The sequence below is a fragment of the Alosa pseudoharengus genome, unplaced genomic scaffold (genome assembly GCF_046254945.1).
Source record: "Alosa pseudoharengus isolate Yale_2024_CS ecotype anadromous, Long Island Sound unplaced genomic scaffold, YU_APseudo_1.1 YU_APseudo_1.1_scf_10, whole genome shotgun sequence".
NCBI classification, from domain to species: Eukaryota; Metazoa; Chordata; class Actinopteri; order Clupeiformes; family Clupeidae; genus Alosa; species Alosa pseudoharengus.
In genome coordinates, this window is record NW_027468565.1 from 7,376,122 (window position 1) to 7,448,210 (window position 72,089).

General features: G+C 42.9%; 3 protein-coding genes across 3 annotated transcripts in view; 2 read left to right on the top strand and 1 right to left on the bottom strand.

The window, feature by feature from the left end:
* Positions 1 to 11,112: 11,112 nt before the first annotated feature.
* Positions 11,113 to 13,833, top strand: pex11a (peroxisomal biogenesis factor 11 alpha). Its single transcript, XM_076299929.1, has 3 exons — positions 11,113 to 11,421; positions 11,690 to 11,805; positions 12,207 to 13,833. Exons 1-3 carry the CDS (start codon positions 11,366 to 11,368, stop codon positions 12,773 to 12,775), a joined length of 741 nt encoding a protein of 246 aa, XP_076156044.1. The 5' UTR covers positions 11,113 to 11,365; the 3' UTR covers positions 12,776 to 13,833.
* A 1,177-nt stretch (positions 13,834 to 15,010) lies between these two features.
* LOC143099314 (RNA polymerase II elongation factor ELL2) lies at positions 15,011 to 50,730 on the bottom strand. Its single transcript, XM_076262394.1, has 12 exons — positions 50,593 to 50,730; positions 47,665 to 47,712; positions 32,312 to 32,439; positions 31,276 to 31,439; positions 27,302 to 27,543; positions 24,041 to 24,165; positions 21,827 to 21,941; positions 20,903 to 21,368; positions 19,785 to 19,845; positions 19,042 to 19,213; positions 18,263 to 18,307; positions 15,011 to 17,157 (listed from the first exon to the last, which is right to left on the bottom strand). Exons 1-12 carry the CDS (start codon positions 50,728 to 50,730, stop codon positions 17,047 to 17,049), a joined length of 1,815 nt encoding a protein of 604 aa, XP_076118509.1. The 3' UTR covers positions 15,011 to 17,046.
* An 8,764-nt stretch (positions 50,731 to 59,494) lies between these two features.
* fkbp16 (FKBP prolyl isomerase 16) overlaps positions 59,495 to 72,089 on the top strand; it is a 39,019-nt gene continuing 26,424 nt past the window's right edge. Inside the window, exons 1-3 of the mRNA XM_076272605.1 lie at positions 59,495 to 59,900; positions 60,425 to 60,594; positions 61,164 to 61,252. Coding sequence (XP_076128720.1) covers positions 59,495 to 59,900; positions 60,425 to 60,594; positions 61,164 to 61,252 — 665 coding nt within the window. The remainder of the gene's footprint in view (positions 59,901 to 60,424; positions 60,595 to 61,163; positions 61,253 to 72,089) is intronic.

The following is a 72,089-nucleotide window of genomic DNA, read 5'->3' on the forward strand; positions in this document are numbered from 1 at the left end:
ACATATTTAGGAGGACACACAGTCCCGCACCCACATTGGGCAGCTCTGGTTTAACGTTTTTTTCTAGTATAGCTTGAAAATAGAAATGCTCCAAATTTCATGGGCTACTGGGATTGTGTACAGCTAACTTGTAGTGGAAGACATTTTAAAAATTAACTTTTACAAAAAGTGTACAAAAACAACAACGTTTAAGGCTCAATACATGCAGCAGTGTCCTGTGATCTTTAAAAGAAGGGCTGGGAAACACTCAGTACAGGTGCTGTCACAGTCTGTGCAGCAAGGTCTCAGATATCCCACCTGCAAAAAGTAATTGTTTAATAAATATATCATAACTTTTGAACAAAAGGTGACACATTGATTGTGTTTTTTCACTGAGTAGAAGACAAAATTGTGAATATCCCATACACTCTAAGTTTTTCTCTATCTACAACAGAAATGGGGCTTTAAATGGTCTGTCTAGTTCTGTAGGCTACACAATCATGGGGAAGACTGTTGACTTGACCTTGACCATTGACACCTTGCACGAGGAAGGCAAGACACAAAAGGTCATTGCTAAAGAGGCTGGCTGTTCACAGAGCTCTGTGTAAGCACATTAATAGAGAGGTGAAGGGAAGGGAAAGATGTGGTAGAAAAAAGTGTACAAGCAATAGGGATAAACCGCACCCTGGAGAGGATTGTGAAACAAAGCCCATTCAAAAATGTGGGGGAGAGTGGATTCAGTGCTTTAAGAACCACCACGCACAGACGTATGCAAGACATGGGTTTCAGCTGTCGCATTCCTTGTGTCAGGCCACTCTTGAATAAGAGACAGTGTCAGAAGCATCTCACCTGGGCTAAAGACAAAAAGGACTGGACTGCTGCTGAGTGGTCCAAAGTTATGTTCTCTGATGAAAGTCAATTTTGCATTTCCTTTGGAAATCAAGGTCCCAGAGTCTGGAGGAAGAGAGGAGAGGCACAGAATCCACGTTGCTTGAAGTCCAGTGTAAAGTTTCCACAGTCAGTGATGGTTTGGGGTGCCATGTCATCTGCTGGTGTTGGTCCACTGTGTTTTCTGAGGTCCAAGGTCAACGCAGCCATTTACCATGAAGTTTTAGAGCACTTCATGCTTCCTGCTGGTGACCAACTTTATTGAGGTGCAGATTTAATTTTCCAACAGGACTTGGCACCTGCACACAGTGCCAAAGCTACCAGTACCTGGTTTAAGGACCATCATATCCCTGTTCTTAATTGGCCAGCAAACTCGCCAGACCTTAACCCTATAGAAAATCTATGGGGTATTGTGAAGAGGAAGATGCAATATGCCAGTTTTACTTTTTGAATGGAATTACTAACATAAATCAACTTTTTGATGATATTCTAATTATATGAACGCCATCTGTGGGTAGCCATAGTGTATTTCTTTTTTCAAAACAGAGACATATCTATAAGACACTTATATACCTAATGTCATTAGATGGCCTTTGAAAGAGCCCCATTTTTGTGGGCAGGCAGTGCAGCCTTTTTTCAATTTCTCAATTCAATTCACTTCCCGTTTGAGATTCTTGGAGTCATGCTCCTATCCACCGCGTAACATTTTTTTTACATAATCTCCCCTAGAAGTCTGGATGATCTGAGATATTCTGTAAAAAATTAATGCTCTGAATTCTCATTCTGCATTCTTATTCAGTGCATTGTTATTTCAGTGCATTGTTATTTTTATTCATACAAGGTAATAACCCTTTGGTCTACAACACAATTCACTGGCCAAGTATTCAACACTGGTGTGCTTTGCAAAAGGATGATATTCATGTCTGAGACATGTCAATAATGTTAAACTGGTAAAAAAAGAGAGAGAAAAAAATTCTCCAGCCAGCACACTTTGGGGCAGCCGTGGCCTACTGGTTAGCGCTTCGGACTTGTAACCGGAGGGTTGCCAGTTCGAACCCCGACCAGTAGGAATGGCTGAAGTGCCCTTGAGCAAGGCACCTAACCCCTCACTGCTCCCCGAGCGCCGCTGTAGCAGACAGCTCACTGCGTCGGGATTAGTGTGTGCTTCACCTCACTGTATGTTTACTGTGTGCTGAGTGTGTTTCACTAATTCACGGATTGGGATAAATGCAGAGACCAAATTTCCCTCACGGGATCAAAAGAGTATATATACTATATACTATACTCCTTAATAACATACTTTTTTCTCTCTTTTTTGACAGTTTGTTACCTTGAACCAAAAAGCACCGGAACCTAAGAAGTATAAACATTTTCTGTGGATTAAGAGCATGCAATAATCTTCAAATCAAATGTTAAACTGGTGTCAGGATTAGATTTTAGACCAAGCAAAAACAAAACGTCAGTGTTGCCCAATCAACAACAATGCAGTGCTGTGTTTGCAAATGAATACACATGAATAGAGTTTTTTGTGTTTTGTGTCAATACAAGCAGTAATACCATTGTTGTATGGCTGCGGCATTTGCTAATGTTGTGTTCCGTAAAAAAAGTGAATACTAATGTCTGCAGCAGAATTATGACCATATGTATTTAAAATTATGAATGAACTAGATTCATGCCAAAAATTCTCAATTTTTGTTCTGTTTAAGGCCTTCTACTAGCCCGGGCAGCAAATTAAATTTGCTGCCGCTAGGGTGAGTCTAGATTTATAGGCTAGCCTTCTACAGAACATATACACATTAATGAAAGAAGATCTGTACTATTTAGTTTGTTTTGGTTATTCTTGGAGGGGTTGGACATTTGTTTTCTCAGCATTTCATCATGAAGACACAGGAAATGTCAAACACTAACCAACAATGATATTCCCCCCTAACAACTTGCTTCAAATAATTTGCATGGTAATGAGCTTCCAGACGAATTATTTGAGCTTCTTAGTGTTCTGATAGGATGAAACATTATTCAATTACCGTGCACTGAAGGAATCATTTACCCCCTTCCTTTCTCACTTGAGATGAAGGCTGGATTAAGCACTAGGACACAGTGACAACATTGCTATAATGATATGTCCAATGTCATGTGAATGTGACATTACATGGCTTTTGGTAAGTTGCTGTTTCAGTATCATTTGTATTGAGCAGTCGGCTATAGGCTCAGTTCATCCATGTAATTCCATGATTATTGCCAAGAATGTTTCGAACAAATGCTCAGTGGCTTTGACAGTGGGGAGGGGGACTCCAGCAGGTGTGCTGACACCTGCTTCATTAATATTCATTGTGAAGATCACTGGCTTTAAAAAAACAATAGCGTTATTAAAACAATATAGAAGAAAATTAGCCTAGAAATCTAGACGCACCCTAGCGGCGGCAAATTAATTTGCTCAGCCTGTACGTCTAGTATCAAACCATAGGGATTTGTATTGGCTGACGCCGTGGACGTCATCCAATCACAGTGCTCTATTTTGTTAGAGAGTCTTAAGGCGGGCTTAACAGGATAACGACAGTCCTGCGACGATGAACAACAAGGAAGGTGGCTATGGCGAATGAAGAGCGGTTGTTTGAATCGGCGTTGGCGTCAACTTTGGAGGAGTTGGACTTTTTTTTTTGAAAGTTGAGCAACACAATGCACTTAAGTCATTCCTTTCGAAGAAGGATGTATTTGCCGTTTTGCCAACCGGATACGTATATGGTCGTAGCGCTGGCCTATTGCATGCCTAGGCAGTTTGAAAGACAATTCTCTGCCCGCCCCTTGGATTAAGCGAGGTGAATGGTTCGATTCCAGACTATACATTTCAATGATATAGGATGGCCCGCCAGGCTAGAAGGAAATATGAAAATATTTCAAATCTATGTCAAATATGTCTATTTTCTCCATAGACATACTGTATAAAGACCTGATTCATATTTACAGATTAAGGAAATTAACTATTTATTATTTGCTCTAATATAGATAATGCCGGTGTTGACATTGGGAAGTGGGTTTCCAAAATACATGTGCCCCAGGGCCTCATGGAACATTCGTCTAGCCCCAGTGATGAATTCAAGTCCATGTGAACCATTATGATTGTAACACATATTAATTTATTTCACAATTAACTTATTGGGTAAACATGAGGTAGCCTTATTGTTGAGTGCTAAGGGATACTGTAGCACGTTTCCTTTTAACATTGGCATAGCATTTGCCTTTGCCACAGTTTTTAGCTTGCTGCATAATCCTTTGAATATACCCTTTTCTGACTTCTGCACAGGCTTTAAGTCTTATTGGATAACTTTGACCCCAAAGCCAGACAATATAATGGGCATCAAATTTCATCTCAAATGAAATTATTTTCTTGTCTGCAAAATTAATTGCTAGAGGTTCTACAATGAAAATATTCTCTAAGGGCATGTTTATGCCCTATTTGGCACACAACCTCCCTAAAACTCGATAATAAGACAAAAGCGTGTCTGGGTTAAACTGAGTCATGCTTCTCCCATCTAAGCTCAGATGGGAAGAAAAACATCCCATCATGTGAGCATTCCCTGTAATACATCACAGACGAATTACATCACACTCTCCAAAATGTCTTATGAAAGAGCAACAAAGAGAAAAACAATTCTAGGCTGGAGTTGAGAAAAACAATACATATATCATGCTGTATAACGATAAAACAGCTTTCCATGCACCAAAGTGTATAAAATACCTCACTAAAGATAACATGATGTTTCAAGACACAGATAATCAGTGATAAAAATTGGTAGACACAATTATTTTTTATAAATTAATGTTTTCAGAAAACGGTGCCAGTGCTTTTCAACTAGGCATCATCAGGAAATTAACATGAACATCATCAAGGCAACATGAAGGACAATGCTTAATCTCATCAAAGCCATTGTCAATATTCCTATGAAGAGTTTTCAGAGTGAATTGTAATTCTACATCTACAGTACAGTAGGTGCATTATATAGCACTGCAGTTAAGAGGCCCAGAGTAAATTTGTGACCACATCACTGAAACATCATCTAGGTTTTAGAGTCATTGGTGATCTTCAGGGGTTGCCTCAATGGCACCTCTGAGAGGAAGTCTGATGATGACATGAGAATGCAGCCACTTGCAGATACTTGCGTGTGTGTGAAGCCTAGGAAAGAGCCTCTCAAATCACGCTGGAATATACAATGGCATCTGGCATCCCTGAATGATCTGCCATTCATGCTGAGAGCAACCATTGAGATCTTCAAACACAACCTGGCTGCTGGCTTGTGTGGCCTTCCTTTCAAATGAGTCTATGGATCTGCTCTCATTCTGGGGTTGCATTCCTATGCAGACAGTAGAAAGAGGGGGGGAGGGATTAGGCAGAAAGCTATATCAAAAGTAGGAGGAATTCCATCTCTAGCGGATTGTGTCTCAGAAGCTTTGTTTACACGTCTAAATTTGAGGTTTTGCCCATAAAAAATCTCCAAAGGCCAGTTTAATTGATAACAGAAAAGACACACTGTGTTTGAAGATCAGCTGTAAGACAAAATTTATCTGCCTGAAACAAATACGAAGAAGAGAATGGTGCACTTGGTGTACTATGCAAATAATTAAGTTGAAAATGAGTGGTGTGGAATATAGCAAGTCTTTTGTGAGGATTTAAGGGCTGGGTACATTTCCCACAGACAATTGTGATGCATGCCCAGAGTTGATGCAACATTGACAGAAGCCACAATCTACTGTCGGCAGCAACAATCTACAGTCTACAATCTACTGAGAGCTGTCACACAACAACAGATGTTGCTTGTGTAAATGGAATAGGGACACTAATCAATTTCTACAGTGAATGTCCAGCAACATTCTATATAGTTGATGATCATATAGCAGAGAGATATTTAAAATAACTAGAAATGCAATTCCGAGGAATTACACGAGGGGATGCAGTCTGCTGGTTAGGGTGTTGGTGGGGCTGTTGGTAGGGTAATTGTGATACCTGCAAAGGTGCTTTTGGAGTAACCAAATTTGAATCTTGTGTGACATGGCATTATTCAGATATCACACTCAAGGTGTTTTTGACCTTGCCATTTGACCTTCAACCTTCAACTCACTTCATCTTTGAGTCCATAAAAACACTTTGAAGCATGTACGTCAAGCCGTTCTGGAGATATAATGCTAAATGCATGATATATGGCTGGGACTTTTATTTTGACACACAGGAAACACTTTAACAGGATGTGTAGTTCAGGTAGAGCTAGATTGTATGCTTAGAGGCTGAGACAGTTGAATTCCTCACAGGTGACACCTGTGCCAGTGTTCTGATTAGCCTGGGAACTGCTCTGAGAACTACTTAACGAGTGCAGCTGGCTCCATTATGATATCACAGCCCCCATTCAAGTCTATGGGGGAAAAATACACTTTTAATTACAAATATCTCAAAAAGTATAAACTTCTCAAAAATGAAAAACGGATAGGACGGTAAAGCCTTGGAAGATCTATGGAACGGTGTTTGAACCAAATTTGTACGTTAAGCGGTTTGGGCTGAATAGCGCGCACAAAAAGGTAAAAAGAAAAATAATAATAATAACTAGAAATGTAATTCCAAGGAATTACCAGTGCATGAAAATGCTAAAGTTGTGATGTAAAATATCATGTATAGTTAAAACAGATAATACAGAGATGGTTACTACGGTGATGCTAGGATAGACATGGTGGTTGCATAGCTTAATAAAAGTTGATAGTTTAAAAGTAGACTGTTTAAAAGCTGAATGTAGATAGTTAAAAAGTTGTTGATAGACAGCTAGTTTAATAGATAGTTTAATGATAGTTTAAAAGTAGACCGGTTAAAAGTTGAAGGTAAATAGTTTAAAAGTTGTTGACAGACTGGAAGTTTAATGAATGTTGATATTCAAATAGTTTAATGGCTGTGTATAGGTAGATATTTGACGATAACTGAAAGTTGGAATGGCTCTAATGTTTGCTAGCAGTTATGCTAAGATTTGTAACTATGCTAACCATGTTACTTAGCTAATGTTTTATAGCAGTGCTAGCAATGCTAACATGTTAACCATGCTACTTAGCTAACTTAACTAACATTTTCTAGCAGTTTTGCTAAACATGCTAACTATACTAGCAATGCTAACATGCTAACTATATTAACCATGTGACTTAGCTAACCTAGCTTATCATTTTTAGTAGTTATGCTAACTATGCTGACTAGCATGTTAACAATGCTAACATGTTAACTATGCTATTCATGTGACTTTGCTAACATAGCTAATCATTTTTAGTTGTTATGCTAACAATGCTAACATGCTAACTATGCTAACCATGTGACTTAGCTAACCTAGCTAATCATTTTTAGCAGTTTTGCTAAAAATGCTAACAATGCTAACATGCTAACTATGCTAACCATGCTAACTGGCTACAGTGGGTAGGAGTCATAGTTGATGACAAGTGTTGACATAGTTGATGACAAGTTAAAAGTTGTTGATAGACAGCTAGTTTAATAGATAGTTTAATAATAGTTTAAAAGTAGACTGTTTAAAAGTTGAATGTATATAGTTTAAAAGTTTAAAAGTTGAATGTAGATAGTTTAAAAGTTGTTGATAGACAGCTCGTTTAATAGATAGATAGTTTAATGATAGTTTAAAAGTAGACCGTTTAAAAGTTGAATGTAAAAAGTTCAGTAGTTTAATGGGTTACATTGTTTAACAGTGGATTATTGTAGTGAGGACTTTTATTTTGAAACAGTTTTGGGCAGAGGAAACAGTTGAATAGGATGTGTAGTCTTAATTGACCCAGATTGTATGCTTAAAGCCTGAGGCTGCAGGTGGCCTGAACACCTGCCATAGGATTCTAATTGCTTAATGGCCGTATTATGATGTCATAATCGGCAATGTTAAGTCTATGGGGATTTTTAAAAAGTTTTTCTTTAATAGTTTAAAAAGTATTAAAGTTTCAAAGTTGAAAAGTCATACCAACCCGATCTGTTTGAAGACCTACGTAACAAAGTTTGAATGACGTTTCTAAGTTAAATTGTTCAAGAGAAATTGCGTACGGAAAAAGTGGTAAGCGGAATAATAATAATAATAAGAAGTTGCTTAGGAAGAACAGTACAGTGCATTTTCATGCACTGTAATAAGAAGTTGCCTAGGAAGAACAGTACAGTGCATTTTCATGCACTGTAATAAGAAGTTTTCGGATTTCAATAGACGGGATGCATCCCCTCTAATAATAATAATTGTTTTCAAAATTCTAGTCTGATATATTTTTTTGCCAAAAAGTGGGGTCATGACCTCTCTGCTGACAGCTATCATCTGATGGAGCCACTCCCATGTTTCAGAGAAAAGAGGAGAAAATGACACTTTTTGTGCTTTCAAAAGACCCCAATTCTGATCAGGACTGACCGGCTTTGTCAGACTAAATCTCAGTCAGTTATTAATGTGGGCTTCCTTCAGCTGAGTGGTTCTGAGAGTCCCAGTGTTATTTTTAAGCCAGTCATATGGTTGACTGTCCACAGATATATAATTTCCACGAGCTTCTCACGCTATTCAATGAGCAACTTCCTAAATTAGTTCAATTACATTCCCAAATAAATGAATGAAATACACTTGGCTAATTCTCTTTCACTGCCCACTGTCCTGTTGTTACTGTTTGCAAATTTATCCACACAAAGTCCACAGTTTGTACGTCCAAGTCTGGTCAGGTAAGATTTTTTGAGAATGTTTAAGAGTGTTCTTTTTTCCCTAGGTAGGCCCAGAAATAGTAAATGTTTGAAACACATTGTCTCCAAAATTAACCATAGTACAAGAACGGAATATCTTGTAGTCAAAAAAGAATCTTCATCAGAGGTGTTTTAGGCACTTACGGCATTTCGAAAAGATACTGGAAAGCCCTGGATGGCACTGGAAAAGTGATGGCCCCAGTGAATGTCATGAGAGTTTCCAGACCCCCGGATCTGGCAAGGCAACACACAGCTATTATTCCATACCACTATAATTATTTGAATTTATGTCCATGCTTCTTAACAGATGTTTTTATCCAAAGCGACTTACAACATAGAATAAAAATTGAAATGTTAACAGTTTAATGAAAAATGTTTAAATATATAATAACATAAAATTAAATCAAAATAGGCCAATAATAATAGCAATACTAATGTCAACAATAGCTGCAGGTCGTCACACTAACAACACTAAAAATAAACAATTATAAACTAATACTGTTGTTACCATTTGAGGGGCTTCATTGATATAAATTATGTATATATTTCCCTTTCATTTTCAACACACAAATAGATCAGCACATTGTTTTCTTATTTGTCTTTTTTTCCTATCAGACATGCAGCCTGACTGCAAGAGGACACAATCCTGTCACAACACATCATGCATTGGGTAGTTGCCCATGCTCCCTTCTCGCCATTGGAGAGGTATGTCTCATTTCTCAAGACCCAGAAAGGGAATATTTACAGATGAGTCTGCCTAAAACTAGATTTACACAAGTTAATGGGATCACCCAAAGAACATATCTAGCCAAAAATTAGCCCATCTGTTCCCCAAAACACTATAATATTGGGATCCTAATTTCTATAGCCTACTGTATGTTTCAGTGTAGATTATTTTGTGTTACATCTAGGATCTTCAGGAGAAACAGCACTGTGCCAGGGGCATTGGGTGCATCTTTACTGGTCTCACAAAAAATATAAAGAACTTGGAACTCATATAGAACTCTGCTGTTAGAATTTTAACTAGACCAAGAGGAGAGAGCACATCACCCCTGTGTTAGCTGAACTGCACTGGCTCCCTGTCTCCTATAGAATTGAATCCTGTTTCAGTGTAGTTTATTTTGTGTTACATCTAGGATCTTCAGGAGAAACAGCACTGTGCCAGGGGCATTGGGTGCATTTTTACTGGTCTCACAAAAAATATAAAGAACTTGGAACTCATATAGAACTCTGCTGTTAGACTTTTAACTAGACCAAGAAGAGAGAGCACATCACCCCTGTGTTAGCTGAACTGCACTGGCTCCCTGTCTCCTATAGAATTGATTTTAAGGTTATGTTAATTACTTACAAAGCTCTGAATTGAATAGGACCTTCATATATCTCAGAGCTATTAATATCTTATCAATCACAAAGGAAACTTAGATCTTCCAATTCTAATGTTTTAATTGTACCCAAAGGGTTTCACAAGCCAAGTGGAGAACCTGCTTTGATCCATTATGCACCAAAGTTATGGAACGTCCAGCCTCTTGTACATCAAACAGGCGAGTTCAGTGAATATCTTTTAAAAAAAGACCTAAAAAACATACCTGTATAATGAGAGCTTTTAGCTAACTCATTTGATCTTGTATAGACTACTCATTCAGATTATTCATTTACTGCTATTAGAGCTGCATCCAGCCAGAAGCAGATGGGCTTCCCCTATTAAGTCGGGTTCTGCTCAAGGTTTCTTCCAGGAATATGGGAGTTTTTCCTTGCCACTGTTGCCATATGGCGTGCTTGTAGGGGTTAAGGCTGCCAGTTTTCTGGTCTGCTCCTTAAACGTCTGTATATAAATTCATATAATCACAAGAAATACTAACCACATACTAAGGACATGACCGCTGTATTTCTGAAGTATTTCTGATATTGCTTGATGTTGCTGATCAGATCATAAACGGCCACAGCAATGAAGCAACGAAGAGGAATAGCTGAAGAACTTGCAGGAAATTCTTGGTATTTGTGGGGGCCCACAACAAGGGCTTGCGGTTTGTAGGGTTATTTGTTAGCAAAACCTATATATATACTACTGCAACAACTTGCTGCGTTCGCCTCAACATGTATTATTATTATTATTATTATTATTATTATTATTATTATTATTATTATTTTCTTCTCTATTATTGTGTTAAATGTTCCAGATGTAAAGCACTTTGAGCTGCATTCTGTGTATGAAAGGTGCTATACAAATAAAGCTTATATTATTATTATTATTATTATTATTATTATTATTATTATTATTATTATCTGTGCATCTTCACTGTCATTGTCTTCACTTCATATGTGTTTTGTATAATAGCTGGACATGGAAAACTATACTACAAAAATAAAAAATATTTTTGTAACTTCTGCATTGGTGCCATATTTTTTACTTCCTTTATAATTCATGAACATCATGACGGGACCGGAGAGAGTAGACTTCTGTTTCACACGTGCATCACAGACTTGCGCTCACTGCCTCTCTGTAATTGTGAACCAATAGCCCTACTTCCTAGTTTTCGAGAGAGGGCTTAGGATCAAGCTACCAGCTAGCCATACTAGCCCAAGTTTGCTCAGCTGTTAACACCTAGTCAACGTAAATTGTTAACTTAGAAAATGAGAATGAATTGTCCAGGTTACAAAGATAAGTAGATATAACGCTGACATTAAGTCTACAGGTAGCTTTTGGAGTTGTAAAAGCACGCATTCCTGGCGAACAATCTGGGAACAAACCTAAGCCATCGATAAGCTGTCATGGAGTCTTACATACAATTCACAAACCAAAGCCAAGGGAGGGATCGAATTTTAAGGTCTGTTGAACAACCAGCATTAGACAATATTGTAAAAGAAAGGCAAAGCGAACCAAGACCTTTAACATTTCTAACTGGGTTACCTAATAGTCTGTTCGATTCATTTTGACACGTTACACCAATTAAAAAAGTGTCAAACATTGGCGTTTCAGTTTGGAAAGTAGTAAAAAAAATGATTGGCTATCTCCTTCACTATCGTCAGATATTGCATGTATATTCAACATTAGGCAGATAAGATAACTAACTAACCCCTTTTTTGTTCCTTCAGGGCAACCCAGTATGCGTGCGCTCTTGCGAGATATATGCTTCGAAATGATCCCTCTAGGAAAGACATTTTGATGAAGCTGCAAAGTCTTCAATCTAGCATGAGTTCGGGACGCAAATGTGAGTGAAAATGTCCTGGAATGTATCAATATCTGTGTGAGAAATCGAGAAAGTACACAGTGTACCCAAGCTTCTTACTCTATATTCGCTACTCCATTGCACGCGATTGCTGCGCACTGGGTCATTGTATTCAGAAAGTGCTGTTACGACACAGTGCCATTTAGAAGTGAATTTGTAAGGATCACAGGATAGAGAAGGGCTTATAAGCCTATGGCTGGCTGAACCCCAGAGCCAACCTGGACATTATTTTTAGTGACAGGTTAGTATAAGACTTATACGTATAAGAATTTGTGCTGAAAAGGAGTTAGTCTATACTGAATAAACTCTCTCTTTCCATTAACTTTAGATATTTGATTTAAAGAAATATGAAGGAAATGCTCTTTTCCTATCCTTTCTTTCAGTGTTCAGACTGGGTAACACCGTCAATTCGGTTGATGCTGCCAAGCAAACCCTGTTGCTGTCTGACCCCATCCTTAGATTCTGCCTTACTGTCTCCAACCTCAGCCGCGCCCTCTATTTCATCTGTGACAACGTGCTCTGGGCAAGAAGCCTCGGACTCGTCCGAGACATCAACAAAGAACGCTGGAGTCTGAATGCCACCCGCTACTACTTCGTGTCCCTGGTGATGAACCTGACTCGAGACGTGTACTTGATGGCACAGCTGATGGTGCAGAGGTCACGAGATAGGCAATATCAGCAGAAGGTCCATCAGCACCTTAATGAGAGTACAGATGTGGCCTGTGTAGTGGTCCCACAGCTGGATGCCTTTGTGTTCCTTCTTATCGAGTGCCTCAAAGGCAACCCTGCTGTTGCCTTGGATACTGTCAAGAATGTGTGTGACCTCTTCATTCCCTTGGACAGGCTTGGTGTATATCAGACCAGTGAAGGGGTGGTGGGTTTCTGTGGGCTCCTGTCATCGCTGCTAGGCATACTGTCAGTCCTTAAACCCCACTTGAAAATGAAGCCATAGAAATGTCTTTCAGGAAAGGAAGAAGTGATAGGAATATGGAATGCATTGAAATGCTTTATAGTCTAACACTGGAAGGATTCACCTATTAAAATACACTAGCCACATATAGAAAATCTCTTCTTGCGATTTGTCACTCTTAACCTTCTTAAGTATTGCACTTATATAAGGGGTTCATGTGATAGTTGATAGAGTGGCTAAGGGTGAAGCTTCGCAAAGATCAACACTTAAGCCGGGGGGGGGGGTTCTCAAAGAATGATGATTCACAGACTGAATAGGGAATATTGGGGAAGATTGAAAAGGGAACAAATTGTGAAATTGGCTCTGTATCTGTTCACTAAACCAGACAGGGTATCTGCCTGCCTTACGCAGCAGAGATTTAGATGCAGTTAGATGCAGTTAAAGCTTGTCCTTTCTGAGGACGTGTCACACTTTTCTGAGAAAGTCACAACTTGTAATAGTTCAGATTTGGATTCCGTAGCTCTTTATGATTGATATGTCATACGGCGCCCCATGTCTATCAGGTACCATGTCATTCACAGCACATACCCTTTATTTGTGATTCTTGCAGATGACCAAATTTGATCTGGCCCACTGCTCAGAAGACTTGAGTATTTGTGTCCTATCTTTGTACTTTCTTCTAGTTTCTTACAAACAGTGTTTTCTATGTTTTTATGAACATAGTGTTGGATTAATTCACCCTGAAAATCTAGCCGTTTCTGGTCTAGTCTACCTCACTATTGACATGCAAGTATGTCAGCATCATGTTTACTGCTCTGTGTTCAGTTTCTTATCTGTGAAGAAGCATCTCTATCTGTCACCTTTTACCTTTAGTACCTATTGATAGGAATACAAATCTTTGTGAATTTCTATTTTGTTTAATTGTGGTTACAGAATTTTTTTAATTGGGAATTTAAAGTGGGAATTAGTTCCTTCATTGAAGAGAAAAAAAAAAAAAAATGTTGAGTTGCCCACAAAGCCTTATACTGGGGTTTGACCGATTGTCACCGTAAAATATTTAAAAGTTTTATCTCTTAAATAAATTATTTTCTAATGGAGAATGATAATTTTCCTGTGTGTCATTTATTTATTTTTTAATTGATTTTCACCACAGTATTTCCTGAATATTAGTCTGACCTATGCACCTCTAAAAGTCTTAGTACCATGATAAAGGGCAGATGTGGTTGCATAATGTACTGTAGCATCCACCCATCTATTTTTTTTAAACCTTTATTTTACCAGGAAGGTCCCGTTGAGACACAATGTCTCTTCTGCCAGGGAGTCCTGGTCAATCCTATTACACTTTACTCAATACTCAAAGGGGCTTGACTTGGTTTGGTAACATCATTAGCCATCCACATCACACACACCCAAGACCTTATGAGTGTGTGAAAGATGAACTAAACATGGTACTACATACACCACTCACAAAATATCAGGGATATTTGGCTTTCGGGTGAAATTTCAGGATGAACCTAAAATCCACTATTACCTTTACAGGTGAACTTAATGTGACCTCCTCTAAACTTGAATGTGCATTTCCAACAGTTCAATGTTTCAGTACTCTCTGTACTGAAACATTTAATTTCACCAGAAAGCCAGATATCTCTTACTTTTTGTGAGTAGTGACTGAAATACATAATGGTGACCTGCTTGGTTTCAACTAGTGCTATTATAGTGACACCATGTGGATGCAAGTGTGCAATGCATGTAGGAATATGGTGGAATATGGTGGGCTCTTCAACAGGGAGCTTGGCACATAGGCTAGCTAGGATACAGTAATCATATGTGAATGCATATATTGTAAATGTATATAATATTTCTAGAGAATGTACAGCCAAAGTGCATTGGAGCTAGTTACTTTGTTTAGTGAAATAATCTTACCAGAATAGTTCAAAAAACATGTTCACACTTGCCTTTTGCTATATTGACAGTTGACAATTAGTAAGGTTCACAATTTTCTTTGTACCAGATTATATATGTGTGTGTATGTTCTGGTGCAAAATAATCAGTTCACACTGTACCTTTTGTCAGTATTTTTGAGCAAATGTTTTAATGATTGGCTATTTGGCCAGCAAGTTTCACACAGAAAGCTTTCCAATTTTGTAACCTAGAATAAATAAGGCTATATGGCTAGTAGCTAATAAGATGTTTGTCAGACTTTTTTGAGGTAAAGATTTGATTTGCAGAAAATACATAGATGCAGTGAATTCATAGATGGAAAGTATAAGAGAAGCCTTCAGGTAATGCGGTCCAGTTTATTTAAGGCATCTACAACAAAACATGAAGTAGCCCCATGTAGGAATGAAACATCAAACATACGATAAAAAATAACTATCCTAATTTGGCAAATCTATGAGTTTTCTTGCTCGGAACCAAATTCTGATTGAGAATTCAACTAACACTGAATGAAATACTTAACAGTTCAGAACTCTCCAGAGGAGAAACTTTAAAGCGCAAGATTGACACAAAATACTTATTTTTTTTAAACAATGCACACAAGGTCATGGGCACAGCAATGTGATGCAAGCTCAGGACACTGTAAATGTAAGTGTTGACAAACTGTGACTGTTAGAAAGAATTGAGACAGGCCTGAGCCTTGCTTCAAAGTCTCATTTTTTGGTCTTTCAACTACACATCAATTCAGAACACAGCAGACCCCAAGCCAAAAGAGAAGAGACTGAGAACATGTCATCCCTTGATAACTGCTTGGTACATTGTTCCTCACATGACATGAGGCGAGAACATTCTAGAAAGTGATGCACAATCAGTTGAAGCTCAGTTCAACCTAGACACTACATGGGTCAAAGGCAATTGCATTGTTAGGGTAGGTAACCTTTGGGAGGACTCCAAGTGGAATGATAAAAATAAGACATTTGCACAGGAACAAAACATTTACACTGAGAGTTGAAAGGAGAGGAACATACATACATATAAACAAACAAACAAATAAAAACACGGCTCATCTAAACAAATGTATAGTCTTCAGAAAAATTCATGAGAGCATACAAAAACAAACTAAATGTGCTTTCAGAACATGATTGTGTCTGCTGTTTATATGTTCAGTGTCCAATGATGATAATAATAATAATAATAATAATAATAATAATATTAATAATAATAATAATAACAATGAAAATACATGTAATAATTATCATTATTATTATGGCAATAAGGACACCATTGTGCTGTAGTGGTTGGAGACTAAGCCTCCTGCTACAGTGGTGAAGGAAGGACGGCCTCTGCTGCCCCCATGAATCCTACATGTGGTTAAAAGCACTTTGCTCTTGGACAAATATCCAGTCATCTGCTTTGCTCGGACGAGGACAGAAGAGGCCACTAGCCCTCCTCATCCTCATTTTGGTTTCCCCGAAACACTCGAGCAGTGGGCTGACATTGATGCAAATTAGTTAGTGGATGAGGAGGCAGTGAGAGGCTTCCTACCAGAGGCAATATCAACAGGGCCGGGTGAGTAAATGAACACACGTCAGAATCACCAGCACATCTTCCATAGATACCCACAGTATAGAATATCTCTCAGCTTTCCCTTATTATATCCAGTGATTTAAACCCATCTTTTTATATATGTTGTGATCTCATGTATTTTTTTTTTTTTTTTTACAAATGTACATTCAGTAATATAGCAAAATAGACACTGTATTTAGTACTCAATTACCGAGCAAACAGCAGACTGGGTATCAAGATTCTCTTAACCCATCCTGTCTTTATGATTGTACCATTGAACACAATGGCGGCTCCACTGTCTTAGCCACATACCAAAGTAAAATTAGTAGAGGCGTCAGAAGCTTTATGCCCTCATTTCATCTGAGAGAAAGAGAGAGCAAGAGAAATAAAAAGGATTTTGGCTTTTTAATTGTGTCTCACAATATATAGAACACCACAAATCCCAGTCCACGTGAACACTCACACACTTTCTCTCTCTTTCCCTCTCTTTCTCTCTCTCTCTCTCTCGCTCTTGCTCTGGTGAACATATAACAACAGACATTAAAGGGCACTGTCACGAGTTGGTGGTCTAGGCCAACTTGAGTGTTGCTCCTCTGGTTTTCCTTGCGCCCGCAGGCTGTTTTTCTCCTTTTCCAGTTTCTGTCTTTCTTTTTGTTTCTTTATTTCCATCTTCCTCGAGAGAAGTAAAGTGAGAAAGCATTTTCTGGGACCAGGCAGAGCCAGAGGCCGGGCTTTAGATCTGGGCGGTTCCTCAGGGAGAGTCTTTTGGTCTGTCCTGCCACTCATAGAGAAGTTAGGAGAAGCCGTCACTACGAGGGGGTCTGGGACCGGTCATAGTCCAAGATGAGGCCTTTGATGTGCGACAGTTTTTGATGGAGATATTCGCAATGCTTCTTCTCTTCCCGGTAGTCAGGAAACTTCTGCAGAGGACATGATGGGGGAAAAAAACAACCAGTCAGCATTTTGTGTGTAGTGGGGAACTACATTCCAAGAATCATTAGGGGGAAAATATAGTTCAATAATAACAATATGCTTCAGTTGATATGAACATTTTGCACAGCTCCATAGAACTTTTTATTTATTATTTTTGATTTCTCCTCCATCTATCTACCCATGTCCTTGATTGCCTAGCCTTCTGCCCCCCCCCATCCCCCCACCCCACCCCCATCCCCAACACACACACAAAAAACACACACACTTACATCATCACTGTCATCACCTCACATACATACAGCACACTGCTTGCTACAGTAAGCCTCCTCTACATACTTGCTGCACACTGCCCCCACCTACCCACACACACACTACACACACACACACACACAGTCACTGCTCCACTCCCCTCCCGCCCACACACACATCTTCACTGTCATCACTCACATACATCATACATACAGTACTCTGCTTGCAATAGTAAGTCCCTTCACCATACTTGCAGTACACTCCCCCCCCCCCCTCCCCCCTACATACACAGCACATTATTTAATCAGGAAGCTTCTCCAACACACATCCCCAACATACTTACAGCACACTGCCCCCCCCCCCCCCCCCAATACACAGCACATTGTCTCATGAGGAAGCTTCTCCAACATAGATATTGCACACTGCCCTCTCCCCACATACACAGCACACTATCCCATCTCCCCTGTCATCCCCCCAACACACACACCAAGACCCCTGGCAGTTGGGTTAGCCCCTTGAGCCGTGGATCTGCCCAAGGTTTCTTCCTTGGTAAGGGAGTTTTTCCTTGCCCCTGTTGCTCTTGGGTGCTCCTTGTTGGTGCCCCCCCCCCAATCCCAATCCTCCCCCACCTTTCTTATGCAGCCCTTGCCACTTAATCTACTAAACCCCTCTTCTACTGCACTTTTTACCCCCCCCCATAAATGCACAAATAGGCTGACACCAGACACAATTTCACTGCATTTCTTACTTCCAGTAACTATATGCATGTGACAATAAACTTCCTTGTATCCTTGTATCCTTGTAACATTTAAATCTGAAAAGATATTTGAAATGATTACATACCTTCTTATACCTTTTATACTTCTGGAGGATTTGCTCCTCCATTACCTGAAATATAAAATAAACACTTCAATTAGTTGCAATGCATTGGAATTATTACCAATAAATGAATTTACTGGATTTCAGTTGGAAGAGCAAGCAAAAGAAGAAAGATACAGTGTTTTAAAGGTGCTCTAAGCGATGCTGGGTAACGTCATTTCTGTTGACATTCAAACAAAACAGAGGGCTGTCCGCAGAGATCACATTTTTTTACAGTGTATTCAGGACACAGGCAGCTAGCAGATGGTGAGGTGATGTTTGCTCTAAGTGACAAAAAATGTTTTAGCCTAAAAAACGCGTGGCATCACTTAGAGCACCTTTAAAGGTGCCATGTGTAATGTCCGCCAAAAAATCTATTCATACTCCACATTCCATAAAAGATGGGGCAGTATACCTCCAGAAAGTGAGTTGGTCTACCCTAGAGTAACAACCGAGACACGTGTATTGCAGTTTGGCTGGCAGTTATGTTGCCCGCATACCGCCTCCCATGGCCGAAACTGGTATTATGACACCTGTCGGGTTGTGGCTAGTAATTTAGCATGCTAATTTAGGTTGATCTCTCTGCAGCACTATACCTTGTCATTTTTTTAATGACGTCATCGCCCTTATTTCTTCTCATTCTTTTGATGCGTGTAGCTCATTTTTTGGATATTTGTACCTCAATTCTTACACATGGCACTTTTAAGAGTCTGCTTGCTGCTTGCTGTCAGAGTAGCTGATAAGAACATATTTTGGTCACACACCTTATACTCTTGCGTGCCAGGTGACAGGGTCTTGATCTTGGAGCCCAGCTGAATGAACATCTCCGTAACCTTGCTGATCCGGTCGTGCAAGTCCCTATATTCATCATACTCAGCACAGAAGTCCTCATTATACTGTTGACGCTGTTCACCGCCAGTTATAGTGATGTATTTTCTGTGAAAAGGCACAGTAAAGTTCAAGTAGTGATGAAAGTTCAGGGATTTGTTTATGTGAATACAAGACCTACAAGGCAGGACAAAACAAACATGTGGTCCAACAGAAAAGAGTTTGAGGAACTGGCATTGCTCTCATACACTATACTTATGCATGCGGATGCATGGATCCTGCATTGTAGATAAAAAAAATAAACAATAAGACGATTCATTATGAGGATTTGAGTGTGATCAACACAGCCTTTCTTTGTGCCTTGTAAATTGTCCAAAAGTCTTATACACAATAGTGTAACTGTCCAGGCACACACTTTCCAGCAGGGGGCACTGTCTGCCTATTATCTTTCTCTCTGGTAGGTGATAGACCATGTCTCTAACTCCCATAAGAGGCATACATTGAACATAGACTGTGGTTCATAAACCGAACATGTTTATTCAGCAGTGATATAATCTTTAAATCTGGAGATCAATGCATTATGTATTTAGATAAGGTGCAAGTTAACTTGCAAGAATCAGACTGGAGGGTGGGGTGGGGTGGGGTGGGGGGGGGGGGTAGTTAGTTCATCTGAACTTACATTAAATAGTCAGGGATGTCTGGAGAGCCTTGGCTGACAGGTGTGTTGACCATTTCATGATCTGTAGATACACATGCACGCACGCACACGCACACACACACACACACACACACACACACACATACACACACACACACACACACACACAGAGAGAGAGAGAGAGAGAGAGACCAGAAGAGAGAGAAAAAAGGCAAATGAGTTACAGTAATCTGCCAATGCAAACGTGATAAAGCCCCCATCATTCCTGGCCTGATGGAGTCGTTTATCAGGGCCTGCTGATAAGGGGCCGCTGCACTCAGTGACGAACACGAACGCGAACACGGGGCCAGATTGGGAGGTGTGTACTCAGGGCACGGGCAGGGCTCTCCAGCGTCTGTGCAACCTCGAAGGACCATCGGCCACACAGCTGTTGCGCAGTCAATCATCAACAGAGTTTGCCGTGGGAGCTGGCTGGGCACGGCCAGGAGCTGAGGCAGGCGTCCGACACACACACCACGGCTACCCTCTATCCCTGTGACCCCGTTTGACAAACCTCCGATAAACCCTCTGCTTGGGGAACTTTGCTTTCTGCACTGCTATGTTGGAGATCAGTCAGCACGTAGGTAGCAGACATGGTACTTGTCGGATTGGGTATACAGAATAACGCACCATAAAGGCACTGTAGTTATTCACGTCAATACCTGCCATTTTATTACCATGACAAGAGTTGATTAGTGACTCATGACATCATCCTCTGCCTATAGCTTGGTTATAGTTGGTTAAATATTAGTCTGCTAATAGCATTGTTATTATCTTAAACTATCAAGACTTACATAGGATGTAGGACTCTTCAGTAGTATTCCACTGACATGGCAAAAGAAACATAAAACTAAAATCACAGTTTACCTTTGGGCTTTTTTGTTGATTAAAGCAAAGCATAATCTTATCTTCTTAATTCCCCTTAAAGTATCAGAAAAATAAACAATGGTCTGTTATCGGTCGTGGTGAAAGCCTAGGGAAGCTGTGGTGCAATCAATGCAAATTTGGATGTTCTGAACGAGGATGCTGGGTAACGGGGAGGATGCTGGGTAATGGGTGCCAGAGGGAGAGGGAGAGGAGGGGCATGAGGTTGTGCCTACCATTGAGATTCTCCTGATGGTGTTTCAGATCCGGGCTTGTTTCCACCCACTCTGTTTTTAAGTGCTCACGCTCTTTGTCCTTGTGCTTCTTGGACTTCTTCTTTTTGTGCTGGCCGTTGGCTAGCGGCTGCTCAGTGCATACTGGGGGGTCAGTCCGTCGGGGTTTGGGGCTACTCATCACAGGGATGTCGGGCTGCAGCCGCTCGAGCTTGGCAGCGCTGTCCGGCTCGCCGTGGCCATGGTTGACTCGTGGGTAGAGGCCATTTTGACTGTCCTGAATGCTACTGGTCGTTCGGTCGAAGTCCAGTTTCGTCGGTAAACTACTGTTCCTCGGACCTATCGAGGCGCGGCCCATCGAGGAGCTCAGATGTCCATTGGAAGGTGATTGGAGGGGCAAACTCGGGTCCAGTAACCTTTGCTTCTTGGGAGTCGGACTTTCTGAGTGGTCGGAAGGCACTGGGCGTTTCTGAGTGAAAGAAACACAAAGTGAGAAGGGAGATATACTTTTTCAAAAAGCCCCACAAGCATAACAGAGAGCTGCCACAGCACAGGCCAGTAGCCTAATTGGCTTCCGCAAAATGGCAGTGACAGAACTGCCTCCAGCACAAAAGCAGATGGTACCACACCAAGGGCCTCTTCTGAAAGACTTTCATTTTATCCCTCAGTTAATCAATCAGACTTTATTTCTGTGGCAACTGCTCTTTTTGTACAACAACAACAACAACAACGAAAAAACACAGGTTTTTCAATTTAAGACACAGTGGTTTCAACATTTCTGAAACTAGTGTTTTTCCCTCTTTTACTTGGCTTTTCATGTTTTAAGATTCAGAAAATAAAAGAATTCCTCCGTCTGCCATGTTACCAAAAAGAGTTGAATGTGTGCTCAGAAAAAGCTGGCGTTTCTTTTTATAGGTGTGTATTTACCACAGAGGGATTCTTGACTGGACTGAGCTGGGATGGAGAATCCCCAGGGGTTTTGTGGAATGAATGGCTGGACTGTAAACTCCTCGTCTGGCCGGGACCCAGGGGCTGCAGCTTTCTGTGTGATATCAGAGAAGGAGATGGGAGATTTCATTTCAGCATGTCATGCCCCCACATTCTCACTCTATGACTTCTGCATATTTCAAAAGGAGTTTGTCAGAATGACCATAACTATTTATTGCCATAATTATTATTAACTATGAACAGGAAGGTACCATATATGAAAGGAAGATAAAAAGAATTAGAAAGAGAGAGAGAGAGAGAGAGAGAGAGAGAGAGAGAGAGTTGTAATGTTTACAGAGAGGCAAGAAATTCAAACAGGAAGAAACATTTGTCTCTTGTCAACTTTGGGGATCAAGGTCCACGAACACTCGGCTATTTTGCCAACCATAAAAGCAAACTTCAGCAAATCAACACAGGCACAACGTCCACTCCCATTCAACATACAAACAACAGAGCTACATTTAAAAAAAAAATAATAAATAAATAAACAAACAAATAAATGCACACTGCACTTCTCATTTTCTTTTTCACCACTACCCCACTCATAAAACTCTACACACAAAACTGCTCGGAGGTAGAGAGGAGATTAGGGGACAAGGCCCAATGATCCAACCTGTGTCATGACGTCCAACCTAACCCTAGCCTAACAGTTCCTCGTGCATATCCGGGTAATGATAACATCTGCGGTAGGCAGGCACCAAGCTAAGCAATGTCCTGAGTGGGAAAATAATAAGCCAGATGTGCTTTCTCTCTCTCTCTCTCTCTCTCTCTCTCTCTCTCTCTCTCTCTCTCTTTCTCTCTCTCTCTCTCTCTCTCTCTCTCTCTCTCTCTCTCACACACACACACACACACACACAAACACAGACACACACACAAACACACAAACACAGACACACACACACACAAACACACACTACTGGCAATCTGCTTCCTACAGCTCTTTCCTCAGATAGAGTGCTTTTGTCACACATAAAAATCATTCCAGCCTAGCAGTCTCACTTTGGCCTCCTAAGCTGTAAGTCCAGGGGGGGAAATACCTTTCCAAGTCATACCCAGGAAATCCCACACATGAAACTAGACAATGATAGGTTTCATTGACAAGAAACTATATTTACACATATAACATTATTTTGACATAACAATATTCTCTGTTTCCATATATAGATAACTCTCTTTCATATAAATATGCATACATCTCAGCACATTTGAGTAACTTCAGTCCCAGTGCATTAGTCCCTCTAAGAGTTTTCAGACCTTAAACTCAATAGCACTGCAATGGCAACAGACCGCCTCTGCCAGCACTGTCCCTTGTCACCTCTCATAAAGCCTGAAACTGATGGGAATTAAACAGCATGTGGGAGATGGCAGGCCTCCCCAAAACAATTGATTCTCACTGCCAAAGCTCCATCCTTGGCACAGCGAGTGCTGGCTACCTTTTGTTCTCCTATTGTTTGTGGCTACCGGTAATTGTAGTAACTCATTTGCCTTCTGAATGATTTCATTAGGCAACACCAGGCAACAAAACACCCCCTGCTTTGAGATGCTTATTAACAAAATCCATCTTTGCAGATAAATACACATTTTGTCCTGTTCGTCACAACAGGCTGTCAGTTAGGGACCAAGAGTACAGTCTTGCTGGCTAAATGGCGGTTTGTTGTCCTGGGCACATCACTCTTCCCAATTACTGGAGAAGAGGGGAGCAATTACCTGAGGCAAGCACGGCTTTAATGCTAAAACAGTGTCCTGCTCCAGTGAGCCCTTTGTGACTGGGTCGATAAAGGCCAACACGCCCAACATCAGGGAAATCACTTCATCATCCAAGAAACCTGAACCCTGACCATAAATCCACCATGAAATACCATTAAAGATGAACTATTACAAATGTATTACGTTACAATATATTGATATTTATTCACAGACACTTCTGTCCAACACAGCAGAAAAGTGCCGATATCCATTTTCAGAGCTACATGTTCCCTGGGTATCAGACTATAGAGCTGGTAGCCGTCTGCTGTGCCAAAGGAGTGAGAAGTCCAGTTCATTCAGTCTTTGCCCTTTTCCTTTTCCTCTAATGGACCAAGAACACGCGGCCATGGGGAGCGGGACTCCAGTGTCCGTCTACGATGTGCGAGATGGAGTGGCCAGCAAACCCACCTGGTGAGCAGTCTGTGTATGAGTTGCCTCTCCTCCTCCAAGTAGCCTGGCCAGTCTCTCTGGACCTGCCGGTAGAACTCATCCTTCAGGGTGAAACTGTGCTCTTTGGGGTTGAGTTTTGCCACCTGGGAAACACAGACACAGAACTTCTTGAGAACAACGACTCATGTGGGTTCAATTAAACTGTAGTTATATTCTGTTATCTCATAACTACAGATGATTACAGTCATTTCCACCATCATACATCAATCTCTATTGTCAAAAGTGTGAAATTTATTTCAGCAATTCTGCAATGTAAGCAACCCCACCCTATACCCTCCAGCGCACGCACGCACACACGCACGCACGCACGCACGCACGCACGCACGCACGCACACACATGCATACAGTGTGCACACACAAACACACATACAAATACTGCACCCCTAAGAAACAAAACCTCAAATTTCACCAAGTGTGCGCACACACAAACACATAGGCTACATAAACGCCCCAAAACAGTGCTCCTGCTGGAATTCTACAAACGGGAGAAGCTCCACCCTCTCCACTGTCAAAACATGTCTTCACCTCCAGAGATAATTAAAGCAGAGCCCTAATTACAGCCGTCAGCATTGCACTGCACCACGCCGCAGACTCAGGCGCAGACTCCTTCACGGCTGCAGTGGGACTCCCAGCTACACATGCAGGCAACGCGCAGGACATCGAGCTTATGACGCAGACAGAAAAGCAGCCTATTCACTCTGACTACAAGGAAGTTAAACTGCTGTAATGCTCTCATATATAGTGTGAGGCTATTTTTAAACCAGCTTGGGAAAGACAAGCATGTGTGTGTGTGTGTGTGTGTGTGTGTGTGTGTGTGTGTGTGTGTGCATGTGTGCATGTGTGCGTGTGTGTGTGTGTGTGTGTGTGTGTACGCGTGTGTGTGTACATGTGTGCGCATACATACGCATGTATGTCCATGGGCATGGGCTTATATTGGGCATGTGTGCATATATAATAATAATAATAATAATAATAATAGTAATAATATGAATTTATATACAGACATTTAAGGAACACTACGACCAGAAAACTGGCAGCCTTAACCCTTAACCCCTACAAGCACACCATATGGCAACAGTGGCAAGGAAAAACTCCCATATTCCTGGAAGACAGCTTGAGCAGAACCCGACTTAATAAAGGGAGCCCATCTGCTTCTCAGGTGGAAATAAGCTGCCTGGGTAACTTTACTGATATGGGGCTTGAAGCTTAACTCTATATCTAAGATGACACCTAAGCTTGTTACTTTTGGATTGACCTGGTGTGCCAGGTTTCCAAGTTTACTAAGAACAGTGTCTCGCTTTGATTTTGGTCCAACCAAAAGTACCTCTGTTTTGTCATCATTCAGCTTTAAAAAAATGTAAATACAGTACACTGGACTGCTGTGCTGGTGATGGTGCGACAGGCTCATCCCTGCTTTTCACACTCACCCCAAAACCTTGCCTTCCTTCTCCCCCAATGCACAGGAACGCCAGAACGCCATAATATCAGCATTTGTCATTTGCACATAATCTTAACTGTGTATGTGTGTGTCTATTTAGTGTGTTCACTGTGATGTTCACAAAGATGATACAAAAACGAGTTACCTACAAAATATACCTCAAAAATGGTATAAAATGTGCCTATGTTGTGTCCATGTATTCTGAGTATTCTCCCAGAGGAAAAATATTTTGCCACCCTGCCAGTCTAGCTATGTGTCATTATCTCTTTATCAGAGTAAGCGCTTTCAGACATACGTGTAAGACCGGAGGTTCTGCCGATGTTAAACGGTGGGGCCGTATATCTGAACGACATAACCGGTCATATGGAAGTCCGAATTCACCCGGTGTTTATACTACTCCCCCCCTAGTATTTCCTCCGGACATTATGTAAATGTGCTGTGTCTGAACGAGGAGTAGAACATTCGGTTAAAATCACACCTAGTGAGAGGGCGTGTTGGTGACGTTTCTTTCATGCGTCCATGTGGTTAGATTAGACTTAAATGCCAGTGTTATGATGGAGTGGCATAGTGCTGTCCAGAAAATCTCCAACCTGGAAAGATGCAGACATCACGGAGCTACTGTCCATGAGGGCATACAACATTTTGATAGAACACCTGAAGGGAACGTTAGAGACACGTTAGGCTACAACAGCATGGCAAGGACAAACGAATTCAGAAGACCGAATCATCGCTGAAAAGGCAGTAGCCTATAGCGACGTCGTTGACGACAATAACAGGAGTATTTAATAAATTGTTAGCCAACACGGTTTTCTGTTCATTGATAGCCTTCATGACCTGCTGAGCTCGCTGATATTTGCTGAGCATATATGCCTAGAGAAAATGAAAACGAAGAAAACCCAACTTTGTTCCAAGCTCCTTACGTAAATACACATGGGGAGAGGATGCTTTTGGAAAAAATAAACCATGAAAAAACGAACAACTTCACTGTTATTAATGTTAGTATTTTGTTTGTTGCTTAAAAAACGTTGTATGATCTTGAAGTCTTGAGTTAGCCTACTGAATTGGCTGGTAGCCTACCATAAAGTTTGTGCATGCTCTCTCTCTCCAACGCAAACCAGATTTGGGGTTCTATAGCCTAATTCTGGTACATAATGTTGAAAACAGATAAATGTGTTTATTTGAAGCACACATACAAATACTGCAGGCTAGGTCAATTTCAAGTGCCCACTTACGTGACTAGCCTACTTCAAGTATTAGCCTATGCACAATAGATTTCTTCTTCTTTAGCCTACATAATGCATAGGCTATATTTTGTAAACAAGAAGCAGCTGTGACAGGCAGCGGCCGCATATATTCTGCGTCATGTCTCAGCATCTTGTGAACTCTACAAGCCCCCACCCCTCACTCGACAACCACACGGAGATTCTGTTGTGCGTGTATGTCGTTCACACATACGTCCGTATAAGGTCAGTATTAGGTCCGCAGGTTAGCATCATATCTGAATCATCCGAAGGGTAGGACCTCCGTTTGACAAACCTCCTCATATACTCCGGAGGTTATATCTGAAAGCGCTTAATATCTCTTTATCAGAGTGTTTATGTGTGTGTGTCTGTGTGTGTATGTGTGTGTGTGTCTGTGTGTGTATGTGTGTGTGTGTGTGTGTGTGTGTGTATGTATGTGCATGTGTGTGTGTGTGTGTGCGTGTGTGTGTGTGTGTGTGTGTGAATTACTAAGTGAGTGATTTAGTGTGTGTTATATAACAGGTCCACTCCATCACGTACCTCGTCCAGCACAGCGCTCAGGTCGGCCTTGTCCTTGGGGTTGGCCCTCTCCTTGTCCAACCAAAGCAGCAGCTCGGCCTTCCTGTAGGGCTTTAAGGCCAGCACGTGAATGACCCGGTCCCTCAGGGGCCGCTGGGCCACAGGGCTCGGGGCACCGCTCCTCTTGTTGCTGGGCGAGTGTTTGTTCATGCTGTCTGCAGATGAGGGCAGGCCCTGCTTTCTCTTTATCTTCCCCCATTTATCTGTAGGACAGGAAGATGAACAAGAGGCAGACGAGGAAGAGGATGAGGAGGCATGAGAAGAAGAAGAAGAAGAAGAAGAAGAAGAAGAAGAAGAAGAAGAAGGAAAAGAAGAGAAGGAAAAGAGACCAACCATGAATGACCACTCACTTGTTGACTTTAACTGTGGGCTTTGGTGTTCATATTTCAAGTAAATCAATTGACACACACAAACACACACACATACACACACACACATACACACACACACACACACACACACACACACACCCTGAGGCTGAAAAGCCCTGTGGCCAGGAAGGGCCCCTAAATGGGACCTAAATGAGAGAAGGATTAGGGCTATCCCAAATGCCTTCTTCTCTCTCAAAGGACGAAGCCTCTTCAAATATCACTGCACCACACAGCTGGCAGGTGAGGCTGGCTGGGCTGTCGTTGTGCCAAAACAAAGCCATGGATGCAGGTGGGGGGGTTGGGGGTTTGGAGGGGTTGAAATTAGACACACAGGATGTGGCCGATGTTGCACTTTGCCTTGAAGGATAATGATGTCTGGGCTGCTTACAGTACTGCAAACACCCACACGCCGGAACGGCACATCACGCTCAGGAAATGTGCCTTTAAAACAAACACACTGGCACAGGACTCGCATGACCTCGTCCACTGAGTCACACACACACACACACACACACACACACACACACACACACACACACACACACACACACACACACACACACACACACACACACACACACACACACACACACACACACACACACAAATTAGAGTGTGCATGAACAAACACACATCCAACATTCATACACACGTGCGCACAAACACGCGTACACACACACCTGGCCTTGCACCCAAACACACACACACTTAAGGGTTGGTGTGCAGTGTGTGTGAGGACTGAAGTGTGTGAGAGGGGACTGCTGAGCGTAACCTTCCTGCTTTCTCCTGTGCAAACAGTGGGCCACCGAAGCCAACCCCCGAGCCTTGCATGCCGGGCCCTTTTCCGCCCCGCGCCGACCACGCTAATACACCTGGAGCCTGGCCAGCAGGACACGGCAGCACTAATAGATATCGGCCCACGCGTAATCCCATTAGAACTTTAAGCCTAGCTTTAGAGGTTGCCACAGGACAACGCAACACAGCCAGTCTATGGGGTTCGGAACATGTCCAAATAAATCCTTCTCTGCTTTTATGTAATTTCTAATACACTGAACAGTTCTCACTGTGACGTCGCAGGAATAATGACATCGAAGCCGTGCTCAGTGGATCAAGTTCAGGCTTTACACTGTTTTGAACACAGACTACACCGGTTTCTGTACAAAAAAAAATAATGTGCCTGTGTTTTTCCGAAACTCAGAGCAGGCTATATTTGATAATAGCTTGGGGGATGGAAAACGGTGGCGCCTGACGGGGCTGTCCTTGATGTCTCGACGTGTTGAGTCTCACAAGGGAGGCAGAATTAAATCATGCATATCTAAAACTCAAATGGCAAAATACCAATCAATTTGTTTCCTCTGGGCACATGGCATTTCCTTAAAATCAGAAAGTCATAATTTGATAACACTTCAGTTTTGGGAACACATGTTAAACATTAACCATCACTACACATATGATAGGTCTTTATTCAGCAATTTCTTATTCTTACTGAATAGGTGATTTATTCAGGACAAATCCTTGATAAGCAACTAGTTGGTCTTGATCTAAGGTTATTGACATGTAGTATGGATCAAAATAGAAACTTAACAGCTTTGTAATGCTATAAGTCATATAATAAGTCACATATTCGGACAGTGCATTAGGAGTCTATCAACTCTATTTTGATCCATACTATATACCAGTAACCTTAGATCAGGACCAACTAGTTGCTTATTAAGGATTTACCAAAACATAAATAACCTATTGATTAAGAATAAAAAAAATGGTTCAATAAAGACCTAATAAATGTGCAATGACCTTGTTGAGCACTAATACATTAGTTATGTGTTAATGGTTAACATGTGTCTCCTGAACTGAAGTGTCACCCATGATTCATAATCAGATGCTAGCCTACATGCATATAACATGTACTGGCATGATTTCAGATTAGCTGGGGAGTCACTCCAAAAAACACAATACAAGTGAATTCCAACAGATTTATAAAGGCTATCTCACCACCGGCAAACACATTTGACAGATTACGCCAACAGAAATTTACATTCTCAGTTCCTAGGAGGTGAAAACCACAAGGGTGGTCCACCGGCAGCCGACTAAAACACACAGTTTCACCTTCCTCCCATGAGGAGCTGTCCGTCAGACCACAGAAGCACACCCTACACGTCACTCCCATCAATCTGTGGCGCAGATGTGTGAGGGAATGAACCATCCTTTACCAGCTCAGCCCTCACTCAAGCGTTGGCTATTGTAAGGTGAAGCCAATAATAACCATGGGTATAGTTGATGAGGGCATTGACCGCATGTGGCTGACGGAACGGAAATATAACAAGTTCATCAAGGACTTAAGGAATCTCGACAAGCAGGTATTAGGCCATTGTCGCCATTTACAGAGCGGTACTCAAGAACATAGGATGTTGGTAGCATAACTCACTCTCAATACTCTATCCATACACATGTGACAGGTCAAAAACAGCATGAGAAAGATAATATCTTATCATCAAAGGAAAACAGTGAGTTGCACTACATGTTCAAGTCAACTTTTACATTGAAAACAAACGTGACCTTAACTTGTATAAATAAATCGAAGCCACCTCCCCTATACCTGCCATACATTTAAAGTGGCCTGAAAGCTATGATTCCGGGGTGGTATTTAGGATCCCTCTAGGGAGTGAGTGTACCATTACTAGACCACAGAAATACAGTCTGTCACCACAGGGAGCTTTACTGTGTGGCACAACATCACAAATGCAGCCCGAGACCTCATTCCTGCCTTCACAAAACAATGTCTCCTAGGACTTAGACAGAGTGGATGCCTGCAACATGTTTTCAGCAAGGTCCGACTATCAACGAGGAGACAAAATGGCGACAGCGCAAACATGTTTTTCTCCCTCTGCCATGGAGCATTACATCCATATATAAACACTTTCTCCTAAAGGTCTACTGGCTCACATTTATCCAGCCAAACCAACACCACTGTGCTTCCATGCACACACCTCCCAGTAGGTGACTGTACATCCGTCACCCCAGACAGCGGGGAGAAATTCTCTGAGACGCCAGTCCAGTGGTGGTGGGTCCCCCCCTGCCTCTGCCACTTAGGGGGAATTATGGACTTTGCTTCAGAGGACCCCCATGTATAATTCAGCGCTTCTGCAGATGAAAACTAATTGAATCCCAGCCACGGTAATTAAAATCTCAGGCTAAACTTCATCCACCCAGCATGAGACTTGTTAGCGCATACTTCTGGCAAATCTCAGTCACATTAATGGAGAAAATCTCTGGCCTTGTGCCTAAGCGATTCAGATAAATGAGCTGGATGAGAGAGAGAGAAGACAAAAGAACAAAGGGCCGCCAAACATGGCATAGTATCCCGTTAACAGTGATCAGTGTTGAATATCCAGGGACATTTACTCCAAAGGCAAAACAGTGAGTAAAAATAGCCTATTGCTTTTAGAGTAGTCAAAACACTTTAAGGAGGCGATCTCTTCAGCTTCAACAAAAAATCACTTTCAAGAGGCAGAGAAATGGAGGAGAGAGCAGCTTGCAAGGCCGTGCACAGCATAGGGTACTTACTGAGATTCGTGGAGCCTGGCTTTATCTCGATGGCCGACCTGCTCATGATGTCTTTCTCCACCTGGGACATGCGCTCGCGGGTCATCTGGTAGGAGTCATCCGTGGCACAAACCGTGATCTTGTCCTGGATGCTCCCCTGGCTCTCCAGATGTTCCCAGCCGTCCCTGAGGAGGGGAGAGGTGAGAAAGAGGGTGGTTTAGGGCCTTGACTGTCCCCCACATGAGTCCAAATAGTCTCACACACACACACACACACACACACACACACACACACACACACACACACACACACACACACACACACACACACACACACACACACACACACACACACACACACACACACACACACACACACACACACACACACACACACTACCCATAGTGTGATATCCACACCATTTTTGCCATAAATGTCCCCTGTTACACACTTTGACACTAATCTTGTCAGATCTTTTGTGAGAATTTTTTAAGTTTCATTGTTTTCAAATAAGAAAACATGCATTGTGTACCAAATAAGACAAGACACACATGTCTATGGTAGAACATGGGTGTACAGTGTATCTATGACAATGTATCATCAACAAAGCAACCGGAAGGTGAATGACTAATCTCTGACTAACACTCATGACCGGTTCTGTGACAACAGTTTACATTTCCCACATCTAATATGCAGCCATTATTCCGAGGAACAAGTGAGCCATTGTAAAACCACAAGACTCCTTTGAGTTGCTTCAAACCAGCACCACTCTCTGACCAAGTAACAAGCCCTTTGGACCAGAGCTGACCACTAATACAGTGATGTCATCATGGGTTGAAAGGTCACGTTGTGTTCTTTTGGAGTTGTAAACAATTCACCCTCAGTTACTTTATTTTTATTTTTATTTTACAGTTTTTGTTTTAAATAAGAAATCTAAACACCTAAAAACAAATTTTCCTAACAGCAAGGTGTATGTATGACATTAATGTCCCATAACATTTTCCACTGTGTGGAAGTTGTATACCATGAGCATTCCTGTGTAGGCCAGTGTTCTTACCCCAAGCCATACTGGTGAATACAGTCAAAGCTGGCCTGAGGTTTGTCCTTGCTGTCGCTGGACAGGTAGAAGGAGAAGACACGCAGTGCATCGGGTGCCTCTGGAGTGCCAGCAGGAATTTTGATGTACTGGAGAGAGAGACAACAGGCTGTTAGACATGGTGCTCCCATTTCACAGTCTACCTACAGATTCACATAATAAATAGTTGTGTGTACTTTAAATGTACACATTATATTACATATTATTATATTACAGTAATCACGTATTATTACAATGTATTATTACAATGCATATTGAAGCCTACTGGTTAGCGTTTCGGACTTGTAACCGGAGGGGTTGCCGGTTCGAACCCTGACCAGTAGGCACGGCTGAAGTGCCCTTGAGCAAGGCACCTAACCCCTCACTGTTCCCCGAGCGCCGCTGTTGTTGCAGGCAGCTCACTGCGTCGAGATTAGTGTGTGTTCACTGTGTGCTGAGTGTGTTTCACTAATTCACGGATTGGGATAAATGAAGAGACCAAATTTCCCTCACGGGATCAAAAGAGTATATCTACTTATACTTATACTTATACTTAGACACAAAAGTCACAAATTATAGTCTAATACATAAAATAAACAGAAATGTTATAACAGTATATACTTAAAAGTACATCACGTCAGTTAATTCAATAAAAGATAACACAGTAATGAAGAAAACATAACGGTGGCCAATGAGGTAGAGATGATGTTGGGTGTGTGCAATCAAAGTGATTAACAAATTCACAGCTCTCAAATCCATGTTGTCATGCACCACCCTAGGTTTCCATCTGCTTTTGTTGAGATAAATATTCAGATTGCAGCTATCAAAGACAACATACAGTAATTGGCACACCACATAGAGAGCCTCATCTCTTTTTAAGTTGGTCATCAATTAACAATTTCATTAAAATGCAAAGTCTGCCTGCCTGGAGTGTGCTATGATTGGAACGTGCTAAACGCTGGGATGAAGTATGGCTTCTCTGACGCCTAATGCCAGCGCTGTTGCACATATAAGCTGATTTATCACTTGGGAGAAACGATCCACCATTCCAGCCCGAATCCTGTTAACATTAGACTGATGGCATGGGTGAATGATAGCGTACAGCTACGTAATACATGTTTTGCTTAGAGAAAGAGGGGGAGAGATAGGCAGAAAGAAAGAGAGAGAGAGAGAGTGAGAGCGAGAGAGAGAGATAGATAGAGAGAGAGAGAGAGAGAGAGAGAGAGAGAGAGAGAGACAACAGTGCTCATCTTATAGCCCTGACTCTGAGTGCTGTGTCCTCGCACAGCAATTAAGATCATCAGTCATCTCCGCAGCACTTACTGTGCACAGCGTGCTGTGTACTTGCCCGCCTCTAACACCAGACGGGAGTCTCGCAATGGACCAAAACAACACCACTTCATCTGCTAACATATTTTTCTCGACAGCAGCTATGACAGCGATCCATGTGTTTCAGTAGGTCACTCTCTGTGCTGGTATCAGATGACCGAATCGTGACTCAAACGGGGAATATTAATGCAGCACTCCGGGGAAACAACAACAAAAACAGTAGATAGTGGGCGATGATTAGGCGAGCAGGCAGTCAAAATGGAACATCCCTTTAAGCTGTGGGTAACTGAAGAGCCAGGTATTATTATAAAGACAGAGTCCACTCAATATGAGCCCATCTACACAGGTATTATGGCTGCAAATCCCAGCCCTTGTTGGGCAGACATTTTGGAGACATGGAGATGTGGGCCCACCTCCTTCCCTGGGTCAGCCAGCCAAGATACACTTCAGTTCACTGCCTGATCCTTCTCTATAGTTTTTCCTTTCTCTCTCTCTCTCTCTTGCTTTCTTTCTTTGTTTCTTCCCTACTTTCTTCATCTCCTTTTCTCATTCTCTCTCTCTCTCTCTGTCTTCCTCATAAATACACACACACAGAGAAAGAGAGAATGAGAAGGAGAGACAGAGAGGGAGAGAGAGAGAGAGAGAGAGAGAGAGAGAGAGAGAGAGAAAGAGTGAGCCCACCCCTTTGTGGCAAACTCCTGGAAGCCAACCATTTCTGAGCAAGGCTGCTTTCATATCTTGCACCTGTGTGTGAGAAGCACAAGCCAGGACTCGCTCTTTCAGCTGACAGAGCGCTTCAGCTCTCTGTGTGTCATTCGGCTCTAAACAACGCGGCCGTGCCAAAGGGGGCCCATCTATTATGGTGGCAAACGTGTGGAGAGCCCACAGCCATGCCGTGGGAAGCCCCCTGTTTGCTGTAAGGATGCCCACTGTGTGTGTGTGTGTGTGTGTGTGTGTGTGTGTGTGTGTGTGTGTGTGTGTGTGTATGTGTGTGTGTGCGTGCGCATGCGTGTGCGTGTGTGTGTGTGTGTTTGAGCCTGTCCCAGGAGTTCGACTCTTTGCCTCAAATGGCTGTTGTCTCCCTTATTAGTCCAAGCCTATCATCTATGGTGTATTTTCCTCTGTAGTATCAAGGGGCTGATATCACTAGAGGCCCTCTCCTGTGTGGGTATATGCTTGCACTCATGAGGATTTGTTACCTGACTGTAAATACACTGTTTCAAGAATAAATACATAATACCATTTATAATACACGTAGCATTATAGTGAAGTGAATATTGTCACGCAACACAGGGTATTTGGGTGGAAACAGTCTTCACAAACAAAAAGGGGGAAAAAAATATATTTCTTTGGCATCTGGAAAACTTCAGCCTGTCACTGAATCATATATCAATGATTCCACAAAACTATGCTACCCTGATGGCCCCTGGTTGAACGTGCATTAACTTGACTGTGCCCCCCCCCCCCCGGTGTTACTGTGCTTCGAGCAGCGCGGTTATGTAATACTGTAACTGATTTCATCTGGCCCAAAGCTGATCTCAAGTAAACTTACCCCTGCAGCCTGTTTGTTGATATGCGATGTGCCACAGGTGCCAGCTCAAAGTCCTTTGAAAGCGATATGAAAACTGGACGGGCCTTGTGGGGCCACGTTACTCAGCCTGGACAAGGATGATCTTGCAAACTGGGCAACACCATCTGTGTAACTTACTGCCAGCAGTCAGGAGTGTGTGTTTGTGTGTAGTCTCTCTCTCTCTTTCTCTCTCTTTCTCTCTCTCTCTCTCTCTCTCTCTCTCTCCCTCTCTGTGAGCGTGTGCATGCACATGTGTGCATAGAGGCCAGTCTCTAAGAGCTCCTTGTTCATTCAGAGTCTACAGTATATCTCCTACATGTTCTATGCCTGAATAGCAGCTTCCCCTGCTGCACATGTGGAGAACTCTTACTCATACAGTAGAGAGAAAACACTAAAGACAGACCTAGAAACCTACTTTCATTCAAAGGAAACTAGTTCCACATACATGCTTGTTAAGCAACAGGTACTGTTGTGTCCTGAAAAAAATGAGGAACTAACCGTCCTTCAGCAATAGCCTGAGGCTATAATACATACTGAAATTGATGGACAGTTTTGTAGAAGCAGTGTCCTAGATTCAATAGGGAAAGACTGTGTCCATGTGCCTTATTATGTCTCTATGCTGGCATCATTTTGGAAGGTAATTAAATTCAGCAATGTTAACATGCTGTCATTCTGACTGTTTTTTCTTCTTTTTGTTTGGAAAGAAGAATTATATGCATAATTGCAAGATGCAAATTAGATTTAGTCTTTCACTTGTTACATGCCACCTAAATAAATGTCAATTTAATAAACTCTTTTCAAGAGGCATTCAGACACAAGTGAACAGCAGCAGCAGCGGCTAAGTGATCTTTCCACCAGCCTTTTAGCAGAGTGCCAGTAGCGAGCCAGAGGCGCTTTTTTTCAGTGTTTTTAGAGGTCTGTGTTGGAACAACTGAGGCAGTGGTTACGAGAGGGTGAGCATGGGCCTCGGCCTGGGCCTATGCCTGTATGTGTTTGTGTTTGTGTACGCATGTGTGTACGTGTGTGTGTGTGTGTGTGTGTGTGTGTGTGCACATGTGTGTGGTGCATGGGTCTTGTTGAGGGCAGTACCACTCCGGTCTCACTGGAGTCTTTGTCTGCTGAGGGTACACAGTGAGTGGAAAAGGAGCCAGACAGATTCTTCAGTGAGCTTGTTAACATCTAACTTCATTTGGCCACTAGAGGAAAAAAAGTTACAGCCAACCAAAACAAACTGAAATCATAAAAACAAAAGAAAAATCTACAGTAAATGTCTGCCTTAAATACAATTACAGTGAATGTCAAACAAGAGATATGTGTTTAATAATATAATGTGTAATAACTACTCAGTTAAGTAATATTATTTATGAATACCTCTTAGCCTTAAGTCATACCCTGGTCCACCCAAAGTTCTTGACGGACTAATACTTAAAGCACTACAAAATAAGCCGGCTAAATGCAGAATGTCTTTGGAGCCTTTTAGAAATAAAAATGTTGGAAATGGAAATGTCTAACATGCATCATGAAACATCAGGTTTGAAAGGCTATTTTGTTTAAATAGACCATGACCATGTTTTCATTTAGGCAGACATCCCTAAATAAGCTATTACTATGAACTGAACAAGAACACAAAAAATCTGTTGTCATGGTTTTGTTTTTGTCCTTTAATTGTATGCTGAGTCTTCGGTTAATACCACACACTCACAGTAATGTTTCCCTTTTATTACGACCACTACAACAAACAGAGGCGAGTCGCTGGGCCTTGGAGCTGCCTCTCCAGTTCTCTGTGGCGGCTGATTGATTCCCCGGCTCACTGGCGGAGAGCACACTGCCCGGGGCAGATGTGGCGAACAGGACTCTAGCTGTCACAAATGCCCAGTCATGCAGCACAGCCATAAGCAGTCTCTGTGGTGTGTAGCCAATAGCAGCTCCTCTTCCAGCCTCGCAACCCTATCCCTTCCCTACCCCCTCTCTCTGCGCGCACACACGCACATACACACACGCACATAAACACACACGCACACACACACACACCCTAGCCCCCAACAGCATGCACCCTGACCCACCCCCATCACTGCTCAAAGCACAACATACACGGCGGCAACCAATAAAACCTATGGACTCTTCAGGCACCAGACTGACCGCTCTCGTGGTGACCTACTTCTATCCCCCTCTGAGATGCTGTGACAGCACTTTTTGTAGGTCTAATTGAGACCCATCATCAGCCCTCTTCCCTTCAAAATGCATCAGGGTAAATAAAGGGAGCCCAAGTCAACACTTTCCTCGGCCGTCATTGCCGCTGAGGTCTGTCCAAAGTGGTAGCTGTCATTTCCAAAATTACAAGCAACAAGTCACTGAAAGGGGCTCCAGAACTAGGTCACGGCACAGAGTTTCACAGTCGACAGTGATTTGTGTTTCAAACGGCTGCGCTCATTAACAAAAGCGCAGTGGTCCGCAGGCGAGAGTTTAGCTGAGGATTTACAGTCCTTAACCACTACTCTACCCCACCCCCATCCCCACCTCTCTGTCTCAAAAAAAAAAATCTAACAACCTAAAACAATGCTCCCACCTCACCACCATCGTAAGCCCCCCCACACACACAGACACAACCCCCCCATCCATTTCCAACCACCCTTGCCACCCCCATAGCCCCCCTGGCCAAGTGTCGCATTTGCGATTCGCCCCCCAGCCACCGCCCCCCCCCCCCATCCCCAGGACCATACACACTTCACATTCTAATTCTAATCAATGTCACTCAGGTCAGTCTGTGACGAGGTCGACCTCTTTTATACACGCCTTCCTTCTCAATCTTCATAACCATATGCCATTTAACCCATTAGTTGCCAGCTCCGCTCTCCGGGGGAATATAGCCTTGCAGTTTCCAGGCTCCTGGATCACAACAGTGGCTTTTTACCATCGGATGGGAATAGGAGATTGAGGGCCCATAAAACATGGCACTGCTGTAACGCCAACTGGACACAGAGGAACACAGAGGAACACAGAGGAACACAGAGGAAAGGAATGGGGGGGGGGGGGCGTCCCTGGTGAGAGCGGCCACACTGACACTGACACTGACAATGCTTCCACGCCTTTGACAAATCGCCTTTCAGGGAACAAGTTAAATAGTATCATTCTGCGAGACAACATTTGAATTCTCACCAAGTAAAATACCATATGCCCTTAAGACACAGGTTTCTTATGTGATTGGGACATAGGTCTTTTTTTCCTTTTCTGAAGATGAAACACCACCAACGTTGGTTGGTAAACTAATATTTGATGCCTCACACATCATATCAGAAAGTATTGATTCAATCTTGTTTGTGTGTGTGTGTGTGTGTGTGTGTGTGTGTGTGTGTGTGTGTGTGTGTGTGTGTGTGTGTGTGCACGTGTGCACGTGTGCACGTGTGCGTGTTTGTAAGTAGGGCCCTTGAAGCCATGTTTCAACATGCTGTCTTTCATTAAGGCCCAGTATGGTATTATTATCACAACCTATCAACAGGGCAGAAATATATTTTACTCCATGCACACACACACACACACACACACATACACACACACACACACACACACACACACACACACACTACACTGTGTGCATTATGAGAAGAAAGCTAAACCGGCCTAGGTTTCTCTACTGTATGTACTAAAGACTACAGCATGCGGACAGAGCAAGAGGTACAGAGCACACACGAGAGAGAGCAAGTCAAAAAGAGAGTGTGAGAGAGAGAGAGAGAGAGAGTGAGGAAGACCAAAGTCTGCCCAAAGACCCAGAGAGCGTGCTCACAGTAGGCTAAGTTTGGCCCCTGGAGCAAGAGGCCGCTGCTGCCAAATGGCATCAGATTGACAATCCTCGGCACCTTGTCAGGATTAGTCCTCGACCCGCGGAGGGTGCGCAGTCACATACAATCGCTCCCTGTGTGGCTCTGGCTCCGGCCACATCTGCTGCGCCCCGGCCTGCGTGTGTGTGTGTGTGTGTGTGTGTGTGTGTGTGTGTATCTTTATGTCTATGTGTGTGTGTGTGTGTGTGTGTGTGTGTTTGGAGATGTCAAATACTTGCAGGCTGTTGTAAGGTGTGAACCGGACTGGAACAGAACAACTTGGCGGGGGCTTTGCCGTTGGAGAGGAGACAAAGGGCATGCTCAGTGGTGGCCGCCAAACATCTCCAAACAACCCCTTCGTAACCCCCCCGACACACACACACACACACGTACACACACATGTACACACACACGTACACACACACACACACACACACACACACACACACATCCCTACCACCTTCACCCTCACTCTCCATGAGCACATTAAAAGTGCTCATACTTTTTTTATAAGGTTATGTAATATACTCTAGCATCAGGCTGACGGTAAATGTCAGATGAACAGAAAAAAAAACACATTCTGTTTAATAGGGACACTCTAAACATTTTTTCTTTTTCGTTTTGTGTGGTGAATCACACATCTGTTAGGAAAGAAAGTCATATTATTTCAAGTGCTGTTTTTCACCAGTCTGCAACTGAGACTATGCTACTAGAAGACCAAAGAGACAACGGTTTTCAAGGGGCCTGATATAACCATTCCTTCCAGAGATTCTCTGTAAAGAGCACAGGCTTGATTTCATACAATACACCAAACATTTAGGCGTCTTTTATAATGAAGACAAGACAGGTCAGGAAGAGGACCAGAATAAGTCGAAAATGTTTTTCAGCGAGAAACGAAGAAGAAATAGCCCTTTCATTTTCATTTCATCACGCGAGTTGCCATGGCCAAAATGACAAGGCTGAAATAGAGAGCTGCTATTGCGTGGCGGCGTAATTGCTGTGCTATAATTCTCTGCCTGTGCTCCCATCCACCTTCATAGGCAGCCCTGCCTGCTATCCATCTCTGTTCCAAGCCCAGTCCCACTCGCTCCCTCGCCCCCTCCCTCCCTCCCACACTAAATTTAGACTGACTTTAACCCTAACAGGCTATAACCAAATTGCAACTGAAATTAACATTTCGGTCAAAGGGACTATGACTAAACACCCATCTGAGGAAGCCTGCCAGGGCAAGCGTTGTCTTCTGCCCTGCACTGACCGTGTCTCCGCTGCCACCACTCTCGGCCATTGTTCCCCGCTCGCCGCGCGTCTCAGTCACGGTTTCCCGGAGACGTCTGCCTTTTGTTCTATCTGCTGAGCCACATGCGATGGCACGACGATGCAACTGTTTTATTCATGAACGACGAGGACATGGGGGCCTGGGGAAAGGAAGGGAAGGGAGGGGTGGGGTTTGGGGGTTGGGGTGGGGGATGCATCCTCGCCTCCCCAAATCAGTCCTGGCCCATGACACCAACAGACACCACTTTACCGTCCCCCTCTCTTTGGAAGGTTTTTTTTTTGTCTCTTTTAAGCCACTCAAGCAAGAGGGATAGAGGATGGGGGGTTGGTTGGATACGCCCGAGAAATGGGGCTCACAATTGCCTCTCGTCTCCAGTGGGATCCTCTAAAGCAAGGGAATAGAAACAGCAAAAAATGTGAGCAAGCAAGCCAGCATTCCTCTCCATAGTTACCACCCACCAACAGTGACATTTTGGCTGCAGGTCAGAGAATGAAAAAAAAGAGAGAGAAAGAAAATAGAAGGATGTGGCTAACAAGTGGCATTATGAGGGAACACATGATTACAAGGACAAACGCAAACAATAGATGATAATTCAGGGACAGGGAGCAGCAGAGGAAACCCTGCCATACAGCTGATGAGTTCCACAACGCCGCGTGCATTGTTGTTTTAACATGTGATTAAAGACTCTTCTGTGGCTCGTAACTGGAGAGTGCAACCCAGGCAATTCAGCTCCCTTCTTTCCCTGTTTCATATTGCGCTCTTCTGTCATTTCTCTTCAAAGAATAGAAGAGAGAGTGAGAGAGAGAGAGAGAGAGAGAGAGAGAGATTTGAAGCTAGCTCCTGTTCTGGAAGTCAGTTACACTTGTGGGGGTTGGCCAGAGGTGGGGAGGAGGGGGGGGGGGTCTGTAGCGGTATGGGGGTGGGGTGGAAGAGAGGTTTGGCAAGCGTGGAACTGGGGGTGGGGTATTGTCGGGACTGCTCCATCCCCTAAGGTATCGCCTTGGATGCCAAGCAAAATCTGCCTCTTCCCAGCACCTGGGGGCTGATCTGTCAAGCGCAGCACACGCTGGGTGACCATGGCTTGGCTATCCTTTCAAATGCCCCCTTCCCCTCTGCAACAACTAGATGGGGGGGAGGAGGAATAAGAAGGAGAGGGAGAAGGGGAAAGAGAAGAAGAAGAAGAAGAAGAAAAAGAAGAAGAAGGCAGGACTACCGACAGCTTTGTCTTTCTTTCTTTCTTTCTTTCTTTCTTCTCCCTTCATTCAGACAGAATAAAAACAGAAGCTACCTCCTCCTCCTCTTCCTCCTCCCCATCAGTTACTATAGTGACGGGGGATGAGGGAATTCCACGACCCCTTAACATGGGGGTGTCTGATCATTTAACACTGTAGTATGGAGCATGATAAAGCTGCGGATTCATTTGAAGCATATGTGTTTGTTTTCCACATGCGAGCCTTTAAGACATAACCTAAGCCTCTAAACATGATGGAATTAAAATCAGAATCACTCTCTCACTTGAAGATTTCATTTTTGGGCTTTGTTTTTGTTTTTCTAAATCTAAATTCAGCCAGCCTTCGTTAGCATGCCAATGGCTTCAGAGAAAGGTTCAAAACAAGGAGCGATTACTGCAGAGTCGCATGGACAGATAAGCCCCGCTCGAACAAACACTCACAAAGACGGCCAAGCAGCCTTTCAAGTAAACACAAACAAGTCCATAATAATCATCTAAGAATCCAAACATTAAAACACCCATTCAAAAACACACTGTAAGCTCATGTAACACTGCCATGTGTACACTGATAGACCTGCTCCGATACTTTCATCTGCAGTATCCTCTCAAGGACTGACACATCACCACAGTTAAACACACAGCGTCACGGAACACTTCGCTTCCCTGGCCTTGTTTATTTACTGGAGGCTTCCTGGCTCGGCGAGTGAGGATATATGTTTCAAACGGACAGGATGCGAGGTGAAGAGAGGACGGGCATCACACAGACAAGAGCAACTGAACGCTTGCCACTAAATTCCCTCAAAAAACATCAGACGCACACAACAGCTTGCCTTTGGCGAACAAACAAGCAGAGGGATTTCAGAGACATTAAAAGATGCAAAAGATTAAAGGGTTACTTCTTAGAACACTAAATCCTCGTTATATTGTAACTCCATGGTAACCAACAAATGAGGTTCTGTGATAACATTCTGCAAACAACAACAATGGGAAAATGTTATATGAAATATTAAACCTAGCAGGTACCGTATATTACGAAGCTTGAGGGATTTATAACATTTTTAACTGACAGTCAGACTCACACACTGGCAGGTCGCAAAGACATCCTGAAAACATATGCTACCACTCATTCTCAGAAGTCCTGCCAAGCAGGCCAAAGCTAAGTACAAACATGGGGTCTCTCCAAAGCATGAAAGGATTAAAATCTCTCTGATGTTCTACCATCTCTTCCTGTTTTCATTTGATAAGGTCAGAAACACAATATCTTGTCAATATCCTGAAATGCACAGGGCCCATAAGCAGGTAAATTGCCTGAAGTGTGCATAATACTCCTGATACAGTAACTCTCACAGACCACAATGTGTGTCAGCAAAGCCAGTGAAAGGAAAATGAACTTTTGACACAGCCAAATTGTGCTGTACCAAAAAAAGACATTCCTAAATATAGGCCAAGTCTCATTACACTGGGGGGGGGGGGGGTGCTGTGGGTCTGCCTACACTCAGATTGGGATGGCTGACCCTCAGTAGGCGAAATGCTTTGCCAACCAAACCAGCAAGGCCCTGAAGAGAGGGGCAGGCATTGGTTGGCTTTTGCCGAGCTTGTCACATCTGGATGAATAGAGCGGCGTGTGCCCTTTCAGACACACGTGGGACAGACTACCCCCCCCCCTCTCTTCTCCCCCCCCCCCCCCCCCCCACATCTCCCTCAACAGTGTTACTGGGGACAGGCTGCTCTCCAACCGCATTCCTCTTATTGTTATTTTAATGAGCTTTTAGAAGGAAATGCCACACACACACACACACACAGGGAGTGGGGGGACACATGCACACAAATGCAAAGGCCCACACGGGTGGACACACACACACACACACATTCATAGACAGAGATGAGCACATATATGAATACACAACACACACACGTTTGCTCAACTCAATGGGGACAGTGTGAGGCCGGGCATGGCCTAAAGCAACCACACGTGAGTTGAGAGGTCTGGTGACTCCCAGGGACTGAGCAGAGGCACGAGGTTAGATGACACATTAATGAGAAGAGCATAGAGACAGGTGAGAGCTGTGGGAGAGAGAGGGAGGGAGGGGAGAGACCTAAAGGGAGGGGAGAGAGAGAAGCAAGCAATCAGAAATAGTGAGAAAAGGGGAAATAGGGGGAGAGAGAGAAAGAGAGGGAGGGAGAGAAAGAGAGGGAGGGAGAGAAAGAGAGGGAGGGAGAGAAAGAGAGAGATGTGGGAACATCTTTGAGAGGAATGCTCCCTACTCTATCTCTCACTGCATAGCCACCCTCACTGAAATCAATAAATAGAACACCATACAAAACACTACCTCCCAAAAACAAAACATGTGATGTCTCTGGTCAACTATACCCAACCATAATGTAGAACCAATGGAACGTCTCACGACAGTTCACACAGTTCCGTTTGGTTCAGATGAATACTATTGCTTGCTGAGTTGTGCCTCAACCACTGCCAGGGCATTGTGTATTGTTGAGAGTGTGGTGCGTTCTCAATCAGCCAGCACTATGTTAGAAGTGGCTTGATGCTTTTGATCATGTTCACCCTTTTGTTTTGTTGCTCCCCCCCCCCCGTGATTTCTTTAAAGGAGAGGAAGTTATGGGAACCAGACAGGAAACTCTTCATTTACCGGATGAAGAAGAGGAAGAAACCGACGAAGCTCTGGCTAATGTTACATGACAATATCAATCTGACTGTGGGATGTATCACAAAGACAATATAGTTCTTCGCTGTGTCACAACATATTATCTCCAGATCTGGGAACCAGTATCAGAACTGATTTTTTTCTCCAAACATCTTCAGCTCTCTAAACTCAGTTAGTCATAAACCTTCACTGGCTGGTCAAACAGGAGTGAAAAATCGCTTTGTTGATGGCTTCTGAAAAGCAGATGTCTGGAGAAGTGCACCCGGGATAATTAGGGCCTAAGGGCAAGTGTTTCCAGTAAAACAGACAGCTTTGCCAGCACCAAAAGAAAATGGGCACCAACATGTGAAATTCCAGCCTCTGAACACCCCAACTAAAACTGGATACAGTCCCCAATCCCTGTTGAGCATTTCAAAGCAATCCAAATTCCATAAAACCTCCAGGACCTAGCGTTCTTTTTTTCCTCACCCATTCCATATCAAAAGGAATTTTTGCATACCCTGCTTCTGTTTTATACACTTTTGTTTCTCTACAGTTGCATCATCCATTTTTTTTTCATTTTCTGTTTTTCCCCCATCTATCCCTAGATGGTATTATGGCATAACTCTTCTCTCACCACAGTAGACGATTAATCATCGCCTCTCAGACCTTCCATTTGATTTAATGTGAGAGACCTGCTTTCCTGAGTTAAGACTTCAACAGCTACTCCACACTCTTCTCAAATGACTGCAAAAAACAATGGGCAGCGTCTGCTTAGTGCATCGCCTTTGGTTAAAATGAGATTTATTTAATTTACTCACAAGCCCTTGCTCCAATTCTGCTAATATGGCCAACCAATTTTGCCTTTATTTGTTTGTAAATGCATGTCGCCATGCTGTCCATTTTTACAACGGTCAATAGAACATGATGTCATGCGTGGAATCAGGTATATTCCAAGCCCCAAGGCACTTTTTCCATTGCATAGTGCCTTCCGGACATTTTAAATCCTTGGTAGCAGGGATTAAAACGGTTCAAAGAACAAAAACGTAACCGAAAACAGGAACAAAGCCAACTTCACTCAGTCCGGAGTGAAACCGCTATTTTCAATTTTAGATACTGATTAGTAAAGCTATTTATTGTTCCGATTAACCTTTCTTTGAATATTATTCAAAAGTCCATAGGCTTTTAAAGGCTCCTGCCCACAGAGATTTAAGCTTTAAGGCTGTGTGTGGGGGGGGGCACCAGCCATAAATCAATTTATAAAGACAATGTCATTTTTAAAGGAACGTTATTAAAGGTTACCATTTAGAGAGGCCTTGGAACACTGGAACAGGAACGGAAAAATAATGTTTTTGCTCAGAATGAACCAAAATGAAAATCATTCTGTTTTCAGTCCCTGCTTGGTAAATCCAAATACTATTGGTCTGATTATGTATTTTTAAGATACTAAAATGTGTGAAAGCTCAATATCTTCCTTCCTTGAGGGAACCTTCTAGTTTACACTTATACAGTGACCTGCTCCCTAATGATAGTTCCCAAAGCACCCAAAGGTCACCATTTCAATTTGAACACTGGAAATACTTCAGCCCCATGTTAGTGGCAAGTTCTTGGGACAAACAGAGACACCCCTGTGAACATGTTAAACACAGACTGTCATTTCAATGGACATTTCCAGAAGCGTGGAACCGCTCTTGGACAACTCAGCGCCACCTTGCTATTACTACTCAGCATATGGGATTATTTTGTCTGTTTGAATTTGCATTTCTAATAGCTAGTCTTGAGTCAGCTTCATCCAAGAGACCCTCCCTCCAGATCACCAACTGCTTGTGTACGGTTAACAATGTCAGCTTCTGACGTTCCACAGCTAGACAGAAAAACCAGAGACTGCATTTGGCATGTGAGCTGCTTCTTTTGTATCATCTAAAAAATGCTGGAATGGTGACACACGCTTTAACCAAAGATGGAGAAAGCAGCCACTTCTACAATCACTACTGAAGTCTCTAACGTACATCCCCCCATCAAACACACATACAGACAGACACACACACTCACACATACACTCCCCACCCCCTCCCTCACAGTAACAGCTTAATCTGACCCCCTCCTGTAACGGCTCACATACCTCATTAAGGCGGCAGCCCATTGTCAGAGGAGGGGGAAGCTGACGCACATATTCGCCACATCCAATTTGAATATGCAATGCACCAAACAGAGATATAATCACACAAATCTCAATCGGAAAATTGGAACATTTTCATTGCAAATATACAAGATTGGAACTTGACCACAGGTATCTCTGTAGCCAAATTTTTGACATTGTTGTGGGAAGTGTCTCAGTATGTGAGATTACTTTGGCAATGGTGCTATTGTTTTGAATCTGCAAGAAGTGTGTGTGTGTGTGTGTGTGTGTGTGTGTGTGTGTGTGTGTGTGTGTGTGTGTGTGTGTGTGTGTGTGTGAGAGAGGAGAGAGAGCGCAAGAGAGAGAAAGAGAGAATGAGAAGGAACGTTCTTATGGCTACCCCCCTCCTTGTCGCAGGTCTTTCATGTCTGCACAGAGACAACAGGCACGGAGGCTCTGGGTTCCCTGGGGTTCACCGGCTCCCCCCACCCCCCACCGCTCCGCGGAAACAAAGCCTTCCCAGTTGCTGGGCTGACCCAGTAACCTGGCTAGCAGCCTGGGGGTATAGAGTACCACTCGGAGGCTCCCGGGGCCCGTGCCCCCAGCGCACAGTCCGGCGTTTGTGTACAGAGCAAAGTCACTTTCCTCAATGCAATCGGCTCTTGCTGGGGATTAGACCGGCTCCTTTTAGACAGGCCCAATTATGTGTTAAATGTACGCTAGGCTAGCTGGCAGTGACAGGGAGGAGGCTACAGCTGAACGTGCTAATCCGTTTAGACACAGGCATCTTTCTCTGCAGTCGTCTCAGAGGAATGTTTTCTGCCCCCCCCTCTCTTTCTTAACTCGCACTACCTAGTCATATGGACTGGCAAGTGTCCACACACTGCTCCAGCCAAAAGTCAAATAAAATGTCAATCTTTGTGTAGAAACATGGAAAAATTAATGATATAAAAAAAGATTGCACAAGGAAAATCACAAAGGAAAATTGCAAGAGTAATGCATGGCCTGTTGATGACAGCCACACTGCTTGCTTATTTCGCGCACACTTCCATGCTGCTCCGTTCTTGTAGTAAATAGATAGATAGATAGATAGATAGATAGATAGATAAATAGATAGATAGATAGATAGATACTTTATTGATCCCCAGGGCTGCAATCCTTAAGGGTGGTGTCACTTGATGCAACTGTCACCCCTATTTAGCCGTGTGATTCAAGACATCATGAAAAATTGAAACGGCACTGCTCAAAATCTTTCCCGAGTGCATGTATGGCTCAACAATCATGACTAATTAAAACATTTCATCTCTAGAGCCCTATGTCTGGAAGGGATGAGCAAAAACACATTCATCTTACCCCCTGGTTCCCCTTGAAGCAAATTGCTGGCTGATTTGGTAAGGATCCCTGGAGACAGAAAGAGAATACAGAAACACAGTTTATCACCATAGCCCTGGACTGCACAGGTGAGAAGCAATATTGATTTCTAAACAGAGTAACTGATTTCATTGCTGAACACATGGCAGAACAAAGACATTACTGATGTGATGAACACATACAACATATGAACATATGAAATATGTGATAAAGACATAGGCTAATGCGTGGAAGTTTTCCCTTTGGCCCATCCTCCATGATAATTACAGCTTTATGCCATTTGTTTGCCCATGGGAGGCCAGAATGACCACAACCAGTATTTATTTAGCCAGAACCTGCAGTGAAAACCATGCCTGCCTATTAGTCGTGTCTCAGAGCAACGGCAGTTTCACATTTCTGGCTTGGGCTGAGGTGAGTGTGCTCCGTGGTATCAGTAATGTGTGTGGACCGGACTGAGAGAAACACTAGTTCTCACTGGACTCTTCTGTATGCACGTGTGTCACTGGACTCCACAGACCAAGGCTGCGTTTCTCTGCTAATCTTCTGTGGAATGCATCTTATTAATAATACATCTCGCACTTGCGAAACCTTACTTAAGTCAATCAAATGTGTGTTTAGTGTGTGAGTGTGTGTGTTGTGTGTGTGTGTGTGTGTCTTTAAAATGGGGGATGGGAGGTAGAAGGAGAGACTGGAAGACTGTCAAGGGAAATGCCTCATCACTCACAAAAAAGCTTTCAGCGTCCTAATGCCTGTTCTCTTTTTTTCCTGTTGATTTCTCATCAGAAAGAGAAAGGATGGTGTAGGCCTAGTTAAAAGCGGAATTAAATGTCCTCTATGGACTCAGCACACAGGACTGCATTCTCCAGATTAGCAGATCTTAAAGCTGTTCATAATATAATTTAAGCAGAATATATTATTACAATGCATATCTATATAAAAATGTCATTGTCCGGCTACCAACCGACAGTGTAGGATTAAAAGGTATGTGGCAGTATCTACAGGTTACAGCTGTAGCCATAGCCAACAGCCTTGTTTAGCCTATCTATTATAGATGCTTCAGGAAGAGGCACAATGTTGCTCTTCCGATTAGTCTTTGCTCTATTAAGCTCAATGCCTTATTAAGAGACAGGTTGTTTGTTTTCATTTAGTAGGATTACAGGATAAACATGGGTTTTCACTATGTGTCTATTCAGTGAGCTGAAAGACTAAAAGCTTCACAGAGGTTAAGTGAGAACAAGCCTGGAGTTGACTACATGGTTTACAAACAGTTAATGGAGTAGCCTGGACTGTCCTATCCATGGACAACTGCATTTGATTAGCCTGTATATGATTTAAGCCTTGGAGCACATTCAGTTTGAAAAGAAATGCAGTTCATTCAGAACCATTTTCATCAAAACTGAGTGTCAATTTTCCCAAGACTTTTCATTTAGTTTAGTATGTGCATATGTAACACCTTCAGGAGTAGCCTGGGCTACTGTCACTTGGCTATCAGTAGGCCTAACACCCCGTCACTTCAAAATTGAGGAAGTTGCGATAGCTAACCTACTGATTGGATCAAACTACACATTTATCACACAGCATGTCAGGCCAATGAGCATAGAGTTGGAAAGAGTTTCGTTTCGTAATGTTTACAAAGGAAAACGCAAAAAGCACAACAAACAACGCAAACAACAAACTACCCTATGTGACAACTCAGCAACACTGAAGTTAGGCTATTTGTGAAACTGAACAGTCACTCCGGATTCCAGAGTAAATCAATCCGAAAATAATTTTTGTCGACAAATGGGATTATGGTTTGCAGTATTTATAAAGGCTAGTTGGCAAAAGTAGATTAACTTAAACGACCCGCCGCCAATACGCAATCACAAACTGCGCAGGATTGCCTTGATGATCTTCATTACCCTTTACATAATCATAAACTAATTGTGTTGTTAAAGGGAAGATTACGGTATAGCCTAGGAATACTGAGATTAAACTTTACCGAGTAGCCTATAATTTCTCGACAAATGGTATCATTCATTGGAATTATGAAATAACCTAGGCGATAGCAGGCAATGAAACAGTTTGGTCAACCTGTCATGAATAGCCTAATAGTTTCATTCAAGTGAATATCAACGCGTGGCTTACTGCATAAACGGTGGACTATTTCAGATCAAATAGTGAGTTGCTCTGATAAATAGCCTAATCAATTCAAACAAATCTATAGGCTAGACTGCACGTTTGTATTTCGATAAGACGGATACTCTACTACTTTACATTGTATAGGCTACGAAATAATACATTGTGGTAAAATACATTCACAGGATTGCTTCAAACCTTGAGCCCCTCTCAGACCGTATGATCCCTTTACCACGATTTGCACAAGTCGATGCGACAATAAAAAGGTAGACTTAACACCTCAATTTTGCTTATAAGTAAAATATAAGAATCTCCTCGTTTGTTTATCCTGAATTCTCAAAACATGCCAGGCTATCAGACAGCGTAAAGTTATACGTGGGCTGGAATTCAGTAGGCTAAAGTTAAAACCGAATGTAATGAAACAAAACAGTTTGACTTAAAAGACTATTTAACTTGCTTGATCAAATGCTACAAAACAGTAATGTATTTCTAAGAAGTCATAAAAAAGAGAGGGGTCTGGTGTTCCATTCTTATGAGGGACTTGCCATCATGAAAGATGAGTAAAGAGATTCACGTCGCCAACTGCTCTACCTCAGCCTTTTAATGCAGACCGAATACATTTCCAGTCATTAAAAGGCTACTAACATGCACATTGTGGACACTTTCTGAAGTTGTCGCAACTTTTTTTCACTCAATTGTGGCACACTTTTTTAAGACCAACCTCGGGCGTTAATATAAAACAATCACTACCACCAGCGAAAGCTTTAAACGTAAAAAAATTAAAAGCATTACCTTGAGATTTTGGTAGGCTTCCAGTGTTCTAATGGCAGTGTCGGTTAGTTTGACGTGATAAATAGTCTTATTGGGAATGTTTTTGTTATTTTTTCCACAGGAGAGTCCATACCGATGCTCCTGTCTCAGTGCTGCCATGTCTAGAACTGAGCTGAACTGGCGACATTCTCATTGAAACGTCACAGGGGTCTGGGCGGAGATAACTCTCACACGTCACACACACACACACACACACACCACACACACGCGAGCACGCACACACGCACGCGCGCACGCGCACACACACACACACACACACACAGACAAACACATAATAAATATTACTCTCCCTTATCCCCATGTTACCACAGTTGCATTGACATGGATTGAATGTGTAAACATACCCAATTATGCCCAATTAAGTTCCTGTAATGTCATCCTTCTGAGTAGACATAAAGGTCTATGATCAGAATTTTATATTTACAGTAGGCTAGGCCTACTCCACTCTCATTAATATTTTCATATATTTATTTTATTTTAATATAACATTGTTATATCTGTACTGTAGTGGAAAACAGTTATGGGTGATATACATTGTAATGGTCCTAAAATTACATTTAACTTTTGATCAGCTACTCAGCTTCATGGAGGAGAGGGCCTATTGTGGGGCTACTGTCATGTGTCATTGCTGACTCTTTTATCTGCACCATTTGTTTCTATCCCTAATTTTGTGCTTTTCCACAGGAGAAGTTAATTGGGAACAAGAAATAGTCAAATGTATGCATTGTTATGTCTTGATTGATTCATTTTGATGGTCTCACTGGAACAATTGTCTTATAAACAATGACTCCCATTTGGTGATAACTAAAACGGGGTATTTAAGGGAAGTGGCCAGAAGGCTTGTTGAGTCATTCTGTTGCCAGATCTCCCACACCATTAGGTGTGTAGCCATCATCCTGTGAGCCAGGTATGTTCATTCTCTGATTGTCTATATGATTTCTCATGTATTCCTTTAGTCTATTTTGTAACTTCAAATTCTTAATTTTAAAGGATACAAGGATACAAGGAAGTTTTTTGTCACATGCATATAGTAAGAAATGCAGTGAAATTATGTCTGGTGTCAGCCTATTTGTGCATTTATGGGGGGGGGGGGGGGGGGTAAAAAGTGCAGTAGAAGAGGGGTTTAGTAGATTAAGTGGCAAGGGCTGCATAAGAAAGGTGGGGGAGGATTGGGATTGGGGGGGGGGGCACCAACTAGGAGCACCCAAGAGCAACAGGGGCAAGGAAAAACTCCCTTACTAAGGAAGAAACCTTGGGCAGATCCACGGCTCAAGGGGCTAACCCAACTGCCAGGGGTCTTGGTGTGTGTGTTGGGGGGATGACAAGGGAGATGGGATAGTGTGCTGTGTATGTGGGGAGAGGGCAGTGTGTATGTTGGGGATGTGTGTTGGAGAAGCTTCCTGATGAAATAATGTGCTGTGTATGTAGGGGAGGGGGGGGGGGGGGGGGGGGCAGTGTACTGCAAGTATGGTGAAGGGACTTACTATTGCAAGCAGAGTACTGTATGTATGATGTATGTGAGTGATGACAGTGCAGATGTGTGTGTGGGCGGGAGGGGAGGTGGGGGCAGTGTGCTTTAACTATGTAGAGGATATGTGTTGGTTGGAGAAGATCCTGAAGACAATGTGCTGTGTATGTAGGGAGGGGGGGGGGGGGGGGGCAGTGTGCAGCAAGTATGTAGAGGCTTACTGTAGCAAGCAGTGTCCTGTATGTATGTGAGGTGATGACAGTGATGATGCAAGTGGATGGCTAGGAGTATAGGCCTAGTTAGCGCTGCCATAGAAGCTAATCAAGTGAAGTGACAAGCTACAGCAGAACTGACTATTGTATTACATAGCGGTGGACAGTTTGTCAGTAATGGTCTAAACTAGACGGCAAAAACCAGCTCTGCATTTTGAGACTGTTTAACTGACTGTTTAGGCCTATAGCAGTGCGGTGTGTAGAAGTGTAGCCTCTGACCTTCTTTCAGACTAGTAACCTAACATGTTGTGTTTTAGGAACCGCCCAAATTAACCGGCAGAGGAAGGACACCTGGCACCATTGTTCCTATTTAAGTGAGTGTAATAACAAAACGAGGAAAGCATTCTCATAAGCAGTGTGTAGGTATATCAGAATAAGTCACCATGAGTCAGCCTACTATGGATAGTAATATTGCATTGAAACGTTTAAAGAGAGCTTCACAATTCCTTCGACCACTTCCAGTTCCCTCCTTGGTTTTTGAAAGTGACTTATAACATCACTCATTTATTTTTAGTCAGAAGAGCCATACGATGTGGATTGTTTGATAGATTTGTTGAAGTTTACCATAATTCACCATAAAATGGGGGATCAGAAATTGAAAGAGACAGTCCTTGAGCCAGTGAGTGGAGAGGTTCATAGAAGTGCTTAATCAACATGAGTAAAAGAAAGTGAAATGATTTTTCAGTATAAATTAATGATTGTTTGGATCCTGGCTTCATATCAGCAAAGTGAATTCATCACCAGAGGGAGAAAAACATATTGTGCGTTATATTCACCAGATAATACCTTGAACAAATACAGCTATCTGGAGTCCGATTTATTGCATACACATACGCTATAAATTCAGAGATTAGGAAGCATTAAGGAAAAGGGAGGGGGGAATAAAAAATAATGATGCACATTATTGATCAAGAAAACACATCTGGTGTGGATATCACCTTCAACTTTGTGAGCAGAGCCGGACAGTAACGGAGTACATTTACTTGAGTACAGTACTTGAGTACAATTTTGAGGGATCTGTACTTTACTCGAGTATCATTTTTGGGGAGTACTCATGACTTTACTCAAGTACATTTGAGAGGCAAATATTGTACTCTTTACTCCACTACATTTCTATCCATAACCGTGAGTACCCGTTACTACTTCTAAAAAAAAAGGAAAAAAGAAAAATCTCGGAAACCCTCAATTTGTTGTTTCCCTCTCAAACGTGATTGGATTGTGCAGGCACCACTGATTGGGACAGCCTATCAGCAATCACCTTCAGCTTTCCGCCAAAGTCAACTCCATGGTCAGATTTAGAAGAGATCAGAAGGTGGTCAGATGGACAAAACAATGGATGAAGACGCAGCAGGTCCATCCCGAGAATGTGCCAACCTGTGGCCCCACCTCGCCAGACTATTTCAATTTTCTGAACAAGTTAATGATAGTTTTCGCTTCAAGTGTTTCAATTACAAAATAGTATTTTGTATTTGAAATGCATATTTTAAATACATGTATTAGAAATACTGCCCATCCCTGGCAACATGGTAAAAAGATGAAAATGACTTGATTTTACTTCCAATTCATTTTACATTCTCCAAGGTATTAACATTAACATTTTTCATAACATGTAGGACGTTTCTGTACATAAATGTAAGCACTGTGGCAGTAGTAATGCAATATTTAGAAAATGTAGGCTACTCTTGTACTCTTGATACTCAAGTACTTCAGTACTTTTACTTGTACTTGAGACATCTGACTGTTGTACTTTTACTTGTACTTGAGTAAAATTTAGCAAAGGGTATCTGTACTTTTACTCAAGTAATGAAGCTGTGTACTCTGTCCGCCTCTGTTTGTGAGTGCACAAGCAATTGAGGTGAAATGGGCAGTGTTAATAAAAACTGAGAATTTAGGTTAATTAGACAGGCCTAATCCTTAGCAGACAAGGTGCTTGGCCTGTGGATTAAGGAGCTTTCTCATAGTCTCTAATGGAGCTGGTGCAATTGCCATATGGCCTTCTGAGATCCATGGGTATCCAGACTGTAAAATAAAGGAATGCCCCCACTTCTCCAAATGTGCAGATTCACATGATGCTAGATGCTAGAGATGAAGTGCAGACATCTTTTCCATTTCCATAGCATCCCCTTGTATTTCCAATGGAAGCTAACAATGTGTGGGAGTTTAACCATGTGGGGCACGAGGGGTTAAACTGGGATTTCTCTTGCTCTTATGACTGTAATGTCAGGGTTTAAGGGTTTCAACTGCTGAAAAGACAGCTGTCACTTTCCTGTAAGTGTAATTTCAAACAGTATAAACAGATGACAGATACTTAATGGGAATTATTGTATGTTCATGACTGCTTTGGCCTGTATATGAAAGGATGTACTTTGGTCATTTGCTGGGACACTAATGATATACGTCCATCTCCATCAATAGAAGATCTTTACGGATCGAGGGGAGTCTAGCTGGGTTCAGGGACAAACATTTCAGCTGATACTGGGGAAATCAGAGTGGATTTCTGCTGCTGGCTATGCTTGTTGTGGCAAGAGTGGATCAACAATTTCAGAAGTGAAAAAAGATGATCACTGTGTCCAGCATGTCGCTCATCGCTTTCAATTTAACATGACAGCTTACTTCAGCAGACTCTTTAGTGAGGCTTTTAGGCAACCACTTACACAACCTATTGGAATCACAGCAGGGCTGCCAACTTTTCAAAAAACCTTGGAGTGAGATTTGGTGGGGCCAACCAAAATTTTGCTGCGGAAATTTTTGTTTGGCTCATTCAGCATTATACCGTACAGTAAAAAAAACGTACATCAGTGGTTCTCAGGTGTAGGGACCAGGCATGGACGGATTATGAACTTTCGGGCCCCTGGGCCCACATGCATTAAGGGCTCCCCACTAATTGTCGCATATGTGGAAGGGGGGTTTGGGGGTCATCCCCAGAATTTTTTTCATTTGTTTGATGTGATTTCCTGTACTCTGGTGCATTTTGGTAGCTTAGAAATCTAAACACACCCTAGCGGCAGCAAATTACATTTGCTTCCAGGGCTAGTCTAGCAACTCTCCGTTGGCTTGTAAGCTCAAAAAATTCAACTTCTATCAGGCCAATCAAATCGTCTATAGAGTCGTTAGGGGGGCATAACATAATGATTGATGGCAGAGTTGCAACGGTTTGGCTTGAATTCCCTGCTACTTGAAAACAAAGAAGATGGATATTGCTGTTGGCCAACAGTGTGACACGAGTTAAGCTTGTTTTGAGATGGCAAAAGTTTGAACTAGCCAACTAGCTCCGCTGGTGGGAAAACGCATGGGACTCAGTGCTGTCCTATTGCGTGCAGAGGGAATTTGAAAGACAACCGATTATCCCGCCCCTCGGACTGAGCACTGCGAACGGTGAGTGCCCAGACACTACATTTTAATGTGGGTCTGGCTCGTCAGGCTAGCATTTTGGGGATTGCCAATACTAAATTCAATCAGATTCATAACCTACATCCTGATGTGTTGATATTGAGGCAATGATTCCATGCAAAGGCTTGGGCTTCAGGGCCCCCTGACACCTTGGGCCCCTGGGTCTGGCCCGGAAGGCCCGTGCAGTAATCCATCCCTGGGACCAGGGTCCCAGAGTTAAATGAACATTGGTATCAAAGGGATCTAGCCTACTACTACTAGGACCATGGGCGTTGGAGGCATTGTTAAAGTGGGTGGGACATTTCAGAGGGGGGGTATGGGGGTTCTCCCCCAGAAAATCTTTTTTAGACTAGATGCAATTTCCTGAATTCTGGTACATTTTAACAGGTTATTTAGATACTTCTATATAACAAAATAAAGCCAGCCTACGAAATTAATAAAAAAGTAAATCATGCATAATTTAAAAATAACTCAATAGGCTACTTGGCTACGCAATAAGGTTTCCATTACAGCACCGCAGACGTTCAATGAACGCATGAAAGCGGATGGTTTGTTTGAAATCCCGACACTCTTTCAACTACATGGAACGTAATAGTGATCATCAAATACCTCCCCAGATTTCAGTGCCCATCAGTCCCAACATTTAACAATATAATCAAACAGTCCAAAAGTAAATTAAATATCAAACTAAACCGTAAATCCAAAGAAAATGGCAATGAAGCACTAAACAGATGCTGAAAACAGCACTGGTATTTTGCACGGCAAAAGTGAGGGGGTCCAAACTAACAATTTTAAAAAGTGGGTGGGTGTTTTGTAAGAATTTAAGAAATATTTGTATATTTTAACTTTTAAATGCATCAATCAGGTGCACTTTCAAAATAAATTCAGAGGTCAGACTTGCTTATTTTTATGGAAATATTTGTGCTGTAGCCTAAGCTATTTTGCACTTCAGAATTATAACCATGCACACACACAGGTGGAATAGTTATGGTGATATTGCAATAAATTCACAACCACAAAAACATATGCTACATTTCACAGTTCAGAAATGTTCAAAAATGTGTGTATATTTCAGCACTCCATGAAATTATGCAGAAGTGGTCACCTGTGTTATTCAGCTAGTTTATTTAAGATAATATATTGATCATTGTAATGGCCATAGCCTATAGCCTACATGCTATTCCTTTTTCAGGATGTAACCATATCTGCATGATGTGAATGTTTGCATGGCTTATGTCAGGCTTTATATCAATATTTGTGTCTCGTTATTTGATTTTCTTCATATTTTTGCATTAATGTCACTAGGAAGCATGCCAATATAAATATAGTCATTTATCTGTAATGGGATTGGCTGGAACCTGACAATATAAGAACAAAATGTATGTAAGCCTACTGACAAATAGTTTACATTAGAATACATTTTAATTTCGGCCCAATGAGGCTATGTAGAAATGTGTTGCAATTTCAAAACCGGATTACTCAGGAACCACTTATTGCACAGAGGCATGCTATATCCTCGAATTCGGTACGGTTTGCTGTTTATTGTGATATTGGGTTTGCAACGTGTTGTGTGAAGGGTTAGTGAAATATTAAACCGAGAGTAATGGGTGTGCACTGTGTGCAAAATGCAAATATGATTAGCCTAAATTGCACGTTGGTTCAATGTTAATTTTCTCGCGAACCATTTATCACAGCAACTTGGCGCTAATATCATTGGAAAGCTTAGATTCCGCACGTTCACCTGATGTGTGATATCATATGTATAGGTTTAGTTTAGTTGAACCTCATCTGCCAGGTATTTGACCTACCAGGTTGACACTTCAGCGTGAAAAATAGCCTACTCAATAATACTCAAAGCATACCTGAAGCCGGGGAAATGCGGGGGGAATGCGCCTGGGACGGCTTCTGAAGTAGCATCGCAAATGAGAGAAAATTTAGAAAATTCCACAGACAGGGGGTGCACTTGAACCCTCTCACCGTCTCTGAAAGCATAACCGTGGCTCAACAGGTAGATCTATAGATAGGCTAAACTAATTTTTCAGGCATCTGACCGACCGGGCTGACACTTCAGCGTGAGAAATCGGGGGTGTGGCGTGTGAGTGTGTGAAACTAATCAAATGCGTGTGTCTCACGGCCAATGCGTGAGAGTTGGCACCTATGCTCTGAGCTATGTGTGTGAAATCATATAAAATTACAGGGTTGTTTCCGTCAGAACTAGTAGTGTGATAAAGAAGAAAAGATAGACAGAAAATAATACAAATTATATGGGAAGTTCATGCATGCAATGATTTTTTTTATATTCAGCAGTTGTACAAGCAAATTGTTATCTTCATGTTGAAAGTGACTAAGAATGTATAAACCTATAATATACTGTCCACTTTGTTGATTAGCTCTCCTTTGGCTGTTCTGAGGCAACATGTGCACTGACTGTGACAAGGACCTGTCTTGTCTTGTAAAACACAGTTGCTCATTGACTTGAGTTTCCGCAAAACCTGGAAAAACCGGTTCTTACATTGTTAGAATGTGTTGTGTGTGTGTCTGTCTGTTGTTAATGTACGCTAGTGGTTTTGGGTCTCATCAATTCACTCTGGTTAATTCTGTAGTCATTTCTTTATTTATCAAAGATTTTTTTTGTCAGAATTACACTGCATCATAATGTATTCAATTAAGAAATATCCATATTAGAACACATGGGTACCATAGAAACACTTGGAAAGGTCCATAAGCAAAATACATTTAGCAAGTAAGCCTACAAATATACTGTAGGTCACTTTGTCAGTGAAACCTGATGAAGTAGACAACCCTCTCCTACTGAACACTTTCCTCACACATTATACAAATGCAATCACTATCAAACCAAACTGGGCAAGCCTAGTCCAGAGGACAGCCATCTCTGAGATCCTATTGGTGGACGGTGCTCATGGGAACGCCGTCATGGGCCTGCGCGATGAAGTCATTAAGAAGCTTAGGGACATTCTAGCAGATTAGATTTTGCTCTTCTAATCCCTCAGATTACCTCTGCACAACCCCACGGACGGAGCACGTAGCGCAGTATACTTTTCATACATTGACCATTTCTCCTCACTTTCTGTTTCTATCGCGCGCACACACAGTCTTAGTCAAAGGAGAAAGGGATAACTGAAATTGAAAGGTGTGACCGTCTGTTCTCTCTGCCCGGTCCGCAAACCTGGATTAACCTACGTGTCCTCTACCCCCGCAGCTTTTCACAATCGGCGTAGCTGGGGATTCGTGCAAGTTGGCGATGCCCTCGAAGTTCAGCTCTGTGAGAGTCCATGTGGATGAAGGGGTTTAGGAGTTACTACAGGCTGTTGCTGTTGGAGGCAGGGTCTTCACGACGCTAGTTGATCAGGTCAGCTGGTTCACCGCGCAGTCACTTCGCGTCAGTTGGTCAGCTGTGGAGAGCAGCATAGCTCTGCCAGCACGCTACAGGGAGACTCCATAGATGGAGTCCTCTGCTCCGTGTCATGAGATGGAACCTGAACCGGAAGGGGTAACAGAGGCCAAGAGAGTGGACTCCTCGAAGAAACCGACACCGACAGAGCCCTCCCTGGGCACAGGATTGGAGGAGATTCCCGCTGAAGAGGGAAACGCAGACCTAGGGGAGGAGGAGGACGAGGAGGAGGAGGAGGAGGAGGAGGAGGAGGAGGACGAGGAGGAGGACGAGGAGGGTGAAGAGGAGGAGGACGGGGAGGAGGAGGAGGTGGGGATGGAGATGGATGCAGGACAGCAGGTGGGAAAGGGGGAGGCAGAGAGCCACAGCAAGGCAGGCACTGATGAGGCAGAGGAGGAAAAGGAGGAAGACGAGAGAGAAAAGGAAGAGCAGGCCCTGGAGAGAGCGGACGACAGACAAGATGGTGGTGGTGGCATGGAGGAGGCCAACGGGGGCGCTGTGTGCCCTGCCTCCGATGGCGAGGAGTTGCCCACAGAGGAGCAGCGGAAGATGAGGAAGACGTCCAGCTTCTTGAAGACCGTCCGGTTTCGGGACCCCTCGGAGACAGAGCCCGAGGAGAAGAGGGACAGCTCAGTGGAGAATCTGTTTCCCGACTACGAGACAGAGGAATGGACCTCATCCAGCTTTGAGGAGCTGTTCATGGCCCAAGATTGGATCAACATTACAGGTAGGCAAATGATGTGAGTTACTTCACTGAAATAAAGTGAATTGCTTTTTCATGTAAGAGTTGGTTAAGGCATCCCTTTGTCAAAAAATATACAATGCCTACAGTTTATTTACAGCAAATGCAGTGCATTCAATCTAATTTTTTTGCTAATACATAATACATTACAGAATAAATGAGGTTGAGAGGTTAGAGTGACAAGTCATGAAGAAAACCTAAACAAAGATATCCAAACCAGGGTAAAACAACATAGCATGTAAACAATCTGTCCCACGTCGAGACGCTAACCAGATTGGCTGTGTGCATTTTAGGTAAGCTGACACGAGAGAGAGAGAGAGAGAGAGAGAGAGAGAGAGAGAGAGAGAGAGAGCAACTGTCTTCTGTCCCCACTGCTAAGAAGGCTTCTCTTCCCAGAGAAACCCAAGGGTCTGTTCCTCAACAACAAGTAGATTAACCCCCTCCTTCCTCCTCCCCTTCCTCCCCTTCTCCACCCAATGCTTCCCCTCTTGCCTGTTTGCCATTCACAGATGACCGACTGCTGAGGAAGAAAATCCAGGAGCCTGGTGCCGCCGAGGCTCAGGGCCCAGCCTGGGGCCAGGAGGTCACCCTCCGAATGCAGGGCGTCCTGGAGGACCGCATGGTGGTGGAGAAGGACTCCAAGCTGGTGTTTGTCATTGGAGAAGGGGACGTCAACCAGGTGAGGAGTTACTGGGGGCAACCACAGCAGCACCTGAGACAGGGCAGGGAAGGGGAAGGTAGGGCATGTTGGGGGCTGGTGTACCTGCGCGTGATCAGCATACACCTGCTCACTAGATCAGATCGTCCGTTGGGGATGGGGAGAGCACAGTGTAACACAACCACAAGTGACACACAAACGTGTCCCAGGACAGAGTAGCAATGCATAATAGGATGGCATGATTCCATTTTATTTTTATGCTGTCAAGCAAGTCAATTGAATGATGTTGCTGACTTTAGGTTTACAGGTGCCCTGCTATGACCATATCAGTTCAAAGGACAGTGGAAGTGTTGTTTTGTGTGTGTGTGTCCAAGGGGGCACATACAAGATATAATGTTGCAGGTTGTGCAGGGAAATGTATAGGCTAGTACATGAATAATACACAGGAGTGTGGTAAGCCCTAGCTTTGGTACTTTACTCCAAAATGATGTAAGCCTGGAAATATATTTCATTTTGTCAACATAAACTACATACTTGCTCATTGAAAATCAGTGGGACATTTTGGACTATCGTGCCTTACTTTGTTTCAGGCGCTGGAAGAGTGTGCAATATCAATGAGGAAGGAAGAGATCGCATTACTGCTGGCAGACTCTCAGTACACCTACGGTCTTTTAGGAAGGTAAGAGAGTGAAACAAAACAGCCAACTCATTTCCAAAACACAACAACAATCAAACAACTGTCATCAACAGTTATTCAGCAGAAAATAGCCACATTAAATATTCAGTGTCCCCCCTACTTGAGCTTGATGATGGGGGATAGAGAGGAAGGTGTTGCTAATGGCAGATTTTAAAAAGTAATGTGACATCTATCTCCACACTGGGGTGGACAAGGTCCTTTTGTACCTGTTGATGTCAGGGCACACTGCCTGTACCCAGGATCATGGCTAATGAACCGCATAGAGGAGCAGATGGTCTACCCTCACCCCACCCCACCCCCCAGACCAGCACCCCTCCAGTCCACCCCCACAAGCCCCATTCAGGGTCGTCCAGAGGCCCAAGACCTCAGAAACCGTGGACGACGGGCGGCCCTTTAATTACAGCCAATAGGGCGGTTTCGTTCCTGCGGTCTTCCCCCACTCCACCTCCTACAACTCACTCACCGTTAAAGGAGTATTGCAGGCCGAGGGGAGGTGACACGCATTGTTGGTCGTCAATCAGGGTGCCATTAGAGTGTGTGATTTTTTTAACCCTGCTGTTTTTACGCGTCCAGTGTTTGTTCAGCGGAATTCGAGACTGCATGTTGTCAATGGACAGTATGCTGTGAGGCTGCATGCCTGTGGAATATCAGTGTTTCAACGGTGCATATTCCACAGCTGATAACTATTCATTCTGTTGTGTTGCATCTGTAGCATTAAATGTTACATTTGTTCTTTTACTTTCACAACACATAATAAACTGACTATTTTGTGTCAAAAAAAGAAAGTAATTCAGTGCATCAGTAATGCCCTTTCAAAGCCAGCATCTGAGAGAATATCAGGTTTGAACTTGCACAACAGATTGGCCATGGTGAAGATTGCTTTATCAGGCTATATCTAAGCGTCAGCAGCTGGAGTCAGTTCACAGGTGGTTTACAACATGCATCCATCAAAACACACTGATGCTCTGTCTGGGAAAGCTGACCACAAATCGCCTTTTTTCAGCAGCTTGATTTGGGAGATAATATCAGTCTCTAAGGCTACAGTTGTGGAATAAGTTAAATGGGAAATGTAGTTTTTTGACCTGTGATGAACTGAGGAGGAGACAGGGGGAGGGTTTGTGTTATGCCTTAGCTGAACTTGTCTGTTTTTCTACTGTCATGTCAAGGCCAGGGTGGGTGTTCTACCGCGTTTGTGCGTATGAGTGTATGAATGTGTGTGTGCATGTGTGCATATGTGTGTGTGTGTGTGTGTGTGTGTGTGTGTGTGTGTGTGTGTGTGTGTGTGTGTGTGTGAGAGAGAGAGTGGCGTGTTATGGTTCCAGTACACAAAGTCTCCTGTTGTTCAAGGACTTGTTTGTGCAGTGACTCTGGAGTCGGGGATTGGACCCCAGAGTGGAGCTAGTGTTTTCTTGATGCAGTGCGGTGTACATGCATGTCTGTTTGCATCTGTGTATACTGTATGTGTGTATGTGTGTGCGTGTTATGTGCATGTGTGTGTGTGTGTGTGTGCCTATATACTGTATATATATTTTTGTTTTTCTTTATTTTAAATATACGTGTAAGAGGGAGAGTGGGAGAGCAAACAACAGGGAGAGAGTGAGAAAGAGATAGAGAGAGAGAGATAGAGAGAGAGAGAGAGAGAGAGAGAGAGAGAGAGACAGACAGACAGCGCTGGGACGTACTAGCCCATTGCTCCTTCTCTGGTCCTGCTCTAAGTCCCTTCTCGTGGGAGTAGGCTGTGTTGAGAGAGGCAGATAGAAGCAGAGTTAATTGTTGTTTTTATGCTGTTGATTATTAGAGCTGTGTGTGCCAGAGTCAAATTTAGCTTCTCCCCAAAGGTAGATCCCACTGGCACCTGGCCAGCTCTAAAAGGGGGACAGCAAAGCCACTTTGACACACTCTTCTCTTTCTCTCATGTTATATATACATTGATACACTTAAAAGCTGAAAGCACTAAGGATAGTCATCGATATTCAGTACAATTAAATTAACACAGGACATTTACCGATGCCCCCCCCCCTCACACTCACACACACACACACACACACGCATCCACACACATACACACACACCTAGGCTAAATAATTAATACCTAAAATCAAGGGTTTGAACCGGTTCATGGACCAGAAACTTTTGCCATTTTGCTAGGAACAAAAACAAAACCAGAAACGTTATGATTTTTTTATGTTGCAGAACAGAAACAATTTTTTTAAAATAGTGGTAACCGGCTCTTTTTTTGTTCCTGGGAAGGTTTGTGTCTTCAATGAAATGGTAAGGGTCACCTCATGTCATTCAATGAATGCATGAAGAGTGCAGACAGACAGAGTTTGCCACTAGCAGGCAATCAAAAGGCCTATTAAGTCTCCAAATTTCAAGGATTTCATGTCACCTGTTTTCCCGTGACGAACATTGTTGGAAAAAGCAGTTAAGGCTACAGCTTTAATTTATTTGGAAAAACGTAATAGTCCTCATTTTGGCATTTAGACAATGGGAAGGCATCAAAGAATCCAATGAAAACAGTACTGAGCAGTCATTATACATCAAAAAATGTAAAACACAGTGTTCAGGGAAGCTCATATAGCTGGAGATTTCCATTGTTTACAATACAGTAAATGCATTTTGCATCTAAAAACAAAACAAAGCAAAAAGATTTTATAATTTTTGTAAATTCAACATTAACTGTAGGAAATTGAGGATTGAGACAGGCATTTCAGTAGGCCTACTGTAAATAATAAGTACATTGCAGTCTACAGCCTAGAATGCACTCTGAATGCCTCACTGATGGTTTCTGTCCATTGTTGATATGAACCTGCACTATTCAACAACCTGTTTACACTCGGAACTAGCCTATATTGGTTGTGTCATCATTTGAAACAAGTGTGATCAATTTTGAGTAGTTCTGTGCTCTGTTTGTATTTACCTTTTGTCGCTTGTGGTTACCATTATGTATGACAAGTGCATCACAATGAAAATGTGTCTTATTGCATGAGAATGTGTTTAGAGTTTTGCAAAATGAGTCTGTGAGATCTGCAAATCGTGTTGTATGTGAAAACTGTTTAAGGTTTTGCCAAAAGGGGGATCGATTCAAGAAGTATATTCAGGCAACTGAGAATTTGGTTCAGAGAATGGAGTTAAGTGTGTTGGCAATTGTGAAAAACTGTATTATCTTAATAATCAACTAGCAGACAGGGGAGTGAGAGGAGGCTAGAGAAAGAGAGAGAGAGAGAGAAATAGTTAGTTTTGAGTGTGGAAGGAGAGTGAGTGGCAGTATTAAAGTAAGAGGGACAAAGGCAGACAGACAGAGATACAAAATGGAGAGAGCCAGGCAGAGGTAGATTGATTCGAAAAGCTCATCTAATCTGTCCTCAGTGAATGCTGCATGCATTGATTGAGCTCTGCCGGTTGGCAGCAGACCTCAGCCTGTGCCGTCTCCCTCGAGAGCCCTTCACAGCTTCTTGTTTGAGTGCTCTGTTGCCTCCAGACTGAGGCCTACTGGATGCCAGTGAGTGGGTGGCAGGCCAGCTCACCCAGGCCATGCACCTAATAGACATGTCAGGAGAGTCTCATTAGCTGGAGACAACTGCACTAGGACGCCAAGGCCTGCAGCTCACAATGGGCCTGGATATTAAATACCCTGAAAGCTCATAATTCTCTGCCATTGAACACCAGAGACAGAATTGGCAGGGTGCTGCTTTGGATGCACCGCGCAGCTATAATGCACTTTTGCGTCAGCCTGTCAGATGAGTCAGAACAGAGCAGAACCAGCATAGCGTGACGCAACACGAGCGGTGACTTTGTCTCTGGAAGCCTCGGGAGGCAGCAGGGGCAGTCCAAACACGTTGTGGCGCAGCTTGAGCATTTCCGAGAACCAACCGCATCAGCTGGAGCCCCTCAGTCAACACCTAGTGACCATTAATCGACAGCATCTGCGGACAACCACTCAAGTCCAAGACCAACAGAGAGGAAAAGAGAGAGAGAGAGAGAGGGGGAGAGAAAGAGAGAGTGAGGTATGAGGGATATTGCTACTTGCAGGTCCAAAGTAAACACCATTAAGCCCCACATGCGGCAGAGAGAACCTGGAAGACAGTGACTGAAGAGGGGTAATGAGACAACCATGGAGTTTGGTCAATATGAGCTCATCAGAATGGCTGGCAACAAATACAAGGTATCCAGTGGAGAAGGGGGGGGGGGGGGGGGGGGGCTGGGGGTGCTTGGTGCCATGCAGGCAATAAGCATGGTCAAAAATAGGAGGCAGGAAAAGCCAGGGCAAAGACTTGGTTCAAAGCACTCATCTATGTTTTCACTTTTGTTGATGTGGTGAAATACCTGGAGACATTTCACACAATGGTTCCCTTAACATAATGAATACATAGGCTACAGTTATGAGTGATGCATAACGTAAATGAATGAAGTGTTCACTTCAGCAATTAATATTACTCCATGCTTGTGACAGCTGAGGCTAATGGCTTTAACATGTTTACATGAAAAAACAATGTTGATGACTAGGATCCTTAGCGCAAAACATAATGTAATGTGTAGCATTACTTAACGTACACCAACCATAAACATTTAACAAGAGCATTTATGCTTTGTGAACATGTGATAATGTGTTGCTTGAAGTGGGCCAGGGAGAGATGGATTGTGATTCCACTTTCCTGTAGGGCTGGCTGGAGCGCGGATAGCGACATGATGTGTCATTGTTTGCTTTCAGCATAGATGGGTTTACAGTAAGAGTAGCTAACATTCCTGGTCCCTCTCTGCGCCCCTTCAGACCCACAGATGCAGACGCGTACTGTAATGTATTTGGTATTTAACTTCTCCATTACAGCAGTGCTGGGGAATCTGTGTGTATCGTCTGTGCGTATCGCACCAGCTATCCCACAAATGAGCCAGAAGTGTCTCTTTTCTTTTTATGTGTCTCCACCCACCTTTGTCTCTCTATCTCTCCGTGCACCCACCCCCTCCTCCGAGACCTAAGGCTTTATCTGCATGGGAGTTCTTATTCTTCACCTCCCAGGAAGAGCAACAGAGGATGTATGGGTGACCTGCAGATGAGCAAGTGACAGAGAATGAAGTGTTGCCCATGTATGGGTGAGTGAGTGTGTGTGAGTGTGTGTGAGAGAGAGAGGGATTGAGGCAGAACTTTTATGTTTGTGTGTGTGTTTGTGTGTGTGTGTGTATGTGTGTATGTGTGTGTGTGTGTGTGTACGTGTGTGTGTGTACCTGTATGTGTACGTGTGTGTGCGTACGCGTGCGTGCATGTGTGTGTGTGTCTGTGTGTGTGTGTGTGTGTGTGTGTGTGTGTGGTTATGTTTCTGTTTCCTGTAGCTAAAGTTCGAATGAACAGCAGTCATTACCAGAATGGACCAGAGTAGGCAGGAACTCATTTTCTTTGGCAGAGATAACAAGTGCAATGAAGCATGGCAAAAAAACTAGAGCATGCATCTACTTTGATGTAGAGACGTGGCCTTTAATGTAATGAACTATTCTCATGAGATTACCTCAAACCGCTAATAACAATAGCAACAAAATAAATGCAAATCGTGTTGGAGTTAGTGGCAGGAAATAGACAACATAATCAGGGCAGAAATCAAACTAAATGAAACTACCATTGAAGCCATGGAACCTGTGTCCCACTGCCAAAGCTAGAGTAATTGAATTATGACCAGAGGCACTGAACACATCATTAACACAGGTGCTTGTCATTATTGAGAAGCTGAAAGAGTGGTGAGGAAATGAGCAATAAAAGGATATTTGGCCTCACTCTGACCTCTGAGCAGCAGTCACTCGTGTCAGGTGGTCAGAGCCGGACAGACAACAAAGTATCGTAAAGGGTGGGGTCACTGCTGTTTTTTTTTATTTCACAAAAAAAGATAGAGGGCAAAGGGCAGTAGGGTATGGTAGGGTAGGGTGACAACCACTTACTTATTACCCCCCTCATTGTTTTACTTGCGAGGAGGCCTATCTCATTACAGCACAGTTTCCCCCTGTGAGTCTTAAGTTAACTGGAAACAAACAATGAATTAGGAATGGGCCTCTGAGAGCCGCCGCCATATGGGCTGCACAGTCCAGCCAGCTCTCATGGCCAACCAGAGCGCCAGCTACTCTGCTTAAAGCAACACCAAAGAGTTTTTTGGACCTTAAAATAATGTTTCCAAAATTGTTTCAGTGGTTCATCAACTTGTAACATGGTGAACGGCTCTTCTGCATTCGCTTCGCAGCCCTCTATCGGCTATAACCGCGCTATGTAAGTTTGCCAGATCGGGTAGCGGATCTGTAGTTCGATGGAATGAGACATAAGAAACTATAAATTTGACTTGCGTTTGATGTCGCAATACATCGTACTTTCATAAATCATGCAACATATTCTACCTTTACTGTGGACATTGTTATTTGCAAAGCCGGTGCTGGATAAACATAGCGTGCGTGCGACAGAGGGAAAGTTCTTTGGTGTTGCTTTAAACTTCGGTGTGTCGTCATCGTCTTGCTGTCCCCCCCCAGTTCTGTGATTGGTTCCTTTGTTGAGGTCAAAACGAAGTCCATGGAATCCAAGCTGCCTATCAGTGGGAATAAAATCACGCGCGTAAGGCAGCATGGGAAAACCCAGGCTAGAAAGTCTATGGACTTGTTATTAAAATATATTCCCAGTAGTCCTAGGCCTGTATGTGTCAGCGATAACTCTTATAGCTAACAAAACAACTATTACCCAACCCAGCACTTGGCCCAGGTTCTCCTGTCACATGAACACAATGCTTTCTGACTGATGTGATTGATTAGCATGTTGACTGTAAAAAAAGCCACAATGTTACGACGAGCTGACAGTGTTTTTCATGACACATATATGAATCTGTGTGGAAATGAATTTGGAGAATTCAACAGTGTGTCTGTGCTGTCATCATTGCCAGTCATGTCTGTTCTGTTTGTTTACTCTGAGCGAGAGTTGACACTGGCACACACCCCCAGGTTGAGCCCGGGGAGCACTACACCTTGAGTCAGTGTCAGCGTTTTTTGAAGCAGTGAGACGGTTGCTGTGGGCGATTTGGTTTGGGTGTGTGCCAAGAGGAGTGAATGTGTGTGAAGTGAAGTGATGTGTCCGAGGGCATGACAGATCACACACTCATACAGGCTTAATCACACACACAAATGCACACACACACACACACACACACACACACACACACTCATAAATACACACATACACAAAAACACACAAACACACACACACACACACAAACATTACAGTTTTCAGTGTGTACACATATTAATGCAATAACACTCCCATGTATGTTTGTAGTTTATCTGTTTGAATGTACAGAAAAGTATTCTTGTGAAGAAACTTTGTTCCCACAATCTGTACAATTAGTTTTGTTCCTAAGAAATCCTATTTTGTAGCAATGTCCTGCTCCCAGCCATGGAGAAAGCTGAGTCAGTGAACGATTGATGAGATCCATGACCACTGGTACTTTTGGTACTTACACTGCATTATTAACATGTTGAGGTTGAAAAGTAACATTATCATGTACCAAGGCCGTAGTCATGATGTCAACATTGGGGGGGACCAAATCTGTGGTGGGGTCTGAGGGACCCCCAAACAGAATTTCAATACATTTCCTACCATGCAAAAATATTATTAAAAATCACAAACAAGTCGTTAGTTAGGTCAGTCAATTAGGGTATTCCAAACTTTTGATGGACATAGGCATGGGATGGATGGATTATGAAACCCTGGGCACAGATGCCCCCCGCCCCCCCTTCAGATAGAGGGGTCCTGAGGCATTCTCCCACGGAAGATTTTTTTATTTTTAAAAAAATGACCCACCAGATGACTTCTGGTGAGTTTTGTGAAAAGAGAAGGGTGGAGAAGAAGCAACTTCACACAGAGGCTTGGGCTTCAGGGCCCCCTGAGCTCTTGGGCCCAGTAAGCCCATTCAGTAATCCATCCCTGGACCCGTGACTCCATTTGTGTTCAAAATGTATACTTTAAAAGAAATTACAAACTAGAGTATCTTATGATAACCTCTATATTACACAGAATGTGGTTCTTTGACTTATTACTTACACCTGAAGATTAAACTAAGGCTAAGACTCATAGGTTTGGCCTAATAAGATTTTGTCTTTTAATTTAGATTTTATTATGCTGGCGGCTAATCACACAATTTTAACAGTTTGAAAGGGACAGGATTCAGGAATAGGCTACTAAGACAGGCCCCTCTTCTGTCTGACTCACTTCATGTTACCCCTGTATGCATTATAGACTGGCTTCTGACAGAAATTACGTTTTGTGCCAACATGTAGAAACACTAGGCCTACTACAGCCTTTAATTGGTGAATGGAGGTCCAAATTCCTTTCTTTGGTTATTGTCCGCGATTCACATTAACTGTAGGCTATCATCACATTGTAAACGTTTTTTCCAACTTGTGTGCTGTCGCCACATTTGATCACGTTTTACCTGCATGGATGCGCGATTGAGTGCGCATCTAAATAATATGCAAGATGCAACAATAATTTCTAAGAGGCCTATAAACGGTAATTTCTGGCATTACTACTAGCATATGAATGCATTATTTATGTTGAAAGACGTGAAATAAATGACACAGGATTGCACAAATTCATCATTTAAAATAAAACGTTTCACTTTCGCTATCATTACAAGAATAGGCTACAATATGGAACATGTTCCCTTTCAGTCTGATCGGCTCCAAACATGTATGGGATTTCCTTAGCCTGTGCTACACCTTTCCAATAAGTTTTGTGAAAATTGTACCGGTAGCTTTTGCGATATTGTTGACAGCCCTACCTCACCGCAGTAGGGTGCAGTAAATGGAAGCTTTTGATAGCGCACGCCACTAACGAAAAACGGAAAATCACCAGGACAAACCACTCAGGGATGTAGGGTACTCTGGAACCATAGGTCACTAATTTGTGCGTTAGTTACGTTTGATTACATTTCTGATGCGTGTTGGTTTCCTGTAGGCCTAGTATAGCGCTTTATTCTTTCTTTCTTTTTCTATGTACGTATATTGGGGGGGACATTTTGGTCATATTTGAATATTGGGGGGGACACGTCCCCCTCAATGTCTATGGTGACTACGGCCCTGTCATGTACCGGAGCTAGAACCATCAACTCCCAGGCCACTGCTGACTGTAACAATGAACCCGGTTCTGTTCTGGCCTGAATATGGCCCAGACCCGGCTGCTTCCCAGGTGGTTTACTGTAACACTGACAGTTGCCATCTGGGGGAAGTTGTTGACGGATTTGCCCAAACTGTTGCAGCTATCTTTTCAGATTTTCCCACCAGCAACAGAGCAAGGGAGAAAGCTCTCTTTTTTACAACTGAGACACACAGTAACGAGACAATTTTTTTAATCTTGGAAGGCATCCATTTCAAAATTAACCCCTTTCAACTAAAGCTGAAGAAATATGTGGGGATTGGTCGAGTAGGTTGAGGACAGTGGGGGACTGTTTTGACAGGAGTGTTTGAAAAGGTGAGAGTTGGCCTGTGGTTGCCATCTGTTTGTGTTCGAGTCCGTCCAAGTGAGCACGGGAGTTGCATGAGTCTTTCCTGTGACGCATGTAAGCTCAAAACACGTACGCACAGGCAGGCCACCACGGTGGAAGAGAGGGATAGAGAGAGTGGGAGAGAGAGAGATAGACAATGACAGAGGGGAGGGTTTCAATTCATTTGCATGCTTCATGTGCATTCATGAAAACTTGTCAAAGAAAAAGGCAAGTCTGTGCTCGTGTCCATCGTCTGTGTTGTGTGGATCAGAGATGGGCACTTTCCTAATCCAACAAGTTGGAGTGAACAGATGTGGGTTCATAACTTTAGGGTGTAATTGTAACAAAGTAAGCAAGTCTCAACAAACCCAATATTGCTATCAATAACAATCTTAGTTGAATTTTACCCTAATCCACCCCCTTCTAGAAAATTGTTTTCTTATTTGCAGGAACGATTTCCTATTTGAATGCAGAAAACACAGAAAAGATTTGAATATATCCCAATTCCTGAGAGAGAGAGAGGGTGAGAAAGAGAGAGGGTGAGAAAGAGAGAGGGTGAGAAAGAGAGAGGGTGAGAAAGAGAGAGGGTAAAGAAGGAAAAAAGAGAGAGAAGAGAGAAAAGGTCGGTGAGGCAACGAGGAGTGAGTGCGGAGAAGTGACTCAGCTGTGCTGACGACATGCCAGAAAGGTCAACCGTAAGGGCTGACGGGAAATAACCCTGAAAGCATTCCACCCTCACGAGTCCACAAAACCAACCACTCGCCATTTGGTCAGCCTGAGGGAACTCAGCACGGGTCAGAGGAGGCTGTGTAGGTTGATGTCACTTCCTCTATACACCCCCCCCACACACACACACGTTCGTCCATCAGTGTTGATTTCAATATTGATATCCTAGTGGGTGGAGGAGAGGAAATGGGGGGGGGATGTGAAGTTTGACTAATCAGAGACTGACCAGCGATGACGGGCAGGTCTGAATAACTTGAAATGTCAGAGGAAATATCACGGCAGCATGATAACAACAGAGGCGTGTAGTATCTGCCATGTGCGAGGTATGGAAGACAATCAGAATCCGTCTGACTCAATGACATTCCATTTAGGAATTAGTGTGAGCCTTGGACGCTCCTCATAATGTTACCGACAGTCTGAATCACTGAACCGCAGAAAAGCAGATATAGACACACGCACATGCTCTTAAACACTCACATACACACACCAGAAAAATGTATGTGAAGGTGCACACACACACACACACACACACACACACACACACACACACACACACACAGAGAGAGACACACACATACACACAATATTTTAAC

What these genes read in the sequence shown, in the direction of transcription:
- pex11a (XM_076299929.1), top strand. Translation starts at nt 11,366, where the DNA reads ATGGAGTCTTACATACAATTCACAAACCAAAGCCAAGGGAGGGATCGA. An exon ending in GGGAGGGATCGAATTTTAAG is followed by an intron (nt 11,422 to 11,689) that starts GTCTGTTGAACA and finishes TTGTTCCTTCAG; the next exon opens with GGCAACCCAGTATGCGTGCG. An exon ending in CATGAGTTCGGGACGCAAAT is followed by an intron (nt 11,806 to 12,206) that starts GTGAGTGAAAAT and finishes CCTTTCTTTCAG; the next exon opens with TGTTCAGACTGGGTAACACC.
- LOC143099314 (XM_076262394.1), bottom strand. Translation starts at nt 50,730, where the DNA reads ATGGCAGCACTGAGACAGGAGCATCGGTATGGACTCTCCTGTGGAAAA. An exon ending in ATACACAGACTGCTCACCAG is followed by an intron (nt 21,942 to 24,040) that starts GTGGGTTTGCTG and finishes GATATCACACAG; the next exon opens with AAAGCTGCAGCCCCTGGGTC. An exon ending in CTGGCACGCAAGAGTATAAG is followed by an intron (nt 18,308 to 19,041) that starts GTGTGTGACCAA and finishes TTTATATTTCAG; the next exon opens with GTAATGGAGGAGCAAATCCT.